At 49.3% G+C, this 69,057-nt stretch overlaps 3 protein-coding genes and 1 non-coding gene across 11 annotated transcripts in view; 2 read left to right on the top strand and 2 right to left on the bottom strand.

Moving 5' to 3' along the window:
* Positions 1-22,589, top strand: part of EPHA10 (EPH receptor A10) — a 40,595-nt gene extending 18,006 nt beyond the window's left edge. The window contains exons 6-17 of the mRNA XM_012779922.3: positions 2,169-2,302; positions 5,005-5,176; positions 9,352-9,460; positions 14,504-14,565; positions 14,697-14,822; positions 16,859-17,044; positions 17,441-17,502; positions 17,730-17,933; positions 18,241-18,390; positions 18,589-18,782; positions 19,363-19,518; positions 19,691-22,589. Coding sequence (XP_012635376.1) covers positions 2,169-2,302; positions 5,005-5,176; positions 9,352-9,460; positions 14,504-14,565; positions 14,697-14,822; positions 16,859-17,044; positions 17,441-17,502; positions 17,730-17,933; positions 18,241-18,390; positions 18,589-18,782; positions 19,363-19,518; positions 19,691-19,805 — 1,670 coding nt within the window. The 3' untranslated portion in view covers positions 19,806-22,589. The remainder of the gene's footprint in view (positions 1-2,168; positions 2,303-5,004; positions 5,177-9,351; positions 9,461-14,503; positions 14,566-14,696; positions 14,823-16,858; positions 17,045-17,440; positions 17,503-17,729; positions 17,934-18,240; positions 18,391-18,588; positions 18,783-19,362; positions 19,519-19,690) is intronic.
* Positions 22,590-24,157: 1,568 nt separating this feature from the next.
* Positions 24,158-39,813, bottom strand: CDCA8 (cell division cycle associated 8). Its single transcript, XM_012779925.3, has 11 exons — positions 39,727-39,813; positions 39,485-39,594; positions 39,229-39,357; positions 36,482-36,522; positions 35,179-35,251; positions 32,560-32,642; positions 31,012-31,076; positions 29,935-30,030; positions 27,643-27,769; positions 26,779-26,865; positions 24,158-25,468 (listed from the first exon to the last, which is right to left on the bottom strand). Exons 2-11 carry the CDS (start codon positions 39,576-39,578, stop codon positions 25,424-25,426), a joined length of 840 nt encoding a protein of 279 aa, XP_012635379.3. The 5' UTR covers positions 39,579-39,594; positions 39,727-39,813; the 3' UTR covers positions 24,158-25,423.
* A 181-nt stretch (positions 39,814-39,994) lies between these two features.
* On the top strand, positions 39,995-56,086 carry AIRIM (AFG2 interacting ribosome maturation factor). Of its 8 annotated transcripts, XM_075996765.1 has the most exons (7): positions 39,995-40,299; positions 41,359-41,757; positions 41,878-42,053; positions 42,213-42,490; positions 45,268-45,447; positions 51,673-51,791; positions 51,964-56,086. In XM_075996765.1, exons 4-7 carry the CDS (start codon positions 42,216-42,218, stop codon positions 51,999-52,001), a joined length of 612 nt encoding a protein of 203 aa, XP_075852880.1. In that variant the 5' UTR covers positions 39,995-40,299; positions 41,359-41,757; positions 41,878-42,053; positions 42,213-42,215; the 3' UTR covers positions 52,002-56,086. The 8 variants fall into 8 exon arrangements, with proteins under 8 accessions (XP_075852880.1, XP_075852869.1, XP_075852863.1 ...); XM_075996754.1 differs by lacking the exons at positions 51,673-51,791; positions 51,964-56,086 and having other exon boundaries at positions 41,878-42,023; positions 45,268-47,806; XM_075996748.1 differs by lacking the exons at positions 51,673-51,791; positions 51,964-56,086 and having other exon boundaries at positions 45,268-47,805.
* A 1,563-nt stretch (positions 56,087-57,649) lies between these two features.
* LOC142869894 (small nucleolar RNA U13) lies at positions 57,650-57,753 on the bottom strand. The gene has a single exon (XR_012918441.1). It is a non-coding gene; the product is annotated as a small nucleolar RNA U13 (small nucleolar RNA).
* Between the last annotated feature and the right edge of the window lie 11,304 nt (positions 57,754-69,057).

Below are 69,057 nucleotides of genomic sequence, written 5' to 3'. Positions count from 1 at the left end.
GCTACTCTGTGGGCAGCATAGCCTGGGGCTTCATTAGAATTCTGCTTTTTGATCTAGTTCCACTGGCTTTATCATCAGTAGAAACAAGCCACTCCACGCCCCAGCCCCCATTCTGGCCATCAGTTGTCAAGACCTGTCCATGGTGATGTTGTAGGTTTCCAACTGTTTCTGGGTGTTTATGTTTTCATTGGAATTTGGGAAAGACTTGGGGTGGGGACTGCTAGACGGATACCATTTAAGACTAGAAGCCACATCTGTACACTTGGCACAGACTGAGCTGTGTGTGTCATCTCCAATTCCTTGCCCCACTGCTATCAGGTGCCTACTTTCCTCAGTCCCCAGAAGTCACCAGGAACCTCCAGCTGGGCGTTTTGAATCATCATCTTACCTGTCTCTTCTCAGCACATGACACTGCTGGCCCCTGGGTCCTCTTGCTGGCAAGCCTAAGCCGAGCGCTTGCTCTGTGGCAGGTGTCGTGCTCAGCCCTCCACATACGTTACTTCATAAAGTTCGCACAGCAAGCCTGGGAGTGTCATCGTTGTTTCCATTTCACACAGGAGATAGCTGAGGCTCAGAGAATGAAATCGCTTGCTTACGGGTCAGTAACCACCTGATAACCGGAAGAGTCAGGAGGGAACCTTCTTAAATGTTCTCTTCCCTGGGCTTCTGTGACCTTACTCTTCCCTGGTTTTTCTCATACTTCTGTGGCTCCTCCTTTTCAAACTTCTCTTCTTTTGCCTGTCTCTCTCTCTCTCTTTTTTTTTGAGACAGAGTCTCGCTTTGTTGCCCAGGCTAGAGTGAGTGCCATGGCGTCAGCCTAGCTCACAGCAACCTCAAACTCCTGGGCTCAAGCAATCCTGCTGCCCCAGCCTCCCGAGTAGCTGGGACTACAGGCATGCGCCACCATGCCTGGCTAATTTTTTCTTTTTCTTTTCTAATTTTTTCAATTAATTTCTTTCTATTTATAGTAGAGATGGGGTCTTGCTCTTGCTCAGGCTGGTTTTGAACTCCTAACCTCAAGCAATCCGCCCCCCTCAGCCTCCCAGAGTGCTAGGATTACAAGCGTGAGCCACCACGCCCGGACATGCCTGTCTCTTAAATGTTGGTGTTTCTCAGGCTTATTTCCTAAAAGCTTTTCGTCTTTCTCTATGCATTTTCTCTGGGCAGTTTCATCCAGTCACCCTTTTTCTTTTAAGAGACAGGGTCTTGCTCTGTCGTCCAGGCAGTGGGCAGTGGACAGTGGGCAGTGGCACGATCACAACTCACTGTGACCTCAAACTCTTGGGCTTAAGCAATCCTCCTGGCTCAGCCTCCTGAATAGCTAGAACCACAGGCATATGCCACCAAATCCAGCTAATTTTTCTTATTTTTACAGAGATAGGATCTTGTTATGTTGCCCAGGCTGGTGTCAACCTGGCCTCAAGCAGTCCTCCCACCTCAGCCCCCACAAAGTGCTGGGATTACAGGTGTCAGCCACCATGCCCGGCCTCTTTTTCTTTTATTTCTTTTTCTTGCCTAATTGTTCTGCCTAGAGCTTCCAGTATTATGATGAATAAAAGTGGTGAGAATGGGCATTCTTGCAGTTTTCCTCATGTTAGAAATCTTCCGGTCTTTCACCATTGAGTATGATGTTCACTGTGGGCTTTTCATATATGTCCTTTATTATGTTGGGGTAGTTTCTTTCTAATTCTAGTTTGTTGAGTGTATCATTTCTTATTTTTAAAATCTTTTTATGATGGCTCAATAAGAGCTAACCTATTAGCTATTTACCAGACCACTATTAATAGAACAGTTACGTAGTTGGTTTCCCTGCCTTGAAATGCTGTCTTATATTTCCAAACCACAGAAAGTGTAGAAAGAGCCTGGGGGATTAGAACCAACCACCTTGAGGGAAGCTGGGTGTGGGGGGTGGGGAGGCCGCAGAAGGCGGCAGTGAGACAGACGGCTGGGCGGGGAGGGGGCCTGCCTGGCTCTCACGGAGACGCTCTCCCCTGTGGCCACGCCCCTCAATTGATCCTTGATGCCATGCACACCCCTTTAGACCACGCCCCAGGACTCTAGCCCCGCCCCACAGCCCCGCATGCCCCGCCCTCCAGCATCCCCCAACCTCCCTCCTGCCCTGCCCCAGAGTAGGTCCAGGTGGAGAATCCCACGTTACTCCCTTTCAGTGCCCTGGGAGGAAGATGAGATCCGCAGGGACCGAGTGGAGCCCCAGAGTGTGTCCCTGTCCTGGCGAGAGCCCATCCCTGCTGGAGCCCCTGGGGCCAATGCCACGGAGTATGAGATCCGATACTTCGAGAAGGTGAGTGCAGGTCTGCCAGACCTGGAGCCTGCCTCCTCTTTCCTGAGGGCTTCCTCCTTTTCACGCCCTTGTCCCAACAAAAGTCCTTCTTACTTGCCTTGCAAACGTAACCACCAGTCTCCTAGGTGGCCTCCCACGCTTGAGTCTCTCCCTTCTGTCTGTCCCCTGCACACCCTGGACTCCAGCTCTTCCTCTTGCCCCAGGTCTGCCTCCATCACCAGGCATCTCCATTCTCACCGCTTTGCCTGGTAGTTACCGTTAGTTGACCAAGCGCTTTCTCTGGGGCCTGGTCCGGATTCTGTGTGGCTGAATCTTATCCATACTATTTGTAGAACTCTTCTTAAGAAAGAGGACACAGAAATATCATATTGTTTCTAATTTTACTAGAATGTGTGACCATGGGAGCACATTGCTAGTTCTGGTGGTGTGCTGGTGAATGTCTAGCAACCAGCTCTCCAGAACAATAAATGTATTAATTATTCTAATTTTACTGATATAGAAAATGGGTCACACATCATTTATAATAAAAATTAAAAAAATATACAATACTCTTCATTATAGATGCCATCTGGCCAATCGGTTCCCACAGGCTACTTCTGCTGATTTTTTGCTGACCTCCTGTATCCATTGTCAGTCTATGGTTGCAGTTCTGCCATGATTTGACAAATGGAGTTCATCCCAATTCACTATCTCTTTTCACCACACAAGTTCATTATCTTCAAATCTGATATGTAATCTACTGTTAAACTGTTTCTCACATTGGTGCAAATTATATTCATTAAAATGACACCTCTTTCAGCTTCAACACTACACATGTCAGAACTTCACTCAGTGGCACAGGGACTTCTTTGCTGAATCAGATAACAGGTTTTGCATACTAGAAGTCTGTTGACAGTGTGAGTGCTGGAGGTGAACAGGGAGGAGGCGGAGTCTTGAGCTACTGCTGGGCGTGTGACCCGAGTAACCCAGAGGATGGGGTGCTGCTAGCTGAGATGGAGAACCACTGAGGGGGAGGGGCAGGCTTGGGGCAAGAAGGTGAACTTGGTTTTGCTCATGTAGCATTCAGCGGACTGTGGGGTGGTCTTGCAGGTCTGAAGCTCGAGGCAGTGGCCTGGGATAGAGAGAGCGAGGGGGCTTTAGCATAGGGATGGTAGCAGAAGCCAGGGGACTGGAGGAGATGACCTAGAAGGGGAATATGCTTGAGAAGAGCGGCCAGGACAGAGCCCTAAGGAACCCTGATGTTTAGGAGATAGCGGAGGATGCTGGGAAGGAGCTCATAGCGGAGGATGCTGGGAAGGAGCTCGGCATGCCGCAGGTGCTTAGAAAGGTCTCACTGACCTGGCATTCAGGGATTAGAGCATAAACAATAGTCCCAAGGCTGAGCTGGGTGGATGCTCCCAGGCCCTTAGGGAGGGAGTGTGAATTTGCTGAGCACAAAAACTCTCAAAAAGAGGAGCAAGGACAAAAGAGGCCATGTTTGGAAGGCTTCAGGGAGATGTCATGGAGCCCACTGATCAGAGGCACCGCTGGGTCAGTAGGCCTGGGCGGCTGTTGGGCAGCTCCCCTCCGGAGCCATGGCTTTTCTCACCTCGGCCTCTCTCTGCACCCCAGTCCCACCTCCTCTGCAGAGGGGCTTGCCCGTGCATGTGCACATCGTGGCACCCAGGGTAGCAGCCTTGCTGCGGCCTCCCTGCCCCCAGCCTGCCCCACCTCGCAGGTCCTTTCAGTGCATTGTTTGGACGCCTGGAAGGGAGATTCTGATTGGCCCAGCTTGGGTCCAAGTCTGCCCTGATTCCTGAAAGCCATGGCCAGAGAACTGGGGCCACAGAATATCAGGGGCGAGGAGGGTGCCCTTCTGGGGGCTGTGGACGTGGTGGGGCTGCAATAAGGTATGGGCAGAGACCAAATGACAGGAGCAGCTTCTTCAGGACATGCAGTCAGATGTGTTGGGGGTAGAGTCAGGCAGCTTGGCATGGAGCAGAAAGCACAGGGTCCACGGGGACTCAGGGCATCACCCCAGCCCTTCGGTGTGGAGCTCAGGGGCAGGGGGAGACGGGCTGAGTCCACAGGGCTGCTGTGAGGCTGGGAGGAGGGGGGGCTGTGAAGGGCCAGCTCAGCAGCAGGGAATGGGTGTCACTTATCAGTGACAGCAGCTGCTGCTCCCGCCCTCCAGCTGTGGGCCTTGGGCCAGTCTTTACCCCTCTGAGCTGGGTTTCCTTATCCAAACAAACTAGTTAATACCGCTGTCCTCTGTGCCTTGCAGGACAGTTGTGAAAATCAAACGCCACAGGGGAGGAAAAGCCTGTGAGCCCTCAGGGCCCATGGGTGTCAGGGCTCATCTTATTCTGTCCTTGGAGGGCATCAGGCTCCCAGGCACTGGCCCAGTCCACCCTGGACTGCCAGGCCCTGGTGGCTGTCAGCCCCTAGAAGGAGAGTCCAGTGTCTTCCCTAAAGTTTCTCTTACGAAAAGGTGGGGCTGTTCTCAGATACAGGTACCGCCCAGTGTGGGGTGGGAACTTGTGTTGGGAAGAGCGGTCAGGCATCCAATGGAGAAGATCTCTGGAATCCCCCAAGACGATCCCCCACCCCACCCATGTTCACCTAAGGGTGCTTCTCCTGCCTCCCTGTCCTTCTCTCCTACTGATCTCCCAGAAACTGGATCTGGCCCGGAGTCTGGCCCTCACTTCTTGTTCTCTTCTTAGGGTCAGAGTGAACAGACTTACTCCATGGTGAAGACAGGGGCGCCCATGGTTACTGTCACCAACCTGAAGCCGGCTACCCGCTACGTCTTTCAGATCCGGGCAGCTTCCCCGGGACCCTCCTGGGAGGCCCAGAGCTTCAACCCCAGCATTGAAGTGCAGACCCTGGGGGAGGGTAAGTCGTGCGTGGGTCCTGGGCAGAGGGAACCTGGCACGGGAGTGAGGCAGGGAGACAAGCAGAGGGGGAGAATTGTCTGTGCAATTAAGGGAGGCTGCAGAACAGTTTAATTACAGCCCAATTAATTAATGAATCTGGAATCCACATGCCTGTTCCCTGACATGAATTAGATTGAGTACCCACCCTGGAGGAGCTCACGGGAGAGGAGTTCAGCTGGAGAGAGACCCAGTTGGGATAGAAACCCAAACATGGGAGGACCTTTTTCGTTTCCCCTCTGGGCCTTAGAGTGTCATGCAGACTGCACTGAAGGGTGAGGGACATGAAGGGGCTACACTGCTGCAATAAACAAAACAACATGAGCACTGTACACTTTGGGTGAATCGCATGGTATGTGAATTATATCTCAATAAAGCTGTTACCAAAACAAAGCAAAACAAAAGCTGAACATTGAGGCCAGGTGAAGTGGCTCACGCCTGTAATCCTAGCACTCTGGGAGGTCAAGGCAGGAGGATCACTTGAGGTCAGGAGTTTGAGACCAGCCTGAGCAAGAGCAAGACCCTGTCTCTAGTAAAAATAGAAAAATTAGCCGAGCGTGGTAGTGTGCACCTGTGGTCCCAGCTACTCAGGAGGCTGAGCCAGGAGGATTTGCTTGAGCCCAGGAGTTTGAGGTTGCTGTGGGCTATGAAACCACTGAACTCTAACCAGGGCAACAGAGCGAGATCTTGTCTCAAAAAAACAAAATAAAACAAAACAACACCAAAAAAAAAGCACTGAATATTAAATATCCTGATCTTAAAATATCTCCAGCTCCTCAGTGGAATTGTGCTTCCCTCCCTGGGATCCCCCCTGCCCCGCCCCTGGCACAAGTCCCCTTTCTTCACATGCAGAGCAGTTCAGCTCTCCTGTTGTCCTGCCTGCTGCCAGGCCAGCCCTCAGGATCTCACCTCTCTCTACCCTGAGCAGCTCACGAAAGGATTTTCCTGAACAAAGGCAGTTCCCCCTAAGAGGCATTCTGGCACCAGCTGTCAAGATAACAATTCTTTCCAGCCTGCTGCGGGACTCTAATCCAAGCTAGGAAGGGCTCTGAGCCCAAAGGAAGCTGGGAAAGTGTTAAGAGTGTTTGATTCCGGGAAGGAGGACCAGACCTCTTCCTTGAATGCGTGTCTGTGTCAGACTTCGGCCAGGTGCTGGGAAGAGGAGATTAGAGCTATGTCTTCGAGGCTGGGGAACATGTGGCTCCGAGGAGATGGGCAGGGAGGGCATTTTGGGTAGAGGGGGCCATCAGAACAAAGGCTCACGGGGTAGGCTGGGGTGAGTGTGGCAGGGGCAGGGACAGGGGCAGGGGGCCGGGGACTGACAGCTGAGGAGGGCTGACACTTTCCTTCATTTGGTGCCTCTCAGTGAGCAGAGACTGCTCAGGTCCCCAGCCCCTGGCGGTGGCCCTGGCCACGGGGGAATGGTTTTCCCAATCTGCAAAGCACAGTTTCCAGTGAGCTGTGACCCCAAATCAGGATCTTGACGAAGAGTCGTGCTTCACCACTGTGTTAGTTATCTACTGCTGTGTGACGGATGACCCCAGATCCTAGCAGGCAAAGACAGCAAGCATTTCTTATCTCCTGGTTTCTGTGGGTCAGGAAGGTGGGTGCAGCTTAGCGAGGTGTCACTGGCTAAGCTCAGGGACTCTCCCAAGGCTGCAGCCAAAGTGTCCTCTGAGGCTGTGGTCATCTCAGGGCTTAACTGGGGGACAGACCCCTCCCTGTCCCGGTCTTGCCGGCTGTTGCTGGAGGCGTGCTGTTCTTTACCCCTGCTCAGCAGGGCAGCAAGTTTCTTTCCGCACCTGTGAGGGCATGAGAGCGCTAGAGGGCAAGCAAGACACGAGCTACAGTCTCTTATAACCCAATCTCAGAAATGACATCCTATCACTTTTGCCATGTTCTATGCATCAGAAGTGAGTTACTGGGTCCAGCCCCCACTCAAGGGGTATGGACACGGGGTGGGGTAGGGATCCACGAGGGCTGTTTCAGAGGCGCCCACCCACAGGTGTCTTCATCTCATTGTCCATTTCTGTGACCACACGGCCGCCCCATGTCAAGCAGTTCTTGGCAACTCCACTCCCCTTTTGCCCGGGCCAGACTCTGGACTCTGGAATGCCCTCTTTTGGCCCTCGCCTTTTTGGCCTTTAACTCTCTCTTCTGTCCCTCCTTGCTTGCTTTGTGACATCCTAAAGACAGCTATCTGGATCCTCAGTGCCCCTGGCCCTTAGCCCTTCCTGGCCCCTCGTCCATCTCTCCTGGCCTCTGTAGATTATCTCATGACAAATACTCACCAGCCTTGCTAGCCCTCGTTCCCTGGATGTCTTCCTGTACCCACCACCCTGGTAGTCCCCAGACGTGGGCCGTCCTCCTCCTCCTGTCTTGTGCTGAGGCTGCCTGCAGAAATGTACTTTTCCAATCTCAGTTCAGTGTTCAGGCCCACTCAGTACTTTCCCCAGTTTTTTTTTTTTTTTTTTAAGGGGTAGGTTCTCTTTATGTTGCCCAGGCTGGTCTCGAACTCCTGGGCTCAATCTTTCCTCCTGCCTCAGCCTCCTGAGTAGCTGGGACTATAAGTGTGCACCACTATTTCCAGCTTCCATTCTTTTTTTGTTTTTTTGTTTTCGAGGCAGTGTCTCGCTCTGTCACCAAGGTTGGAGTGCAGTGGTGTCATTGTAGCTCACTGTAACCTCAAACTCCTAGGCTCAAGCGAGATCTTCCTGCCTCAGCCCCATGAGTAGCTGGGACTACAGGTGTGTGCCACCATGCCCGGCTAATTTTTCTATTTTGTGTGTGTGTGTGTGTGTGGAGACAGGGATTTCATTCTTGCTCAGGCTGGTTTCAAATTCCTGACCTTGAGCGATCCACCTGCCTCAGCCTCCCAGGGTGCTAGGATTACAGGCGTGAGCCACCGCGCCCGGCCCCAGCTCCCATTCTCGATAGTCACTCCAACCCTTCACCTCTCTCCAGCACCTGCCCTCCATTCTCACCCCCTACTCAGCAGGTACCCTCCTTCCTTTTCTTCTTGGGCAGGAACTCTGTCCACTGCTCCTGGGCTCCCTATCACCCACAGGATAAAGTTCCTACTCCTTAGCTTAGCATTCAAGGAGTTCCCTCCATCTTCCCACCCTCCAGCTTTGTGTCTTGCCACTCTGCCTTCCTGCAGTATGTTTTCTAGCCGCGTGGGACGACTTGCCATTTTCAGACCCAGCATGTGCATCTAAGCACCATCAAAAGCCCTTCCAGTCTCTCGGGGCCACTTCAGATGACACCTTTTCTGCGAAGCCTTCCTCATTGGCTTTCGGAAGAAATTGTTGTGCCTCTGCTCAGCTCTGTCCATTTCTCTGTTCTGTTTTCATTCTACAGTTACGATTTTTGTTTCTGTCTCCCTCACGGGTCCGTGCACTGCTCCAGGGCAAGGACTCTGCCTCATTCATCACTGTCTCCCCGGTACTAGTGCCAGCTTGGCACATATGTTGGGTAGCTGGATGGGTAGGGCTGAGCGCTGAGGGTCCTCTGGACCCTTCTCTTGGAGAAATAGTTCAAAGCAGAGGCTTTTGGAGTCAGGTTTAAATCTTAGGTTCACCATTTATTGGCTATGTGACCTTGGATGAATTACAACATAACTCTTCTCAAACCCAGTGTCCCCTGCTGTAAAATGGAAACAGCAATACCTTACTGGGTCACCGTGATGATGAAACAAGGTGATATAGTTGAGGCATATAGCCTGGTGTCTTGAATGGAGTAAGTGTCCATTTCACGTTAGTTCTTTTTGTTATTGGTGGCAAATGGTCTGCATTAGGGGCAGGGAGCTCAGAGCAGAGTCCGCTCCCCATGCAGAAGGACTTCAGGCCTCTCTCATTGCCATCTGAGATAGAAAGGGAGGCCTGGCCCTGCCTGTCTTGACTCCTCCCTCTCAGAGCTGTGTTGCAGTGGGGGTGCCCTGCCCTGGGTGCAGAGGAAGCTCTTGGGACTCCAGGGGCCACTGTGGTCAGTGGGGCTGCCTTGGTCCCTCTGCTGCTGGGAGGCAGTGCCAAGTGCAGAGGTGCCGTGGGAGTCCTGCCGTGGGAACAGGAGTCTGTCCTGCTGCTTGCCCAGAAGGCTGGTCCTCTGCCTGCCTCAACCTCGTGGTTTTCCTCCCAGCTGCCTCTGGATCCAAGGACCAGAGCCCTGCAGTTGTCGTCACCGTAGTGACCATCTCGGCCCTCCTCGTCCTGGGCTCCGTGATGAGCGTGCTGGCCATTTGGAGGAGGTAGGTGGCTGGTCCCAGCCTGGGTGAGCCTCGGTGGGTCACGTCCCGGTGCACATTCACATGTGCTCCCTGGCACCCCTGTCTGCACCTGCAAGCACGCTGCTGCACAGATACGGCCCCTCCCCCGCTCGCTGCTCGCGTGCAGCCAGCACTGCGCTCTCAGCCCTGCAGCGCTCAGCCGCTCTGGGATGAAGGGGATTTAGCTCCTTAACTCATTAAATGTCAGAAGGCATCGCTGAGGATGGAACCAAGCTCCGGCTGCTCTAGTGTGATTAGGATACTCCTGAGGCGCTCAGAGGCCCCCAGCCCCTGACCCCAGGGGATCCTTAGGCCCTTGATCACAGGCAAAGGGAAGACAGGCAGAAATTGTGTGTATACGTGTGCGTGGGAAGGGGAGGAAGCGGAGGGGAATTCATGAGCCAGAAACCCCTCCCCCCCCAGCAGAAAGAAGCTTGCAGGAGGGTGGGCAGGGCAAGGAGAGTGGGAAGATGGGGAAGATGTAGAGCTTCAGTCTGGTTGAGTCTGGCTGGGAGAATATTCCAGTCCTTTTGCAAACAGCAGGGGCCTCCTGGCATTTATCCCCCTTGTCCCCAGGGCATCACTCTGCTGGTGCAGAGGCACCCAGGCGGGTACCAGCGGGGCTGAGGTCAGCACACTGGAGAGGTTGGAAAGTCTGCATGAGATGGGCTGGAGTGGGGGGCACAGAGGAGAGAGATGTGCAGGCTGGGGAACCCCCTCTGCAAGTCTCAGCATCCTGGAGCCGCCTGTGTAGTGGAGGGACAGTGAGCATTCATTTGGCACTGGCTGTTTGCTTGCCCACTGAGGCCCTGAAAGTGAGGAGGAGAGGACGCTGTCCTGCCAGTCTGGGACCAGCAGTGCCTGGGCCAGAAGAATCAGCTTGAAGGTCCATGTGCTTCACCTGTTGGAAGAGGATGGACAGATGCTGAGAGGTCCCGTCCTGGCTTTGAGCTGAGGGAAGCCAGAGGAGGAAGGGGGAGAGAAGTGAACAAGGAAGGTGTCCTCTGGGCAGAGGCTCTGTGGACAGGAGCAGCCGCCTGGCCAGGCTTTGGAAACAGGTGCACTGGAGCAGGCAGGGTGAGCCAGTGGCAGGTTTCAAAACCTGTCCCAGTCCAGCTGCACTGAAATGGGGAGAAGCAGCCCGGTCTGGTGCCGAGGGGTAGAGGGGCATACTCCTCCAGCCCGGCACACTGTGCCCTCGCTCCATGTCCCTGCGGTGCCTGCTCTGCACTGTCTCCTCACCTCCAATGTCCCTCCTTCTCTGGCTGGCCCTGGCTCATTTACTTCTTACTAGACTGCGTGGCCCAGTGGAAGCTTCTCTTTTCATCCTTACCACGCACCCTCTGTCATTCCTCCCTCCACTCTGCCTTCCCCACTTCACCTCTGCTCATCTCTACTGGATGTTCCCCTCACTCACAGAAGTCCTGTCTCTACCCGGGGTGATTTTAGTAGCTGTTGGACAGCCTGTCCCACCCCATGCCATCTGGAAGGACCCTCTCTTCTGTTCTGCCTGGTCTCTGGGCCATCCTCCTGCCTCGGGTGCTTAATCCAGTTCTTCTTTGGGCCTACAACACCTGTCCTTGCAGCCTGCTCTCATTGCACCTGCTGTCGACTCTCCCCACCCTTCTGCACGCCTGCCTGCCTGCCTCTGAGCTGGTTCTCTCCTCCTTTGCTCTAGGGAAGATGCCTCCTCCTAGCAAGGCCAGGTTCAGTCCTTCTACCTAAAGTGAACCCTACCCTTCTTGCCATCCCGAGAACTCATTATTATTAGGTTATTAAGTATGGAGTGTCCGATTTCTTTAAGTACTAAGTTTGATGCTTGATATCTCTGACATCTCATTTTGAGACTTCTTGTTTTTTTTTTTTTATTGTGAAGATATATCCTCATTCTTTCAAATGCACATTTTGGCTTGAGATTATGTTTCAAATTTTTGTTTAGAGCAATTTTTCTGAAACCATGGATAAGTAAAAAATTCATATTATTTTTTAATATGAATTTTGTCATGGAATTAATGCAACACAGATAGCTCAAAATACCAACAGAGTGTTGGGGAAGGATGCGGCTAATGAATGCACAGTACATCCATGGTTTGCGAAGTTCCATTCTGGTGATTTTAATCTTGAAAATGAGCCATGTGGGTGACCTGCAACCAAGGTGGATAATGACAAGCTGAAAGCTGTAGTGGAAGCAAATCCATCTCAACTTGCGCATGAATTAGCAGCAAGGTTTGATGTTAGTGTTCCAACAATATCGGACTATTTGAAACATGAGCAAGGTAAAAAAGCTGGATAGATGGGTTCCATGTGACTTATATGAGCATAAGAAGAGAAATTGTCTCGAAGCTTGCCTTTCTTTTTTTGTCATGACGTAAAGGTGAACCATTTCTACATGGTATTGTTATGTGTGATGAAAAACGGGTTCTTTTTGACAATCACAAGTATTTAGCACAATGGTCGGTTAAAGATGAAGTGACAAAACACAGTCCAAAATGGAATATTTGTCCAAGCTAATGTTGTCTGTTTGGTTCAGTGCTGGTATTATCCACGATGACTTCACAAAATCTGGTCAGTTGATTGCAGCAAATGTCTATTTCAGCCAACTGGATGAAATGATGAGGATGCTTGTGATTAAGCAGCTGAGATTGGTCAGTAGAGACAGGCCAATCCTCTTGCAAGATCACATGTCACATAAACAATGCTGCTCAAACTTTGATTAACGGCCGGGCGCGGTGGCTCACGCCTGTAATCCTAGCACTCTGGGAGGCCGAGGCAGGCGGATTGCTCGAAGTGAGGAGTTCAAAACCAGCCTGAGCAAGACCCCGTCTCTACCCAAATATAGAAAGAAATTAATTGACCAACTAAAAATATATATACAAAAAAAAAAAAAACAATTAGCCGGGCATGGTGGCGCATGCCTATAGTCCCAGCTACTTGGGAGGCTGAGGCAGTAGGATCGCTGAGCCCAGGAGATTGAGGTTGCTGTGAGCCAGGCTGATGCCACGGCACTCACTCTAGCCTGGGCAAGAAAGTGAGACTCTGTCTCAAAAAAAAAAAAAAAAAAAAAAACTTTGATTAACTGTACTGCTTCTTGTTTGCAATATAATAAACTACACTTTTGATTTGAAATTAGACATTTCATATTTAGTGACCTAATACTTATAATGTCCCCTTCTCCCTAACATAATTCTTTTTTGTTTTTTTTTTGAGACAGAGTCTCACTTTGTTGCCCAGGCTAGAGTGAGTGCCGTGGCGTCAGCCTAGCTCACAACAACCTCAAACTCCTGGGCTCAAGCAATCCTACTGCCTCAGCCTCCCGAGTAGCTGGGACTACAGGCATGCACCACCATGCCGGGCTAAATTTTTCTATATATATTAGTTGGCCAATTAATTTCTTTCTATTTATAGTAGAAATGGGGAGTCTCACTCAGGCTGGTTTCAAACTCCTGACCTTGAGCAATCTGCCCACCTCGGCCTCTCAGAGTGCTAGGATTACAGGCGTGAGCCACCTCGCCGGCCTCCCTAACATAATTCTAACATATCTCGAGGCTTAGTAAGCAATCTGTAATGCTGCTGTGCGGTGGGGCTGTCTTTATCTTGATTTTTATTAAAGAGAAACTGAGCCACCTAGTCCCTTAGCTCCTGAGTGGAGGAGCTGGGAAGCAAGTCCCTGCAGTCAGATTTCAGAGCCCATGCTGTCAGCGCCCTCCCGTGGCCACTTCGCCCCATGCAACAGCCTTGCTACTCCTTCCCCTTGGTGTCGAAACAGGATCATTATCTCTCTTTTGAAGACTTTTGCAAAGTCTTCCCTTAATCCCTCCTCTTTGTGCCTTCACGTAATCTCTCTCTCCATCATCCCCCTTCACGTTCTCTGTCCTTGGTCCCGGTGACATTGCTGCCCCCAATTTCCCTTCTGTTTTCCTTCTTCTTTGGCAGTTCTTTTGTGGTCTCCTCCGTGGCTTCCTTCTCCTCTGGCCAACCTCGAAATGCTGGGGTTTCTCAGCCCTGTTCCTATTCCTCTTCTCAGGCTCCGTCCTGTCTCTGGGCAATGCTCATGGCTCCTGCATTTGCATCTTCAGAGCAGGCCGCTCTTCCAGGCTCCAGACACCCACACGTCTAACTCCCTGCTCAGCCCACAGGCCCCGGGAGCTCGAATGTCTAAAGGTGAACTTTTTGTCTCTCCATCTTGGTAAATGGCACCACCATAAACTCTGCTGGGCAACTTTTCCCCTCTCCCTTTCTGCCATCCAGCAATCTCAAAGCCCTGTGGTCCCTGTCACCTTCATGTCACTTGAGTTCTCTTGCCTTTGTCCAACAGCTGAAGCCTCCACTCAGCAGCTGGGATGCTCTTTCTAAAATGCAAATTGAACTGTGGCAGTCCCCAGCGCAAACTCCACAGGGGCTCTCTTCTGCCCCCAGAATAAAAGCCAAAGTCTTCATCTGGGCTAGCCAGGCCCTGTCTCAGGGGGCCCCACATGCCAGCCTGTGGCTTTGTTTACTCTGATGCAGTCTTTGGCCCATGGCTGCCTCTGTCTCAGGAGGCCATGGGTGAAGGCCTCAGACCGGGTCAGGTCTGTCCATCCCTACAGTGCACGGCCCTCCTCCTTTGCTGGGGACCTGTGAGTGGCTTTGTAGATAACTCTCCGTGGTTGCTTTCCAGACCAGAGCAGAATCTGTTTCTAAGTGCAGGTACTGCCTGTCTTATTCGCACTCTTTCACCAAACCAGAGGGGGCTTGCAGCCAGAGGTGTGGATTGGGTGCCTCTGGAGTTGCAAGAATTTTCATGGCGTGTGGAAGTGAAAATAGCTAGGAATGTTGGCGGTGGAGAAGGTTAGGTCTGGGGCTAGGCTTGTGCATGTGCTGTGGGGAGAAGCTTTCAAACCAGCTGGAAAAGAAGGCCACTCCACTGGGGCACAGACTTTGTCTTTTCGAAGGGACAGAGAGGTGCTGCCTGCCCTCAGTGCTTGTGAGCTGGGAAGGGCTGGGGTGGCCTGGTTGAAAGAAGGACTCTGCACACCCCTCCCCCAGGCCCTGCAGTTATGGCAAAGGAGATGGGGACGCCGGCGATGAAGAGGAGCTGTACTTCCACTGTGAGTTGTCCGGGCCGGCTGGGCAGGGGCGGGCTCCACCCTACCTTGCTCCTCAGCCCTCTTCCACGCTGCCACCGTCCCACCCCGGCGATGGAGGGCCCTCGCCTCAGACTCATCTCTTTCTCTCCCAGTCAAAGTCCCGACGCGCCGCACGTTCCTGGACCCCCAGAGCTGTGGGGACCCGTTGCAGGCTGTGCTTCTGTTCGCCAAGGAGCTGGATGCGAAAAGTGTCACTCTGGAGAGGAGCCTCGGAGCAGGCAAGCCCCGCCCCTCCTGCCGTATAGACCCCGCCTCTGCCCCGTCCCCATCTCCACCCCGAAGCCCGCCTCCACCCAATCCCCGCCCACTCCTGGAAGCCCCGCCTCCACCCAATCCCCGCCCACTCCCGGAAGCCCCGCCTCCACCCAATCCCCGCCCATTCCCGGAAGCCCCGCCTCCACGCGATCCCCGCCCACTCCCGGAAGCCCCGCCTCCACGCGAAAGGCCGCGTCCCACCAGACTTCAGGGAAGAGGGAGGCGGGAGGGTCTGCAGCCCTGCCTTCGCACCCTCTGCCGGTCCTCAGCGTCGCTCTGAGACCTCTCCATTCAGGCGGGTCAGGGGTGGGCTCTGCAGACTGCCGCTGGTAACTTAGTGGGCGGGGGCCTTCGCAAGCTTGGGGGCCTCACACACCTGAGTTGTAGTCCTGGCTCTGCACCACCCAGTGTGTAATCAGGGGCGTGCCCCACTTCTGCTCGGAGCCTCAGTTTCTTGTCTGTGAAATGGACATATCTGCCTCACAGGGGACTGATGTAGGGACCTCACAGCCCAGCACAGGGCCGGCTGCGCATAGTAGCTGGGAGCTTTCCAAGGGTCAGTGCTGCTGCTGCTTCGTGCCTGCAAACCGTCAGTCCCCTGTGCTCAGGGAAGGCCGCCCATTTCAGCCGGAATCTGACACTGTCCCGACACTATTGCCAGACCTGCTGGACAGAAGCCAGAAAGGGACACTGTGGCAGAATAGATGTCATCGTCCTCCATCCTGGGCCACACCGGGTTTGGTGGCCTTTGGTGCACTGGCTTGTGCAGCATCCTCTCTCTGAGGCCTGGGAAGCTGTGAGGCGGGCCAGGAGGAGGCCCCGTTTTGTGGAGAAGGAAGCTGAGACTGAGAGAGAGAAAGAGATGTAGTCTGAGGTCTCACTACTGGTCCTCAGTTTACCAGAATTTTTTTTAAAAAACTACTTAGATTTATAAAAATGATGGCTTAATCTTGTTAAGTGTCATTTTTTTACATAAAAGAAACTTAAGATTGAAGTGTTTTAGAATTATACCAGCCAAAGAACTAAAGACAAACGCCTTTATTTTTAGAGATTCTAGAAGTTGATTTTTGTAATTAGACAATCTGAAATCCTCGATTTTTTCACATATAGTTTCCAACCTTTTCCTTTGGATCCTTTCCTTTCTCCAGGAAGGGAAAGCCACAGTGGCGTGACTAACCGGGTGGTGTCAGTAGCCTGGTCTCTCTCCCACCATCCTGGCTGTTGTCTGTTTCTTGCTTAAAACCAAAGCCGACAGTGACAACACTAACACTGACCGGTGCTTCCCCAGCCCCACCCTTCCCCGGTGACCTGCACGATCTCAGGATCCGCCTGGAGCGCACCCCTGCCCACAGCAGTTCCTTCCAAAGCCCCTCTGCTCTCTTCTTGTCCCTTCTCAGAAACGTGTGTGGATCCAGTTCTTGAGGGTCCTCCCTCCCACGAAATCCTATCTCCTCCCCTTCCCAGAAGCACTCCTGCCCCGTCTTCTTCCTCAAGGTCTCCTCTTCCCATATAGTGTCCCCTCAGGGCGTATCCCAGTTCCTGTTCCCCCTAGGACACACCATGCCCCCTTCCGCATCTTCAATGTTTCCCTTGTGACCCACAAACTGCCCCCAGGTTCATAACATCTTAGGCCCCTCAGGTTGCACCCCCAGCCCGATAGATAAACACCATCTTGCTCTCCTTCCGGAGTCCCTTGTCCCCATACCTGTTTCCCACCTGTCCCCGAGCACCCTTTGCCTGCCCCAGGTGTTTACAACCTTTACCCAGCAAAGCGTACATCTCCTGGGCCCAGGGGCCCAGTGATCTGGCAGGCCCCCCCACCCCCACTGCCCTGGGTCCGGAATGTCTCAGGGAGCCAATTTACCAGAATTTGAACTCAGGAACTCCAAGTCCCAGGCCAGAAACAGCCTGTGATCCAGTCACTTTCTCCTCTGCTCAGCCTGCCCAGCTTGGCCGGGGTGGTGGCCTCCAGCAGTGTCTGAAGTGTTGTTTCCCACAGGGCGTTTTGGGGAGCTGTGCTGCGGCTGCCTGCAGCTCCCTGGCCGCCAGGAGCTCCCCGTGGCCGTGCACATGCTGAGGGACGGCTCCTCCGACTCGCAGAGGCTCAGCTTCCTGGCTGAGGCCCTCACGCTGGGCCAGTTTGACCATAGCCACATTGTGCGGCTGGAGGGTGTCGTCACCAGAGGTAGGGCCCGGTGCTCCAGCCCGCTTCCCTCAGCCATGGGAGGGGTCGCCCCTGGGGACCTCAGCTTGCTTTCACTCTCCTGGAGTGGCCACTCTGACCCAGAATGACCTTCTGACTTGTCATGACACTTTTGGGAGTGGATCACCCTGACCTTGGATAATCTTTCTCAGTAGACTCATTGCACCTCATGACCTTGGCCTCTGTCCTTGTACAGACTCCTCCTCTTCTGTTCCTTGGCATGGGGGACCCTGGGCCAGGCAGGAAGATGCAGGATTAGGGAAGTTGGCCGTGGTTTTGGTTCTCCAGGCCCAGTCTGGGGCCCCTGTGGGGAGCACGTGTGCACACTGGGTGGAGCGGGCCACTTATCACGTGTGTGTTCCCCATCCCTGGGCACAGGAAGCACCTTGATGATCGTCACCGAGTACCTGAGCCTGGGGGCCCTGGATGGCTTCCTCAGGGTGAGTGGCCTGGGCCCAGGGAGCTACCAACCTTGTCATTCTCTAAAACAGAGCTCCCTCACTTTTCTCTTTGGTGGGGTTTGGAATTGGCATCATCCCCACTGGGCAGGCGGACCTGGTGGTCACGGTAAACTGGAGCCCAGAGAGGGCTAGGTGACATCCCTGGTGTCATACAGCACCAGGGGATCCCAGTGCGCAGCCCTGGCCTCAGTTTCCTCCCTCCACAGCGGCACGAGGGGCAGCTGGTGGCTGGGCAGCTGGTGGGGTTGCTGCCCGGGCTGGCGTCAGCCATGAAGTATCTGTCGGAGATGGGCTACGTCCACCGGGGCCTGGCGGCCCGCCGCGTGCTGGTCAGCAGCGGCCTCACCTGCAAGATCTCTGGCTTCGGGCGGGGTCCCCGGGACCGGGCAGAGGCTGTGTACACCACCATGGTGAGGGCCCCTCCCCAGCCAAGCCTGCTCTTCCTGTGTCCCACCCAGCCACCCTAGAGCCCCCATGTCCCCACTTCTGCTCTGGGTCAGGTCACTCCCCACCCTGCCCCTCCACCTGGTCTGTCCTGAATGAATGCCAGTGTGGACACCACCGCTTGGTCAGCTTGTGTGCCTTCCCCGAGTGTGAAGCTGGGAGTGGGGTCGCCTGGGAGCATGACAGGTGGGCCTGGATCTGGGTCTCAGTGGGGTGGGGAAACCTGCCCGGGACCCTCGTTCCTCCCTGCCCTGACCTGCCACCCACCCACAGAGTGGCCGGAGCCCAGCGCTGTGGGCTGCCCCTGAGACACTTCAGTTTGGTCACTTCAGCTCCGCCAGTGACGTGTGGAGCTTCGGCATCCTCATGTGGGAGGTGATGGCCTTTGGGGAGCGGCCCTACTGGGACATGTCTGGCCAAGACGTGAGTGACTCATGGCTCTACCCCCTTGCCTTCCAAGCCTCTGACCTCTGCCCTCTGCCCATTGACTCTCGACCTCGTAGCTCCTCCCCTCCTCTTTCCTGTCTACTTGCTTCCTGTCCTGCCTGGCCACTGCCTGGATCCTCCTTGGGATAGTGTGTGTCTCAGGGAACCTAAAGGCTCCCGTCCCCCGCTGCCCAGGTGATCAAGGCTGTGGAGGATGGCTTCCGGCTGCCACCCCCCAGGAACTGTCCCACCCCGCTGCACCGACTAATGCTTGACTGCTGGCGGAAGGACCCAGGTGAGCGGCCCAGGTTCTCCCAGATCCACAGCATCCTGAGCAAGATGGTGCAGGACCCAGAACCCCCGAAGTGTGCCACGACCACCTGTCCCAGGTACATTCCTGTCTAGCCCAGCCACACCAGGTCAGCCAGCCTCTCGCCCGTATCTCCCCACTGTCCCAAGTATGGCCCCCCCCCCCCCCGCCTGTCCTCCCCATTGCCCCAGGTGGATCTAACACTCCCACCTGCCTCAGACACATCTCACCTCACTTCCATCTTAGTCACCTCAACTTGTCCTGGCCTTTGCGCCACATATTCTGGGCATGGTGACTACTGACTGGATGAATATATTTGGTTATAGTCCTAACAGATTTGTTTCCAATAAATCAAATAAGTGAAATTGATATTAGTTGCTCCAGATCTGGGTCGCCTCCCAAACTGTCCTAGCTATGCCCTATGCCCAGACTGTCCCAGATACTCCCGGTACCTTTAACTGGCTCCGTGCTCACCTGCCTGAGTATCTGAAACCCTGGCCCCTTCTGGGGATGCATGGTGCCCACTCGGGCCAGGCCCGGCCCGGGGCTTGGCTGCCCGCCCTCTGCTGCCCTTCCACAGCTGGCCTTTCCTCAGGAGAGCAGCCAGTCCCAACCGCGGATGCCAGCTGTTGGTTGACCACAGCCCCTCTGGTCCCCAGGCCTCCCACCCCCCTGGCGGACCGTGCCTTCTCCACCTTCCCCTCCTTTGGCTCTGTGGGCGCGTGGCTGGAGGCCCTGGACCTGTGCCGCTACAAGGACAGCTTCGCTGCAGCTGGCTACGGGAGCCTGGAGGCCGTGGCTGAGATGACCGCCCAGTGAGTCCAAGGAGCCAAGGTCAAGGCTGGGGCTTGGGGATGCCAGGGGCCTGCCCCTGCCCTCATGGGAAGCCCCAGCCTGTCCCGATTATGGGCCCTTCCCTGGCTAGAGAGGGGGCGGGAGAGCAGAGGATGGGGCTGAGCCACTCGGTGTGACCAGCCCTTGTTCCAGGGACCTGGTGAACCTGGGCATCTCTTCGGCCGAACATCGAGAGGCCCTTCTCAGCGGGATCAGCGCCCTGCAGGCCCGAGTACTCCAGCTGCAGGGCCAGGGGGTGCAGGTGTGAGCAGGCCCCCACTATTCTGGTGGGGGTGCAGGCCCTCAGCATTGCCCAAGGACCCTGGCAAGCTGCGCTCCACCTGTGTGGGAGTGAGCGCCCTCTTCCTCCTCTTGGGCCTGGAGCTGGTTTGGGATGTGGCTTCCCCCCCTCACTGCCTGCTCCTCCTGTTCCCCGCCCCCCCACTCCCCCCACTCCCGTCTGAACACTTCTGCTGACTCAGTGTCCCCGGAAAAGAGGTTTCAATCCCTGAGGAGGACCCTTAAGATAACAACGGGAAGAAATTCAGGGTTTCAGAGACAGAGCTGGGGCAGGGCTGGAGTCAGGAGGCAGTAAATTTAAAATGCCCTGGCTCATGCCTTTCTGTCTTCCACACCCACTGGGGGCTGGGGCCTACCCCAGTGAGTGTCCCTTTTCCCACAGACTCATTGGCCAGTCAGATGGTATGGGTCCTTCGGGGGCTCCTGTTCGACCCAGTAGTGACCACAGCTGCCTGGCAGCCCAGGCCTGGGAGGCTAAGCTGGAGGGGCAGGTCCTTCGCTCCCTGTGCCTTGGCGGGGCCTGTTGGACTCTGGTCAAGGCCCAGGCAGGCACAGGTGGTGCTAATTAGGCTCCAGGGCTGGATGCCAAGGGCCCAAGACTCAGGAGCTGATTTCTGCTTGTCCTTGCCTTGGCTGACAGTTCAGGGTGAGGGCAAGATTCCTGGCCAGGACAAGGCCCTGGTGCTCCCTGGGCCCACAAGGTCCCCAATTGCATTCCTTTTATGAACTGAGTGGGTGGGATATTTCGGAAGAGCATGAAGGGACATCTCCCCAGGTCCCCAAGAGCTTTGCTCTCTAGCCTTGGGGGATGATGAAGAGGAGACAGAGCGGAGTCTTCTCTGACAGGCTGCTCTAGCCCCCAGGGCACAGATGGGGAGTCAGGGCCAGGGCTGTGGGCAGAACAGGACGAGGCTGACTCTGGAGAGCCCTTGGTCTTGTCCTCTGGCTCCAGCACTCCTCCCCGTGCAGCCCAGGAATCCTCTAGGAGTGACTCCCTGGCAAGCTCCGCCCTTTGGGCACTACTCAGCCTCCCTGGAGGTCTCCTCCCTCTGGCTCCTGCCAAGTATGGCAGAAGTGGTCATGCTGAGCTGACTCCAGAATTCCTTACTGACAAGGGCACCTGGAAGCAGTGGTGATCGGGTAGCCAGGGCCTTTGCACGGCAGCAGGAAGGCAGCTGGGTCTGGATGAGGCCTCAGGGCCTGTATTTGTCCAGGCCCACCCTGCTCACGACATGTGCCTGCTCTGCTTGGTTGTGTGTTTGGGTCGGGTGGGAAGGAGACAGGGCTGGAGGAAAGAGGTGAATGAGACACACAGCCTGCCCTCAGAGGGCTCAGACTAGATGGGGAGATGAGCTCAGGTACCAAGGGGCAATTCAAGGGGACCTTCCCTCAGCACCCCACAGGAGCCCTGGGTGTCAGTGGGAGGGTGGGCTGCAGGGGCAGATGGTCAGTGTCTTGATGTGTGCATATCAAGACAGAAAGGCTTCTCAGCCATGGTGTAAGTTGAATAGGGACTTGTATGTGGCAGGGGCGGTGCTTTGCTTGGGACATGTGGAGTTTGCAGCAGCTGAGATGATGGTAGGCCTAGGACAAGAGGAGAGGGAAAGAGCCCAGAGGTTGGAAGCTACAGGGCATCTTGCAGAGCACCTGGTGGTGGGGGACGGTGACTCATGGCAGTGCCTTTGGCCTCACCTGCCAGCAGTAGCTCCTCTCCCTAGAATCTCTCCCAGACCCTGCTCCCCCTCTCTTGAGCACCTGTCCCAGCTCAGTGACTTTGGAGGTGCTGGGGGAGATTGAGATATTACTACCATCTTTGACAGGGTTTTGGAGGGTTCCCCTGCCAGGTGCCCTCCAGGCTCTGTCTTCCACACATCCAGGGACATGGGGACCAGTGTCTCTTCTTGAGTAGGCAGAGCCTCATCCTCACCTCCAGCTACATCAGTTGTTCTCTTAAGGGCAAAGTCACCTCCCCTTGCCCCAGCTGTTCTGCAGAGGGGTGCTGTGTTGGCAGGACTTCGGTGTCCAGGGTAGATCTCCCCTCCACTGAGGAATGAGGTCCACAACCCTGATGGGTCCCAGGCCTCAGCCCTGCACAGGCACCAGTGTGATGCAGGGCAATGGCTCTCTGGGGGCCCTTTACAGATCTATTTTTATATGGAACTTGGTCACTAGACAGACGGAGGTGGCCTGCAACCCCCCATCATCCTGGTCCATCCAGGGAGGGAGGGGCCAGTTGGGGGGTTTCCTTTGACTAATTCTGGAGATGTTTTTATATTTCATGGGTTCTATATGCAGCAGGACAAAGTAATAAACACTTGTCTGTGATATGGTGCCTCTTTGAGTGACAGTTGCTTAACCATTGTGTAGCTTGTGTGGGAGGGTTTCTGCCCCCCTTCATGGGGTGGGGTGTCCAGAGCATGTGTCTGAGATCTCTCTGCGTGGAGGTGAATCCCTGTTCCTGCCATGAAAGCTGTCCCAGGACACAGGACAGTGTGATCAGGAGTGCCATAGCGAAGGCACTGGGTGCCCTAGGAGGGTAGAGGAGTATGTCATCCAGTCTCAGGAGCAGTACACGAAGGCAGGCATCCTGGACGATGTGCCCTTCCCCGAGATAGACAATACCTAGGGTGTGGGGGGGCCAGGAAATGACGTGTTCAATTTTGGATATGCATTTGAGATGCTTGTGGGATGTGCAGGTGGAGATGTTTAAGAGGCAGGCGGATATTTGGGTCTGGACCTTGGCGCACGGATGTGGGCTAGGCAAGCAGCACAGGCTGCATGCCTTGCTGGGAGGGGAGGGGAGGAGGCGGCTTGTTTGGTGAGGAGATGCAGGCAGGGATGACAAAGGGCTAAGACACCTAATCTTGTAAAGGGAGATGGCACCTTAGCCAAAGCAAATTGGGTTCCAGACTCCCATTAAGTGGGGAGCTCAGTGTAGCCCCCAATCTTGATTGAATCCTCTCTCAACATTGCCTCTCAGCCCTTCCACTTCTGAAGCCATATGAATTAGCGAATATAAAAACCTTGAGTGCATATGTCATGCTGAATTTTAGGTATGGGCCTACAACTATCTTAGTGTGTGAAATTAAAAAAGAAAACCGACTTCTCAGCGTGTGTACCCATGTGGACACTGAGACATATTTTGTTTTTCAGTGGTGGTGGGACATTGTGGAGGTAAGCCCTGTGTTGGTATGTGAACTCATCACTGGTGGAGATGGGGACACTGATTCCTTGGGGTAAAAGGCATATCTGATGCTTTTTTAAAAATGATGCTTAGGTGATGTCCTCTCTCTTGCTTGCGCTCTCTCTCTCTCACACATGCACATGTGCACGAACTAGTAATCTGTGCAATTTCCCAATTTTTAAATGTTTAGCAACCAATTTGAAAAAAAAAAAAAGAAAGAAACCCTAAACCAACCCAAACAGTGAGGGTGAAAGTATGCCTGTGGTCTGGCAGTAAGGTTTACATTTTCTTTGTCCCAATCCTGACAGTTCAGCCTGTGCTTAAAAATCCTGGAATGGGGAACTCTTTGCCTTCTAAGCCAGCCCCTTATACGGAATGAAGGCCTGCCCTGGCTCAGTCGCAGGCATTGATTAGGTGCCTGCTGCATACCACACATTTCCTACAACTGGGGTCAGGTAGGCAGTGGTACAGATGGACAGCCTGGCTCTGGGTAAGGCAAGTTGGATCTGAAGTATTTCCTTGATGTCAGGTTCTTAACACTGTGCTAGATGATGAAGGCAGAAGGCCCAGGTTTGGTGACTTGTAGACTGGGTTACTGACTTGCAATGAGTAACCTTCCTTCCAAATGCTGTCCTCCATAAACTGTCAGTCCTCTAATAACCAGGCTGCGTGTGACCCCGGATTGCTTGTTGATCATTTTTGTCATAGAAAGAGTTCTAGGAAGGCAGCTCTGCCAGGGCCCCAGAAACTTTGGGAAGTGAGCAACATCATCACACTGCATTACCCTTGTCCCTGCTTTATTCCTGGCCTTCACTATACAGGGAGACTTCACTATACAGATGCCAGTTTTGTCATCCCTGATATGAATTTCTAACTCATGGAACAAAGGTGTTGGGGGAAACCTGCTGGGGACTGAGGTTACCAATGCCCTGGATCTTGAGGTGATGTCCCTTTTTCAGGTATCAGAGAGATTCTGCCTGAAGTAAAGGTGTTCACATCTTCACAGGAAATTAGCTGTCTAAAGACCCCTGTGCCCGTGGCTTCAGCTTCACACTGTCTCCCAGAGTCCATGGAGCACAGCTTGGATAGGCATGGTGAATACTGATTATAAAAGAAAACATAAAACCACACTTTATTGAAATAGGTACCTTTCAGTAGCTCTGATTAGAACAAATCAGCTTAGAGATACCATTACTCAGAGAAATAATATGTACAAAAATCGCACAGAAAGAATTCAATTTGAACAGGACTGAATTACTAGAATGGTTTTGTTACAAAATAATACCAAATACAACAAAGAGCCATACATGAGAAAACCATGTGCCCTCAAGCCTGGGAATAAGGAATCTAGTTCCCAAATTCTTGGAACACAGCCTAATTCCCTGGGCAGAGAGACTGGCTGAAGCACGAGGATCTCACTGCTGATTCCTCCTAATGAGTTTAGGGCACAGGCTAAATACATGGAATGAGGCCCCCAGACAAATCATACTGCCCCCCCCCCCCCCCGCCCATGCTCATGAACCCCATAAGACAGAAGTGCTCTTTGCAGAGTCTATAGACATGGCAGGGACCATGGATAGCTCAGAGATGGTTACTCTGTAGCCAGTCACAGAAAACCCCTAGAATCGAAGCCCTACAATTCCCTTATCCAAATTCCCACTAACTAGGGAGGTAGAGGAGCAAGACATCGATGCTCTCTAAACCAATTTTTGGTCTTCAGTAAACAGGGATAAACACAAAGTACTGTGTCTGCCATGAGTCACCTTGGATGGAAATACTGGGCACAGCGAATGAAAGATCCCAAAACTCATTTAGCACGCCTGACAGGAGGAGGAGGGAATGATGTGGGAGGGGACACGTGTATCCTGCTCCACTCTGCTGATCTGCATAGTCCCCCAGGCCAATTCCTGGACCTACCCTCTCATGGCTCAGAGTCCTCACTTCTCTGAGCCTACACACCCCAGCCACAAATATACATGGAGCAGAAATGACAGATGCAGACGTTCTCTGAAGAGGGTGGCTAGGCAGTCTTCCTGAGAACACGGGGTTCTTTCACACCGCTTCTGTTACAGATAGGGCAGGCCAAAGAGGGTGATGAGTTACAGGAGGTAGAAGGCAGCAGCTCAGAGAGCAGGGAGAATTCAGCTGGAAGAAAGACTAGAAGTTTCCATTGCATGATGCAGCAGGCAGTGGCTGGGGTCACCTGGGCTGAGGGGCTGAACAGCAAAGCTTTATCTAACTGATGTGTGAACAGTGTGTCTCCCCCTTCCTGAATTCCCCAAGAGGAACACCACTCCCTGCTTTGGAACTTCACACGCAAACCAACAGTAATCCCGAAGGGAAGAGGTCTCTTAGGGTCCCAGAAGTGCCCATTCAAAGTCCATCCTATCAAATTTCGCTTCTCACTTGTGGGACCGTATGCTGCTACAGATTTGGGCAAGACGACTCTGAAAAGAAAAGGAGACAGGTCACTTAGAGAAGATGGCACTTGGCATGCTTGCCCAGTTAACCAACCACTCACAGTCTGCCTGAGCACAGGTCTGAGGGAATCAGCCCCTCCATCCTCTAATTGTATCACACACTAATTAATCTTTCTCAACCTGTTTCTCATCTGAACAAAGAAGTAAAATAATATCTCAAATGCAATAGCGAAGGTATCACATGAGATAACTTGGGAACAGCAATACTATAGGTCCAGCTAGAGGATGACTGTCACAGGATCTGGGTGGCTGGGTGTATGTGGAATCTTAGCACTGGGCCTATGTTCAGTAGGACATGTTTGGGAAACCAGCTCTGCCTTGTCCCCTTCCTTGGATGTACCACTTAGACCCCAGAGAAGACAAGGCCCAAGGCAGCCACGTTTGCCCTAAGTGCTCCCATCCATCCACCAAGACCAAGGCTGATTGGACCAAGGAGGTTCATCCTTGGCTGAGCTGATTAAATTCTTCCTCTTGAGAATTTAAACTAAGACAAGAAACTGAACAGTGCTGGGCACTGAAGCACTAAAGTTACCCAAAGCTACCTACAAACCAATGTTAAGAGAGAGCAGAACCAAGAGCCTTGTGGAGAGGGTTATCTGCTGAGGGGGAATGAAGAGGTGCAGGAGAAGGGAGTGTGTGGGTCCCAAAGACAGAGATACTACGGGAGCTGGCGCACCAGAGCCAAGGCCCATCGTGGCCTCCTGTTGCTGATGGGCACCCCCAGCTCCAGAGGCCTGGACATTCAGCTCCCTCCACAATTCTGCGAGATTCCTGATAACAAGACCCTCCCCTCATTCTTGAGCTATTATAGAAAGTTTCAGTTCCTGGCAGTCAATAGTGCCTAACATACCCTGGTACTAACTGCCTGAATGAGGCAGAATTGTGATTCTGTTGTGGAACTTCTGTGACAGGTACCCTGGGAATGACCAAAACTCAAAATCAATTGAGGAAGAGAATTGCTGCTATGTAAGTAGGATAATTGTCAAAATCCCTTGGGGAAAAGGAGACAACACAATTCTAAGTATAAACTATTAGCCCAAGCCAGGCGTGGTGGCATATGCCTGTAGTCCTAGCTGCTTGGCAGGCTCAGGTGGAAGGATCCCTTGAACCCAGGAGTTCAAGGCCAGTTTGGGCAACATACTGTGATCCCATCTCAAAATAAATAAATAAAATAAAATAAACTATTAGCTCAGACCCCAAAGACAATTCTAAATAAAGACAAACCAAGAAAGCTATTGGAGGTATCTTATGTGTAGAAATGATTATATGAGACTTACGGAAAGCTTCTTAATGTTTCCCAAGGCCTCTGGATCCAGCTGGGCAATATTGAACCTCTGCAAGTCACTGGCCAATAATCGCATGCTCTGTATGAGGGAAAGTGGGTTAAACTGGCAGGTCTCTTAGGGCAGGAACCCCCATCCGGCAGCCCAGTATGCCCCGGGGGTTCCCTGATATCCTGCACTTGGTAGCAGGAAATGGCTGGGATGGAGACATGGCAAGGCAGACAGGGGGGATGTTAGCCCCAAGGACACAGTGACATAATCAGTACTATCACTGGGCCAGTGGCTGGATCACCTGGGCACCAAGGTCTACACATTAGCTTAGGAATGCCCTGCAGACCATATCTGAGACAAACCCTCCTGTCCTCAATAGTGGCTGAGGTCAGCAATTTGCTCTACACAGCCCAGAGAACTGAGCTCAGCCTGCTTCAGAATCCCTCAAAGTCATACAAAGTTGAAGGCACAGTTCATGTGTTCCCCTTTCTAGACTCAGCATATAACCCCAATAGTGCGTTCCTCTGCACTCCCTTTAATATCTCTATCATTGTACTTATCACAGAGACTATGATTTCAAACCCATCTTGATTACTACTGGACTGCTCAAGGGCAGGAATCACGTCTTCTACATCTTGGGCCTACTACAATCAGGTAGGCAAACATTAGCTGATGAACAGATGGAACCTAGTCTGGGCCTCTAACCTGGAAGAGAAAACTGGGTCCTGAGTCCTGCAGAAGTGTGGAGATCAGGACCCATGCAACTGAAAGGACTTGGGGAGGGAAGTAGGTGCTGGCCCAGGGAAGAGAAATGCTTGACTAAGCAGCATGCTATGGCCTGGCTTCCCTCAGAAATACTTTACCCACCTCTCCACCGCCCACCGGCACAGTGAGGAAGATCTCTTTGCTGTCAGCAAGAGGGCTGCCATTCCCTGAGATATTGTAAATCCGCTCTCCTGCTGCTGGAGTACGCAGGCCAGGCGTCTTGAACACCCTATAGAGTGGGAAAATCTCTGTGAAGATGGCTTGGCAGACTGAATGACACAAGGCTCTATGAGCCCTTCCAGGTCCCATCTGGCCTCAAGCTGCAGTTTTCAAATCACATATTTCTAAGAAGACAAGCTCTAAATTTAGAAAAAAAAAAATTAAAGCAGTAATGCCTAAACACAGCTGGAGAAAGAAGGTTGTAATTATCAAACATACATCTAGCAAAAGCCAACTCTGATCCATGTAAATTTAAGGTCCAAAACTCTGTATGGGTAGTCATCCAACCATCCACACACAAATCCAGAAATCAACTAGTTAACGTGCTTCCAGAAGTGGCCAACTGCTTCCATCAAGAGGAATTTTTCAGGGGCAAAGGGGGATAATTCAGAGATGACATTATTATACTAACTTTCTCAAGACAGTTAAATGCTGTTACCTAGTTTTCCCTAACTGTCTTTTTTTTTTTTTTGAGACAGAGTCTCACTCTGGTGCCCGGGCTAGAGTGCCATGGTGTCAGCCTAGCTCACAGCAACCTCCAACTCCTGGGCTCAGGTGATCCTCCTGCCTCAGCCTCCTGAGTAACTGGGACTACAGGCATGCACCACCATGCCCGGCTAATTTTTTCTATATATTTTTAGTTGGCCAATTAATTTCCTTCTATTTTTAGTAGAGATGGGGTCTCACTCTTGCTCAGGCTGGTTTTGAACTCTTGACCTTGAGCGATCCACTCACCTCAGCCTCCCAGAGTGCTAGGATTACAGGTGTGAGCCACCGCGCCGAGCCTTCCCTAAATGTCTTGTTACATGTTCATGTGAAAAACCAAACAGTAAAGTAGGAACTAAAAGTGGAAAATAAATCTTTCATACTCTCCCTATGCCAGAGATAACCACTTCTTGCTCCACTCCCAGGCATAACCACCCTGAATTTCTTATCTATCCTTCCAGAAACTTTCCATGTATACAAAAGTAAATAGGATCTTATAGCACACAGTGTACAGCAACCCACTTGTGGAGGTTCTGTGGTCATGAAGCTCTTTCCCTATCAGCACATACAGATTCAGTCTCTTTTTATTTTTGGAGACAGGGTCTCACTCTGTTGCCCAGGCTAGAATGCAGTGGCATCATTATAGCCCACTGCCACCTCAAACTCCTGGGCTCAAGAGATCTTCTGCTTCAGACTCCTGAGTAGCTGGGACTACAGGCTAATTTTTCTCTATTTTTTGTAGAGACAGGCGTCTCACTATGTTGCTCAAGCTGGTCTCGAACTCGTGGTCTCAAGTGATCCTCCTGCCTTGGCCTCCCAAAGTGCTGGGATTAGAGGTGTGAGCCACTACACCCAGCCAGATCCAGTTTCTTTTAATGGCTATGCAGTAGTTTCTAATTAGTCAACTAGCCCCTTTGGGAGGTATTAACTTATGCTGCAAGGACATCCTTGTTTATGTTGGCCTCCAAAAAGGCAGTATCAATTTTCACTCCTGGGAAGGGTAACAGGAGATTACCATTCTTCTTTTATTTTTATTTTTTTTTGAGACAGAGTCTCACTTTGTTGCCCAGGCTAGAGTGAGTGCCATGGCATCAGCCTAGCTCACAGCAACCTCAATCTCCTGAGCTCAAGTGATCCTCTGCCTCAGCCTCCCGAGTAGCTGGGACTACAGGCGCGTGCCACCATGCCCGGCTAATTTTTTGTATATATATATATATATTTTTAGTTGGTCAATTAATTTATTTTCTATTTTTAGTAGAGATGGGGGTCTCGCTCTCGCTCACGGTACTCTTGCTCAGGGTGGTTTTGAACTCCTGACCTTGAGCAATCCGCCTGCCTCGGCCTCCCAGAGTGCTAGGATTATGGGCGTGAGCCACCGCGCTGGCCACCTATTCCTCTTTTAAAAACTCCTGATTTGAATCAGAAAAGGCCAAAAAAGTCATATAGAGATCTGTTAGTCATCACAGGCAGAGTAGTCACCTCTCTGTCATCAGATAAAGAATCATTTTTGCCACTGAAAATGGGAGAACCTACACTCAGAGGAGAGGCAAACACTGGGAAACCCAGACAACTACTGTTTTCCAAGGCACCCCAGGCCAAGGACTCAGGAGTATAGATACTCCTCTTCTCTGGGTCTTGTTCAATGGTGGGCTCCCACTAAATCCAAGCCCTCCTCCTGTACATACTCACCTCGAATCAAACCTGGGTGTCAGGCCTGGAGTGGGTTTTATCATGGACATCTCCAATCGGCCCACAGCTGGGGTAACAGTGTTACCACGGCTGGACCTACAGGTAAGAAATGGCCATCAGGTATGCTCCTCTCATGTCTGAGGACAGCAGAAGCAGAGTGGAGGCAGCACACGTGGGGAGCACTGACTGGGTCAGCCACTACTCTAGGCACCTTGCACACAGCCCACGTGACCCTCCCAACAACGCTAGGAGGTAAGCACTGTTACCATCCTTGTTTACAGATGCAGAAACTCAGGCATATTGAGTTTAAAAAACTTGCCCAAGATCACACAGGCAATTAGGGTGGAGCCAGAACTTTGAACCCAAGCAGTCTACCTCCAGAACCCAACTTTTCAACCAAGCTCACAAACGAAAGGAAGAAGACAGCCTCTTAACAAGGCTCCCCTAGCTGGAATTCCTGTCCTTATGCTAGGCAGCTGGTTAATGTCTTACTACAGTGCTCAGGGAGAAATGTGTTCGCTCCTTCACAGACACGCATCCTGGTCACTACTTTCCTAAGCTGTTCCCCTCCTCCCCCCATGGTATATAGTAGGGTCCAGCATAATCAATTTAAGCCCATGGAGATTCTTTACTTAACAGGACAGACAGAACATTTCAGCAAACTAATTTTTAGGTGACAGCTACTTTGTGACTGACTGTGGGGTTGCTCTGCACAGGGACTGTCAGGCAACTAAACTTTTTTTTTTTAATATTCTTTTCTTTTTTCCTTTGTATTCTCTGTAAGAAACAGGCAACTAAACTTAGCATGCAGTTCTCACTATACCTTTCTAGGCTTCACTCTCTCTGTTTGTGTTTTAAAAAAAGTAGGAAGGGATAGAGAATATAAGCAGAATAACTGGAGAAGGTATTGGTTTAGACCATTTCTAGAGGCTCCTCCAGCTAGGACACTCAAAGATTCAGTGATTTTAAGCTCCAATTGAACACAAGTCACTCTTTCCAACACCTACTTTCTGCCACGACATATATGGCTCTCCATTAAAACAAAAAACACACATTTAACTTTAGAAAATCCATTACCTTTTCCTTTTGCCTTTTCCTTGTACGGACTGGGTTCTCTTCTTGGATGGAGGACACCTTTTAACCTGAAGTCACAATGAAATGCAGCTAAGGTTACAAAAAGCCCAGAAATGAGAAAAGGTAAGGAGCGGGGAATAAAGAGGGGAAGGGAACTAGTGCTGGAAGGGAAAGTTAATACTGAATATAATAAGGTCTGTATTACAGTTTAGTGACTTCAGAAATTCAGAACATAACTGATCAACTGCTGGCTGGGTCTTCGAAATAGAGGATTTTGGCCAAGATTAAAAGTAAATAAATCTCTTTTGAACTGATTTAAGTCTGACTTGTCCCCCACTACTTTACATAAAAGGCTGTTGTGAAGGTCACTCAGGGCATCCTGCAGTCCTCTCCTTCCTGGGTCCTGGGAGGCCCCCGACAAGAATCATTCCTTAACTTCTAGCAATTCTCTCCTCCCTATCCTCCATAATTTATCCATCTTTCCTACTTCTTTGGCTGTCCGAGGCAGTCTGCCTGAGGAACTTCTCTCTCTACTTTCCCTCTAGTGTCGACCTCAGCCTCCCTCCCTTCCTGCTCACCCTGCACAACAGTCTCCACTCACACACCAGGACAAGCTCCTAAAGATCCAGAAGGCAGTGTCTCTCAATCTCCTACTTCTCCATGAACTCCAGATTAAAATTTGTCTAGCCTAGCTATCCTGGAAAAGTACTAAACAGTCAATGTGTCAAGCAGTGACACGTGCTCCTCCTTCCCCCAAACCCAGCACGACTCTATAGCTGGGTCCCAACTGGATGGCAGCTGCCTAAGCCAGAAACCATGTAGTCATCTCTGACGCCTCCTTTCCTCCCCCAGGCATTCCACTTCTTTTTTCTAAAATTTATCTCAAAACCACCCCTTCCTTTTACAGTGTCAGTGCCTCAGTTCAAGAATTAACAGTATCCTGATTGGTTTCCTCATCTCATTTTCCCCCTTTCCCATTATCTTAAATACTGTTCTCAAATACCAATCTTTTTTTTTTTAAAGCCAGTCAAATTTAGCAGTGTGGGGTTGTATACCAACTTTAGTGACACTAATGTTAATAAGTTCTGATAAGTCATTACCATTGGACCAGCCTGAAATACCAATCTGATGTCACTTACCATTACCTACCTGACAGCTTGGCACACAGGCCATTCATTATCTGGCCCCTGCTCTTTCTGTCTTACCCTCAGAGATAATATCCCAGCCATACCAAACTGCTTCCTGCTCCTTAAATGAACACTTTCCTAGCTCCTCCTGCAATTCTTTTCCCTTTCTTCTCTAGCTCATGGACTTCACTCACCTTGAAAGGCCTGGATGTGTCTTAATGCGATAAGGAAGACTTGCTAGCTTCCTCTTCTATGTTCTACACGCTTTGCACACAAGTCAGTGATCACTTTTGTTATTGGCCACTTAAAGCGGGACTGTCTCTATTGAGCTGTGAGTTCTGGGTAGGTAACACTGTATTTCATGCAGTTTTGTATTTGCTTGTCTCCTGCTAGCCCCTAGCTCCCAACCTAAGGGATTACTTACCCTTGCAGTTTGAGGATTCTTATGTTTATTTTCTTCTTCTTCTTCTTCCACTATCATTTCATTCACTTGTATTACTTTGCGTGCTATAAGAAACAGTTTTAACAGTGTGATATTTCTCATGGGAATAAACATTCATGCATTCACATATTTATTTCTTTTTTTAGACGGGGTCCCACTCTGTTGCCCTGGCTAGAGTGCAGTGGCCCAATCATAGCTCACTGTAACCTTGAACTCCTGGGCTCAAGTAATCCCATTGCCTCAGCCTCCCAAGTAGCAAGACTATAGGTATGCACCACCATACCTGGCTAATTTTTATTTTTTGTGGAGACAGTTTCACTATTGTTGCCCAGGCTGGTCTTAAACTCCTGGGCTCAAGTGATCCTCCCAAAATGCTGTGACTACAGGTGTGAGCTATTGTGCCCAGCCAGCCCATTACTTGTTATAATTAAATACTGTTACTTATAAATAATAAAAGTATTATTACAATGATCATCTTAGGAGGAAAAGGAGTATGAAGGATTTTTAAGAGCAATGATTCTAGAGAAAATAATACCAATTTTTAATATTTAGGGGGTTGTCATGTAGAAAATGGTTCTAGGAGGCTCCAAAAAGGAGAACTAGCATCAATATAGATACCACAAGAAAACTTTGGCTCAAAGTGAGAAATTTCTAAGCAGCTTTCTTTTTTTTTTAGATAGTGTCTGGCTCTGTTGCCCGGGCTAGAGTGCCGTGGCATCAGCCTAGCTCACAGCAACCCCAAAATCCTGGGCTCAGGCAATCCTCCTGCCTCAGCCTCCTAAGTACCTGGAACTACAGGCATGCACCATCATGCCTAGCAAATTTTTTCTAGATAGTTTTAGCTGTCCAAGTAATTTCTTTATATTTTTAGTAGAGATGGGGTCTCGCTCTTGCTCTGGCTGGTCTCAAACTTCTGAGCTCAAATGATCTACCCACCTAGGATTACAGGCGTGAGCCACCACGCCCGGCCTCTAGGCAGCTTTCTAATCACAGCTCTTTAGTGATGAAAGGTAGAGAGTGTCTAACTGCTAAATACATACAACCAGGAGCTAGATGATCCTGACCGGGAATTCCATAGAGAAAATTCATGTATATTTGATCATGGGGGAAAGATGGGACTAAATAACTTTTAAGCATTTTTTTGTCAGGTGCAACTTTGACAGATTAAATAAGAATACACGTGTATTTGTCTTTTTAAAAAGTAGCTTACATGTAGTCAAAGTCCAGTGGTCAAGAGGGCACAAAACCAGCCAGGTGTGGTGGCTCACGCCTGTAATCCTAGCACTCTGGGAAGCCAAGGTGGGAGGATCGCTCGAGGTCAGGAGTTCGAAACCAGCCTGAGCAAGAGTGAGACCCCATCTCTACTAAAAAAAATATATATATATAGAAAGAAATTAATTGGCCAACTAAAAATATATAGAAAAAATTAGCCGGGCATGGTGGCGCATGCCTGTAGTCCCAGCTACTCGGGAGGCTGAGGCAGGAGGATCGCCTGAGCCCAGGATTTTGGGGTTGCTGTGAGCTAGGCTGACACCACAGCACTCTAGCCTGGATACCAGAGTAAGACTCTGTCTCAAAAAAAAAAAAAAGAGGGCACAAAACCAACTTTAACTGTTGTTTGACATTGGTCCTGGTGGGTTCTATTCCAAGGAATGAAATCAGAAGACTCCCACTACCCCTCAAGTAAGCAAAACTGGTGGAACTCAGAAGAGAAACTGATATTACTTAACTGTAGAAATGACCGAAAGTAACCTAACAGATTGTAAATATGTGGCTGAGGAACTCTGGGAACATCCAAGTCTAATTACATCATAACCTCAGGGAATCAGGACTGGAATATGACAATAGGAAAGCAAAAATCTCATCAGGCTCTCTTCATTCTATGAGGCAATTCTGATACAAGGCAAACTGGAACAAGAAGTGGGATGTTTCTGGCCCTGCCTGGTGCAGATGGTGCCCTGGTGGGAAGCCCCAAAATCCTGGCTGTAGGTCAGGTATATCTTCACAAGAGTTGTTTACACTGTGTTACTATAGCATAATGACAGTGACATTAAATCCATGTCACAATTCATCCTGACCTGATTCCATGCTCACTAATCACAACTTGGTTTCCCATATAACTTTTCCTATGTGACAGAATTTTTCAGAGTGCAGGACGTGTGATATGACTACACAGATAGATCACTGAGCAACCTGGAATTACATGCAGAGAAAGTTATTCCTTTTACAACTATCATTCAACCCAGCTGATTACATCAGAGAGAGCCTCAGTTGATTTTACCAATCTTTTAACACCTCTCTAAATCTTGCTATCTCTCTATTTAACTCAGGGGAAAGTAATACCCGTTTGGTTTCTAGCACAGCTTTTTTTCTTTTTTCACTCTCACTTTAGCTCACATATGGTCTTATGAGTTTGACTAGTAATTAGTCCTACGTACAATAAACTGGATGCAGTGGCCCAAAGCAAATGTTTGGATTTATAAGACAGAGCAGCAAACATTAGAGGGAAGAGGCTCTCCCAACAAGGCCCTGCCTGAGCAGCCAACCAAACACCCTAGGTCTCAGCTCTCCATTCCACAAGGGGTTCTGAGAAGTACTCACTTTTGGCAGATTTCAGAGGTGTCTGAATAGCTTCTGCTGTTAGCTTGTTTATTTCGGTGATATCCAGGTCAGCCTGTGACAAACAAAGCCAGAAAGCACCAGGCTTATTTATTATACCGAAATAAGAGGAACAATATTTTAAGATGAAAAACAATTTAAAAAACTATTATTTAACACATAACATTGTTAAATGTTAATTATAATGCAATAGAGCAAACTCCCATAAACACACCACATAACCCAAGACTGCTTGTAGCTGTGTATTCATTCTCTGTTCCCTTTCCTTGTCTCTTCCCCCAAAGGTGACCAGTCTCCTAATCCTGTCATTCCCTAGAAGTAACCTCTATCATTTCATTTGCTTATTAAGAAAGTACATGTGTATGGGTGTATGTGTGCATGCTTAAACAACATTTTGTTTATTTTTTATTTTTAGTGTTTTCTTGAGACAGAGTCTCGCTTTGTTGTCCAGGCTAGAGTGAGTGCTGTGGCATTGGCCTAGCTCACAGCAATCTCAAACTCCTGGGCTCAAGCAATCCTACTGCCTCAGCCTCCCAAGTAGCTGGGACTACAGGCATGTGCCCACCATGCCCGGCTGATTTTTTCTATATATATTAGTTGGCCAATTAATTTCTTTCTATTTATAGTAGAGACGGGGTCTCACTCTTACTCAGGCTGGTTTCAAATTCCTGACCTCGAGTAATCCACCCACCTTGGCCTCCCAGAGTGCTAGGATTACAGGTGTGAGCCACTGTGCCTGGCCTATTTTTTTTTATTTGAAATTATTATGGGTACATAATAGGTACATATATTTATGGAGCACATTCAAACTCTTTATTTTGCCTCTCCATCTTACTGCCTCCAATCCTGATCCAGGTGCTAGGAGGAAGGGAGTGAGAGGGTTGGGGAGTACCGAGAGTCCCAAGCAAGAGCACTGCTTCTACAGTATAGAAGATAAAATAGTCTCTTTGCCAGCTAGCAGACCAGGTCACACTGCAATGACCCAGGGGTTTCAAGGAATTTGAGCTTGAGGATTTCTACTTCCCCTGCAAAATTCAAGGCAAAAGACTGCAAAGAACTGCCTGAAACCAGAATTGCCTCCCTTTGTATACTATTAATATTTGAACTATTAATATTTGGGTTTCAAGTACTTAGCGATTGACCCGACTCTAATTTTTCAGTTGACACAAACAGATAATGTCCCCTTGTAGAATCTCTTCCACAGTAACAACCCATTGGCTGGATTTCATGACTGGACTAGACTTAAGAACTAACCAACAGCTCAAAAATAGGACAGGTCACTTACTGTTGCTGCCTCTTCCAGGGCCTGTTTGTTTCCTCCAAGGGCTTTAAAAAAGAATATTTTATTTAGTTACTATCAGATTTTAATGATAAATCATCTTGCCTAATACTACATCTTTCCAAAACCAGTCCAGCCCTTAGTCTTTAACATTCAATAACCTTCACCATCTAGTCAATCTTTCTCCAAATTATTTCCCAAATGTGCCACTGTCTCACGACTTTGTGCGGTGGTACTTAGTATTTTCTCTGCCTAAAATTCTCCTCTGTACTCAAATTTCTAATTCAGTCTTCAAAACTCGGCTCAAATGTCACCCCTAAATCTGCTTATTTTTCTATTTCAGCAGATCACTGCAAAGTGCTTAGTTTCTCACCCTCATCCTACCCACCGACTTAACTACTCAAAGCTGTTCAAGTGTACACCCCTGCCTCAGACTGAATTCCAAAGATGATATCCATTGCTTCTGGCAAAAATCTAGCAGACAATAGATGTACAGTAAATGTGTGGTGAATTAAAAGGTCTTTGAGAGATTAAATGTAGAATAAAAAGTTAGTTAGGGGTCCTCAAACTACAACCCGAGGGCCACATGCGGCCTATCGAGGACATTTTTGCCGGGTGTTTTTGCTGCGCTGCCTGTCCTGCTTAGCAGCTGACTCGTCCTGGGCCCACAGTGGGTATGTGTGGAATGTGCGCCGCACTCTCCAACGGCCCTCCAATGGTCTGAGGGAGGGTGAACTGGCCCCCTGTTTAAAAAGTTTGAGGACCCCTGGAATCATTATAGTCTTCTGTTAGAAACTCTCATAGCATCCTTTAAAAGTTAAGACCTCAGGCTTTGGAACCAGAACGCCTGGGTTCAAACAGAGAATGCCACTAACTAGCTTATGAGACCTTGAGCAAAGTTACCAATCTCTCTGTGCCTTAATCTTGACATTTAAAAAATAGGGATATTAATAATTAGCTTGTAATGAGGATAAACTTAGGTAATGTATGTAAAACATTTGGTACAATGCTCATCTGGCATAGGCATCACCATATAGATATGCTTACTGACTGCTATTCTATCTCCTTTGTAGTACTTATAGGAATTTTTATTTATTTATTTTTTAAATTTAATCTTTTACTTTTATATTTATTTTTCCTCTTTTTTTTCAATGAAGTAGTGTTTTAAAGCAAAGATGGAATTTTTTTTTAAAATAGCCCTTTCCACTAAGCTTTATGTTTTTTTTTTTGAGACAGAGTCTCGCTTTGTTGCCCAGGCTAGAGTGAGTGCCGTGGTGTCAGCCTACCTCACAGCAACCTCAAACTCCTGGGCTCAAGGGATCCTTCTGCCTCAGCCTCCCAAGTAGCTGGGACTACAGGCATGCGCCACCATGCCCGGCTAGTTTTTTCTATGTATATTAGTTGGCCAATTACTTTCTTTCTATTTATAGTAGAGACGGGGTCTCGCTCTTGCTCAGGCTGGTCTCGAACTCCTGACCTCCAGCAATCCGCCCGCCTCGGCCTCCCAGAGTACTAGGATTACAGGCGTGAGCCACCTCGCCCGGCCAAGCTTTATGTTCTTAAGGGCAGGGACACTGTTTTATTCTCCAGGGCATTTTTTTTTTTTGAGTCTCATTCTGTTCCCTGGGCTAGAGTGCCGTGGTGTCAGCCTGGCTCACAGCAACCTCAAACTCCTGGACTCAAGTGATCCTCCTGCCTCAGCCTCCCGAGTAGCTGGGACTACAGGCATGCGCCACCATGCCTGGCTAATTTTTTCTCTACATATTTTTAGTTTTCTGGCTATTTTTTTCTGTTTTTAGCAGAGATGGGGTCTCCCTCTTGCTCAGGCTGGTCTCAAACTCCTGAGCTCAAACAATCTACCCACCTAGGCCTCTTACAGGCGTGAGCCACTGTGCCCACCTCCCAGGGCATCTTCAGCACCTAGCATTGTGACTGAAACACGCTTAGTATTTGTAGAAATGAGCAAACAAATGGCTTAATAAATAAAAGAGCAACTCAAAATGTAAATGCCTCACATATGAGCAGAATATGGATTTCTATCCAGGAAGGAAACTACATACTAGGTGATTAATAATAAGGAAAACAGAAAAAATAAAGGTAATGCAGCCTCCTACATTTCCTTGGACATTTAACAAGGGGAAACAGGTTGGGATTTTTCCCTGGCCAAGAAAACTGATTTGCCCATTTTTAAGTTGGCAATTTCCATAAGCTTCAGAAAAAGCTGCTTGGGGTGATTTTTCCAACTGAGCACTGGTTAATAAACTAAGTCATTTATTTATTCCTTCTCAAGTGGTTGGGTAAAAAACACATTTAAAAAAGAAAACATTTTGTGACAATTATGAAAAAATTGTGTGACAATTATGCGAAATTCACATTTCGGTGTATCTATAAATAAAATTTTATTGGACTACAGCCCATCTATGCCCATTCATTCTAGCTGTTTTGGAATTATAACAGCAGAGTTGAGTTGTCAACAGAGAATCCTCTGACTCAAGTAGCCTAAAATATTTGCTAGCTGGCCTTTTAGAGAAAAGGTTTGCCTACCCCAGGGACTGGATGACGGTGAGTGCGACGGAGAAAAATGAAGCAGGGAAGTGCCACAGGGAGTGGGAGCAGTAGGGCTGCAATTTTCCATAAGTGGTCACTTTAGACCTCCATGAGAGGTTAACTTTTGAGCAAGTCCTTTCTGAAGGGTGTCACGATAACCACAGGGGCTCCAGGCCTCGCCCCGGGGAAACTCGAGCAGCTCTTACCGAAGTAGTCGAGCCAGTTCATCTCGCGCAGCGCCTTGGGGAGCCGCAGGATCTCGATGTTGTAGAGGTTATCCACCTCCTTGAGGAGGTTCTGCCTGTCTGACTCAATTTGCTTGATTCGTATTTCCACTGCGAGAGGGCAGAGCCGACAGGGCTAGGGTCACTGGGCAGGTGACTCCGAGCTGCCCGCGTCCCGGCCCGCGGGCACCCCGCCATCGCCCCAGGGAGCCGCGAGGGCCCGGGCCCTGTCCCTTACCTTCTCGGTCAAAGTCCTTAAGAAAGGAGGCGAGCTTCCGGCTCCGTAAGGAGTTGGTCTTGGCCGCCCGACTGCTGTCCTTCCTAGGAGCCATGGCGCCTCGGCGGGGGCTGCCGGGAGCAGCGACCGAGGCACAGGGGTCAGCGGCAGAGACCGGGAGGGGAAGCAAGGAGCCGCTAGGGACGGATGGGGACCTGCCCCCCCAACGGGGTCTCGGTTTAAAGAAGTCTCCGGGAACGTACCTGTGGTCCCAAAACAAGAGCTGAGGAACACTTCGCTGCTCCAGCCACGGCTAACCGCCACCAATTCAAACTCCACTGCCACAGGCTGACGAATCAGAAGCCGCCGTCTTAGGACGGTCCCGCAACATCCAATAACAAGGGAGTTCCTGCCGGCCGGTGGCTTTCGCCCTTACAGCCCGCCTGCGTCAGCGCCGCTGCCGCGGGTCTTCCTGGGAGTTGTGGTCCGGGTCCCTCCCACCACGCTCCGCCCCGGAGGGCTGCGAACTATTACTCCCGGCAGGCCTTGTGGCGGCCCCGGGTGCACAAGCACTGGGGGCTGGGGGGCAGCCTGGGCCAACTTAGCTGTGGGACCTGTGGGACGCTGCGTGTGGTCCGGCGGTGGCTGGGCTGCCTCGCTTGACTACCGCACACATTCAGACCGACTGACTGACTGAGTTCCTCAGGGTTCCCCGCACCCCAGTCCCAGCATGGGCTGGCAAGTGGAGGGTTAGCGGGGACACAGCAGCCCAGGCAGAATCTGGAAGAGGCCGGGGTCCGCGGCAGCCTCCCCGAGCAAGGGGGATGGAATGACAGGTGAGTGGGGGCAGGGGTGCAAGCTTTGGGGTGGGCGCCCCAGCTCGCACCAGCCCCCGGCCAGCCTGGGCAGTGTGTGGGGGTAGACCTCCCTTCCCTCGCTCCCCTGCAAGCGGGCCACTCGTGCCCAGTTCGCGTCCCGGAGCCTCGGCCGGGGTGCAGCTCGGGGACCTGACGTCTGCGGGGCCTTGGTCGCGACGCTGGGTGCAGGTAGTGACTCCACGCTGACGGCTCGTAAGCGCCTCAGTGGATGAGTGCATGAGGAGGTGTGGCTTCCAGACCCCAGGGAGCCCAGGACAGGAGGCAGCTTTGGGTGTCGTGGTCGTGGGCCTAGGAAGGGACATGTAGACAGCAAGCCCAGCCGTAGCGCTGTTCTGTTGGAGGTGCATCTTGGCATCTCCCCACGGCCACATGATTGGATTGCTCAGGGCTTGTGCTGAAGGCCAGCAAGGTTAGGGGCCAGTCTCCAGACATAAAGCTGTAGTCCGAGTCACAAGGAGGGCAGGTGACTGGATGGCCAGACAGGTTAGCTTTTGACGGGTCTGTGGCCCGATAATTTGGCTTTGGTGCTTTTCACCCTGTGGATTCGTTCTGAAGCCATGTTTAAGAGGTTGTGTTTGTGTTTGAGTGTGCGTGTGTGGGCGGGAAGGATGATAAACAATCCTGCCTTTCCCCTCTGAGTTGAAAACCAATCAAGGGAATAAGTAAATGTGTCAGACAGGCTCCTCATGGGCACCAGCAGGCTTGGGGACAGAGCAGCCCAAGCATAGGGTCCCTGGCAAGACTAGCCCTTCCTGGAAGATCCCTTCTCTCCATTCCTTCTTGGCCTGTTGCTCCAGATGCAATAAGTACCGTATCTGAATGTCACTCTCCCGCCCAAGGTCAGCCCTGGGCAGTGAGTGGGCAATGACACCCCAGTCTGCTTGCTGGGTGCCTGAGGGTCTCCTTCTAGAGGGCCAAGATTGGGAGTGATAACAAGCCCATACTTCATGTGGGCTTCCTCCTCGGCAGATGTCTTGGTGCTGGGCAAGCAGGGTTTTCTCGCTTCTTTGTCTCAAGGCTTCACTCCACTGCCGGTGGGTCCGACCTCTCTGGGCACATGGGACGTCCACCAGCATCTTAGCCACAGCTACCACATGGCAGGAGCATGTGATTCACCAGTTTTTGCCAGTTGCTTATGCCACACACAAGTTAATCCAACAGTGTCATTAAGGCACAGCTGGAGGTGCAAGCTGAGAGGAAGCGGCTCCATGGCTAACGGGACAAGCTGCCGCCGCCACCCTATTCAAACCATCACAGGCTGACGAATGTTGAAGTCTCCGCGTTAGGAAAATCCCGGCACCCAATCACAAGGAAGCGCCACTGTCAAGCCGCTAATCGACATGCAGGACTACAGTGCCCAGAATCCATTGCGAGCGGACGACGTGTTTTAGCGACGCGTAGCCCCGCCGGGCTGAGGTGCGCTTTAGCGGCGCTCGCGGTTTACCAGGCGCAGAGAGACTGCAGGCGCGTGGGGCGGGCGGTGGCGTGTTCTCACAGTTTGGTTGCCTCGGTTTTAAGTTTTCCCGCTGGTTTCAGGAACGCGACTGGTAGCCTCTGGGAGGGAAGGCAGGATTCCGGCTCCGGAAGCCCGGGTGAGAGAGGGGACGACTCAGTCTGAAGCAGGAGACGGCCCTATCCCGGGAGGGCCTCCTTCGAGCTATAGCCGGGACACCCTTCCCGAGGTGGGACACAGGAGCCTGTCCATCTGAGAGGTGAGACAGCGCTTTTACCTGAAGGGACTTGGGGACCAAGAGCTTGACCTCCGACGAGGATGGAAGTTACACGCACCTTGGCCCAGTGCTTCTCCTACTGGTTTGGCACCTTAACGCAGTTTTTTTCTTTCTGTTTTTGGTTTTTGTTTTTTCCAACAGAATATGACTCAAGACCTGCCTTTGCTTGCGGTGCAGGAGGCCCTGAGGAAGTGCTTTCCCGTGGTGGAGGAGCAGCAGGGCCTGTGGCAGAGCACTCTGCGGGACTGCCAGCCCCTCCTGGTCTCCCTCAGCAACCTGGCAGAACAGCTGCAGGCCGCGCAGAACCTGCGGTTTGAGGATGTGCCGTCACTTCGGGCCTTCCCAGACTTACAGGAGCGGCTCAGGCGCAAGCAGCTGGAGGCTGGCGACACTGTCCTGGACAAGCTAGCGGAGAGGCTGTAAGAGACTCCATGGTGCTGTTTCTTGGAGGAAAGATTTTAAAACTGGCTGTTTTTCTCTTCCCTTGAAAGCATGTTATTTAGAGATGTCTCAGCCTTCCTTACTTTCCATCTGTTGCAGTGGGACCTCTGTCAAAAAGCCATTTTCTGGCATTTCCCTTGTCAGAGGTTAAACATGGCAGTGGTGGGCTTCATAGAAGTCACAAAAGTAGCACAGAAAAGGAGTGGCAAAAGCTTATTAGCCCTTCTAATAACCATAGTTTATTTTGGTAAAAGTCAATGAGTAACTGTGCTGTCAACTTAGTAGGTGCCAGAACTAAGAGTTTACATATGTTACCTCATAAAGTCTTTTCAAACACATCTGTACCTTAACCTCACTTAATTCCATTTTTCAGGTGAGGAAACTGAACAAGCAGATTGCTCATGGTCACACAGCTAGTACATAGTAGAGCTGGGATTCTGACTCAAGTGTGCCTGACACCAAAGCCAGAGGTCTTAACCATCACTTTGTCTTGCTATATATTGGTGTCTGTGTGCCCAAGAGTAGCATGTCTCCAAAGTCTGATTTATGCCTATTGTCAGGCCCTCTATCTTAGAGTTATAGATTATTGAGGACAGAGAAGAGAGAGGGCACATGTGGGTTTTCCTTGACCCAGAATGAAAGAAAATTTCAGTGTATAGGGTTTGTGTCATAGACTGGTAGTAAACTGTCAAAGATGAGGACATTTCCTTTTATTTATTTGTACAAAATACATTTATTAAGCATCTATGGGATGCCAAGCACAAGGTGCTGGGAATAGAACAGTGAACCAGACTTACTTCTTGTTCTTAGTTGAGGAGAAGAGATAGTTAAATTATGTTGTGGTATATTCTAAGATCATAATTAAGTGCAGCCTGTGAGGAGCGGGGAAGCTTGTGGGAGGAAATGATGTGAAAAACCTGAAGGATGAACGGGTGTAAGTTGGGTCAGAAGGTGGGTATGAATAGTGTTACATAGAGGATAGTATGGCAGAACAAGGGGGTGGTAAGCCAGCTCACTAGCGATGCATAAGCTCTGTAGAGGATCATATTATTGCTAGATCTGCCTCTCACTTCTGGATCAAGGAGACTTTGGTGAGGAATGACAAAATGTGCTATATCTCTACAGTGGAATATTAATTCAGCTATAAAAAGGAATGAAATGCAATCAGCCCTCTGATATTTTGTCTTTTTGTTTTTTTAATGCTGGTCACAGTCTATAAATAAGCACAAATTGTGTTTCAGAGGGTCAGATATTGTTTTGTGTACTTTTACTTCAATTGATTACATATTTGTGGGTGTTGGGTGGTTATTTTAAGTCTTTTTTTCAGTGTGAGTCATGGACAAACATTTTTGAAAGCCACAGTTCTAAGGAATGCCTTGCCCTTTGGGAAGTTGTAGCCTTTGTCTTGATGGCTGGGCTCCTTGGAGTCACCAATGAAATAAAAATGAATACTACAATATTTACCATAAGCTAGGCACTGCCCTAAGTACTTTGTGTGCATTATTTCATTTAATCTTTATAGTAACCCTTTTCATTCATTCATTCTTTGAACAAGTATATGTTGTTCTGTGTGACAGTCTGTGTTCTAAGTTCTTGGGATATACAGTGAGCAAAACAGACTGTTTTTATATCTGAGGGGGAATAAATAACTTTCCAAAGGTCCACAGTAGTCTGCATGCATCCAGAGACTAAACTTTACCATTCAGGAATTTACTAGGATGGGGCTAGAGAGCATGTGGATAGTACTGGTGTGCTGTTTCTGTTTCCTCTTGCTTATTCCCTTTTCACATACCTGGTGTGGGACTTTGAGTGAGCATTTGCTCTCCTTACACAGTTTTATGGCAGCCCCAGAAAGGTCCCTTGGTCTTTACTTTATTGGCTACTGAGCTTATCACATAGCTTTGAGAGCCATATAACTTCTTCAGCCTTTCCATCTTTAAACCAGTTCTTGATTTTTTTTTTTTTTTTTTGAGACAGAGTCTTGCTTTGTTACCCAGGCTAGAGTGAGTGCCATGGCATCAGCCTAGCTCACGGCAACCTCAAACTCCTGGGCTCAAGCGATCCTTCTGCCTCAGCCTCCCGAGTAGGTGGGACTACAGGCATACGCCACCATGCCCAGCTAATTTTTTTCTCTATATTTTTTTAGTTAGCCAATTAATTTCTTTCTGTTTATAGTAGAGACGGGGTTGCGCTCTCGCTCAGGCTGGTTTCAAACTCCTGACCTTGAGCAATCCGCCCGCCTCGGCCTCCCAGAGTGCTAGGATTACAGGCGTGAGTCACCATCACCAAGCCCGGCCCAGTTCTTGATTCTTGAGCCCTACCCCTACCCTACCTTCAAGGCACCGTCACTAAAGTCCTTAGACCAGTGGTCTTAACTGGGGGTGGTTTTTCTATCAGGGTACATTTGGCAATGTCTAGAGACAATTAGTGATTATTATGGCTTAGGGAGGGTGGAGGTATGGTTTATTCCTGTCATCTAGTGAGTAGAGGCCAGACATTCTCCTAAACATTGTATAATGCACAGAACAGCCTTCCACAACAAAGAATCATCTGGTCCAAAATATCAGTAGTAGTATTCCATGGTGTGTATATGAAAAAGGGAAAAAAATATATATATGTGTGTATATATATATGTGTATATATATATACATGTATGTATATATGTATATATATATATATCAGTAGTGCCAAAGTTGAGAAACCTTGCCTTATATCTTTCTCATGATATTGCCTAATGTCAGACTCTTTCCTCCAGGGTCACCCTCCTCAAGGTGAGTGACACGGTCAGCAGCCACGTGGAGCGAGTATTTGAGATCTATGAGCAGCATGCAGACACAGTTGGCATTGATGCTGTCCTGCAGCGTTCAGTTGTGAGCCCCTCTGTGGCTGACATGTTGGAATGGTTGCAAGATATCGAGAGACATTATCGAAATTCATATCCTTTGTGCACATTTCAGATAGTGTCCACAGCTGTTCCAAGAAGTCTTTCTAATTTCAGTTTTCACAAGATTGGAAAACTGTATAGTTTGGGTCAGTTCTCTTTGGTTTCTGAACTTGGATTCCTCCTGCATTCCTTTGTGCAACCATTCCTCACATAATTCACTGAGTAGCTACTACCTGCAGGGCACTGTTCTCTGCTGGGAGATAGGCATTTAGAAAGGAAAACAGAATGTCAAATGGTGCTAAGTGCTATGGAGAAAAATAAAGCAGAGAAAATGAGGAGTGAGGGTGGGGTTGTGATTTTAAATAGTGTGGTGAGGCCAGGCCTGATGAGAAAGTGATATTTGAGCAAAGATCTGAAGAGGGTAAGGGAGGGACCTATGTGGATATTTGGGGGAAGAGTGTTCCAGTGCAGAGTCCCCGAGGTAAGAACGTGCTTGGTGTATTCAGGAAATAGCAAGGAGGCCAGTGTGGCGAGAGCATAGTATGAGGGAGCCTAAGAGGAGATGTTAGCAAGGCTGGGCTAGACTTTGTAGGCCCTCAAGGTCTGTGAAAGAATTTTGGCTTTTACTGAGAGAGAGAGAAAGCTTAGAAGGTTTTAAGTAAGGAGTAAATGGGTAAAACCTGTATTTTTAGCAGTATCACACTGGCTGTGTTCTAGGGAAAGACTTGGGGTGTCGGGGACATGGCTGAAAGCAGAAAGACTACTTAGTTGAAGTTATGGTCTTTTCCTCTCTATTCTTGCCTGATATCCAAATCTACCCTCTGCATTAACTTTCTACCTTCATCATATAAGTAACTCCCAAGGCCCCACCTTTATTGTCTCTAGTCTTAAGTTTCAGTTTTCTACAGATGCCGCCAACTGTATTGTTCTTGGAACTGCAAACTCAATTTTAAAATTGAACTCTGTAATCTAGTCCTCAGATTCAACCCCTCTTTCCTTGAGCTACAGCTTCAACCCTATTTTTTCTTTTAAATTGCAGTAGTAGCAGTAGTCATGGTAGTAGCAGTAGGAGTGATAATAACAGCAGCATGGACAGAAGGAGCAAGGAGCTGCTAACTGTTAGCTGTAGCTAACAGTACTGAGGGGCCGGTCCAGTGGCTCTCGCCTGTAATCCTAGCATTCTGGGATGCTGAGGCAGGAGGATTGCTTGAGGCCAGGAGTTCGAGACCAGCCTAAGCAAGAGTGAGACCCCATCTCTACCAAAAAAAAAAAAAAAAAAAGATAAATTAGCTGGGCATGGTGCATGTTTGTAGTCTGAGCTTAGGCAGAATTGATTGAGCCTAGGAGTTTGAGGTTGCAGTGAGCTATGATGATGCCACTGTACTCTGGCCAGGGTGACAGAGGGAGACTTGATCTCAAAAAAAAAAAAGCAAAAACATACTGAGCATTTGGTGTGTGTTAGAATGTTTACAGTCAAGTTTTTGGTTCCATTTCCCTGGCACTTTTTGTATTTTCCTTCTCTATCCACTCCGTAGTGTCTTTTTTTTTTTTTTTTTGAGACAGAGTCTTGCTTTGTTGCCCAGGCTAGAGTGAGTGCCGTGGCGTCACCTAGCTCACAGCAACCTCAAACTCCTGGGCTCAAGCAATCCTACTGCCTCAGCCTCCAAGTAGCTGGGACTACAGGCATGCGCCACCATGCCCAGCTAATTTTTCTATATATATTAGTTGGCCAATTAATTTCTTTCTATCTATAGTAGAGATGGGGTCTCGCTCTTGCTCAGAGCTGGTTTTGAACTCCTGACCTTGAGCAATCCGCCCGCCTCGGCCTCCCAGAGTGCTAGGATTACAGGTGTGAGCCACCGCGCCTGGCCCCCTCCGTTGTTTTTTACCTCTCACTTGGACTCAATTGCATATAGCCTCATGACAGGTTTCTTTGTCTCTAGCTTCTCTCTCTCTAAACCAGGGGTCCTCAAACTTTTAAACTGGGGGGCCAGTTCACTGTCCCTCAGGCCGTTGGAGGGCCAGAGTATAGTTTAAAAAAAACTATGAACAAATTCCTATGCACACTGCACATATCTTATTTTGAAGTAAAAAAACAAATAGGCAAAAACACACGCATGTGGCCCATGGGCCATAGTTTGAGGACACCTGCTCTAAATGATCTCCAATTAGTGACCTCAATTCATATAGCTTCAGGAAGTCTAGTTCTGATCCTGTTACTTGTTTGGGAATTGTTCTGTACTTGTATAGGAATAGCTTCTGTTGTTAGGATAAGTTCAGAATCACTGCCTTGGCACTCAGTGTTCTTTGTACTCAGTTCTGGCTCAGCCCTCCTTTTTTTTTTTTATTTTATCATATTATGGGGGTACAAATATTGTTAGAGTTACATATATTGCCCCTGCCATTCCTCCCCCGACCCCCTGCCTTACCAAAACATCAAGCGTGTCCTACCCCCAGGTGGTGCGCATCGCACCTGTTTTGTAAGTATAAATTCTTCCCCACCTCCCCCTCCTTCCTCCTCCCATCTGCCCACCACCTGATAAAAGTTTGTTTGTTTTTTCTATTTTTGACCTTTGGGCTACATTGTATCTCTTTGCCTTTCCCTAGGAAGGGTTAGAGGTATTCCCACCCCCCAATGCTCACCACAACCCTAAGATGTGTATTTCCCCCTCCCCCAAACCCTGGTGGGCACTATCACCCTTTGAGCCCATAGTTTTAATCAGTCAGTACCAATTTGATGGCGAGTAGATGTGGAGCCCGTTTTCTTGATCTTGTGTCATCTCACTTTGGATAACGGGCTTAAGCTTAATGCAGGATAGCATAAATGGTGCTAGCTCATTGTCATTTCTTAGAATTGAGTAGTATTCCATTGTGAGCATATATCAAATTTTAATTATCCACTTGTGAATTGACGGACATTTGGGTTGTTTCCATGATCTTGCAATAGTGAATTGTGCTGCTGTAAACATTCGGGTGCAGATGTCTTTATAGTAGAATGTCTTATGCTCTTTTGGGTAGATGCCCAACAATGCTATTGCTGGGTCAAATGGTATTTCTATAGCTGTTTGAGGTATCTCCAAATTCTTTTCCACAGAGGCTGCACTAATTTGCAGTCCCACCAGCAATGTAGGAGTGTTCCCATCTCTCCATAGCCTCGCCAGCATTTGTTGTTTTGGGATTTCTTGATACAAGCCATTCTCACTGGTGTTAGATGGTATCTCATTGTGGTTTTGATTTGCATTTCTCTGATGATTAGAGATGCTGATCATTTTTTAATATGTTTGCAGGCCATTATTCTGTCTTCTTTGGAGAAATTTCTGTTCATTTCCATTGCCCCTTTCTTGATGGGATTTCTTTTTTCTTGTTCTTTTTTAGTTCTAGATAGATTCTTGTTATTAGACCTTTATCAGAAATGTAGAGAGCAAATATTTTCTCCCACTCTGTGGGTTGTCTATTTGCTCTGATGATGGTTTCCTTAGCTGTGCAGAAACTTTTTAATTTGATGAGATCCCATTTGTTTATTTTTGATGCAGTGGTGATTGCCTTGGGGCTCTTCACCAAAAATTGTCTGCCCAGACTCTAATAGGGTTTTCCCAATGTCTTCTTCTAGGATTCTTAAGGTTTCTTGCCTTAGGTTATCTATTGTCTGTTATCTATCTTGAGTGAATTTTTGTGAGAGGTGAGAGATAGGGATCCTGTTTCAATCTTCTGCATGTAGCTAACCAGTTTTCCCAGCACCATTTATTGAAGAGGGATTCTTTTCCTCATTGTATATTTTTGTCTGCTTTATCAAATATTAGGTTGCCGTAAACTGATGGTTTCATCTCTGGTATCCCAGATCTATTCTAGATATCGATGCTTCTGTTCTTGTGCCAGTACCAGGCTGATTTAACTATTATTGCTTTATAGTAAAGCTTGAAGTCAGGAAGATTGATGCCTCCTAGTTTGTTCTTCTTACTTAAGATTGCTTTGGCTATACGAGTTTTTTTCTGGTTCCATACAAAGTGCAGAATTATTTTTTCTAGATCTGTAAAGAATGCTGGTGATATTTTGGTGGAGATTGCATTAATTCTGTAGATAACTTTAGGTAATAGTGACATTTTAACGATATTGATTCTACCAATCCATGAACAACGTAGATTTTCCCATCTGTTCAAATCATCTGCAATTTCTTTTTTTCAGTGTTTCATAGTTCTCCCTGTATAAATCTTTCATATCTTTTGTTAAGTATACTCCTAGATATTTAATTTTCCTTGGGGCTATAGTAAAGGGTATTGCGTTTTGTTTTTTTTTTTTTTTTTTGAGACAGAGTCTCACTTTGTTGCCCAGGCTAGAGTGAGCGCCGTGGCATCAGCCTAGCTCACAGCAACTTCAATCTCCTGGGCTCAAGTGATCCTCCTGCCTCAGCCTCCCAAGTAGCTGGGACTACAGGCATGTGCCACCATGCCCGGCTAATTTTTCGTATATATATTTTTAGCTGGTCAATTGATTTCTTTCTATTTTTAGTAGAGACGGGGGTCTCGCTCAGGGTGGTTTTGAACTCCTGACCTCGAGCAGTCCGCCCGCCTCGGCCTCCCAGAGTGCTAGGATTACAGGCATGAGCCACCACACCTGGCTGGTATTGCGTTTTTTGATTTGAGTTTCTGCTTGATGGTTCTTGGCATATATGAGTGCTTCTGATTTGTGTATATTGATTTTATAGCCTGAAACTTTACCAAATTTATTTATTAAATCTAGGAATCTCTTGGATGAATCCATGGGATTTTCTAGGTATAATATATCATCAGCAAAGATCGAGAGTTTGATCTCGTCTGCCCACACTTGGATGCCCTTAATACCCCTCTCTTGTCTGTTTGCTATAGCTAGGACTTTGAGTACTATGTTGAATAGAAGAGGAGACAGTGGACATCCTTGTCTAGTTCTAGATCGAAGAGGGAATGATTTCAGTTTTTCCCCATTTAGGATGATATTGGCAGCGGGTTTGTCATAAATGGATTTGATAAGTTTAAGGTATGAACCGTCTATGCCTATTTTGTTAAGAGTTTTTATCATAAAGGTGTGTTGGACTTTATCAAATGCTTTTTCTGCATCTATTGCCAGAATCATATGGTCTTTGTTCTTGATTTTATTTATGAAGTGAATTGCATTTATAGACTTGCATATGTTGAACCAGCCTTGCATCCCTGGAATAAAGCCCGCCTGGTCATGGTGAATTATTTTTTTGATGTGCTGCTGAATTCTGTTTGCTAGAATTTTATTTAGGATTTTTGCATCTGTATTCATGAGGGATATTGGTCTATAATTTTCTTTTTTTGTTACGTCCTTTCCTGGCTTTGGTATCAAGGTGATATTGGTTTCGTAGAATGAGTTAGGAAGGGTACTATCTTTCTCAATGGTGTTGAATAGTTTCTGTAGTATAGGTATGAGTTCATCTTTGTACGCTTAGTAGAACTCTGAAGTATTGCCATCGGGTCGGGGACTTTTCCGTTTGGGGAGGTTTTTAATTACTGCTTCAATTTCTGAGCTTGAGATTGGTCTGTTCAGGAGATCTGTTACCTCTTGGGTTAACTTAGGGAGGTTGTATGTATCCAGGAATTTGTCCATTTGATCTTCGTTCTGTAGTTGTTGGGCATATAGATTTTTATAGTAATCAAATATAATGTTTTGTATTTCTGTAGTGTCTGTTGTGATCTCTCCTTTTTCATTTCTTATTGAGTTTGTTAGAGTCTTTTCCCTTTGAGTCCTTGTCAATCTTGCAAGAGGGCTATCAATTTTGTTTATCTTTTCAAATAAACCGTCCTTTTAGCTGCCTTTACTACTATTCTTTGTGTGGTATCCATGCCAACCAAAGTGGAAGGTTTGCTTTCCCTGAATCCATTTTATGCATTGCCATTCTGTGTCTTGGCTTATACGTTTCCTACCAACTGGAATGTTTCTGCTATCCTCTAAACTGGATGTATTCATCCTTTGAACTTCCACTGAGTTTTATCTTTCATATTACTTTGATTCTTTCTACTCACTATCTGGTTCTGTTCTCACCACGGAAGATCCCAGATTTTAGGGACAGTGTTTCATTCCTTTTTTTCCCATAGCATGAAGTCATGTTATTAAAGAGTTGCTCAGGAAATATCTGTAGCACAGGTGAATCCTGCTCACTTGGTAAAATGTAAGGATAGCTGCATTTTCACTTTTATAGCTCCCTATAGTTCTCACCAGAGTATTTTTTCCTTCAACATATTTCATTTTCTTTTTGAGCAGTCCTTAACTTCCAGGAAGGTACCTGAAGAGAAAGTACCTCCTCTCCTCAATCCAGTGGGGAGACTTGGCAAACATCCAAGCTTTGCCCACGGCCTGGGACCGAATTTCAAAAGATGAACCGCAAGACCTTGTACAAGGTACTGTTTTTGTTTATTTCTTCACGTCACCTCCTTTCCTTCCCTGTGGCTCACACTCTTTGTAAACACTAGAGAGGTGCCATCGTCTTGCCTCTCTGTCTTTTATAAATCTGATGTTTTGTGTTCTTTGGAGAGGTGATAATGCCACAGGTTTTCTTTCTTCCTATTCTAGATATCCTATTGAATGTTTCCTTCTTCCTGGAAGAGTAAGGAAGATATGTGTTTATCTGGAGACCAGGGGCACCACAGTTGAAGACTGACATTGCTGCACTCTGGTATTTCTAAAGAAGTTCCAGTGTTTCAACCTGACATATTTGAAATACCAAGCCTAGAACCTACGGACTGGGTCTCGGGGGGATTGGTGCTCAATGTCTCCAATGTTGGAGCTTTTCCGTGCTAGCCCATGACTGAGAGTACATCGACCACTTCTTGATCTTTTCTGAGGCTCAAGGAAGTGGATGGAGGCAAAGAAAAAGCAGAGAGGAAAGGCGATATTGAGGAACATGATGCGTTGGTATCTGTCATAAGGCCCAAAACGGCAAGGAAAGAAAGCACAGGAGGTAGAGTGGCACTGTCATTGTGTCATACAAAGTGCTGAGTCTGGTTTACACCAGCTCCTGGTTTTGTGTATTTGTGTCAGTGCCTGAATCCTTGATGAATGAGAAAGTGGTTTTGCTGATTTAAATATATTAGGGTGATATTGGTGGAAAATAAAAAAATTTTGGCCAGTGGTGATAGTCCCTCATCATCAAGCCAGTTTCTGTTTCCAGAGCCTGCCAGCAGGGGGAGGTGGTGCAGCATGGATTCTTCTGATGCTTTGTCTCTGAAGAGTGGTCCCTTACTGCTGATGCCCTCTCGGAGGATGCAACTGGCATTAGATACCCAAAATGACAGGTTTTTTGGCCAAATTTGGCATCTGACTCACCACATTCCTCTGAGTGTGGTATAGCTGCACGGGGCGGGGTGGGACGGGACCAGCCCTGAGTTAGGTGATCAGGGTTACATTTCTGAGCCCAGGGCCTTCGTCTGTGCAATGGTTAAGTTACTTTCAGACCATGCAGCTTTGCAGGATGTTGGAGAAATCTCAATCATGGGGGGGCGGGGCAAAAAAAAGGAAAAATCTCAATCATTGAACATAAAGGGGCTTAATAAAGAGTAGGTATTTTTAAAATGAAAAGAGCTTTATTTTTCTTATTACGAAAGTGATATGAAAAGAAAAAAAAATTAAAAAAAAAAAAAGAAAGTGATATGATTTTATAAAAATCATAGAACTGTAGAAAAAATTTTAAATGTACACAAATATAAAACTCCACCAGAGAAAAAAAAGGAGAAAAGAAGAGAAAAAAAAAATAAAATAAAACTCCACCAGATATTTTGATAAATATCCTTTGGGTGTCCACAAATTATTTTAAAGAAACATGGTATCAATACATACTGTTAAATTGTCTTTTTTTTAAAATCTTAATATAGCTGCCCATCTTTTCATATCTTAAATATAGCTGAACACAATTATATGCATTATATATCTTTTGTGAATGTGTTTTATCTTACCTTTTCCATGTATTTTTCCAAATCTTCATGTTTTTCTATCTACAAAGGTAATGCATTCTGATTATGAAAAATTAAAATATTACATAGAAATGCACCATTGTCCACCTACCAGATAACTACAATTAGTGCAGTATATATTTTTCCAAAAATTAATTAAAATTGTTTATATAATTATTATAAGTAGACACTAAGAGGTATTTGAGTATTGAGTCTTATGAAGGGCTCAGGGGACAGAAAGGAAAGAGAGCCCTAGCAGTGTTTACAGTCAACCAGAGAAGGATTGAAACCAGTGTTTCTTAAACTTTAATGTACACGCGAATCACTGATATCTTGTTAAAACTCATTGATTTATTTATATTTTTTTAGAGACAGGGTCTTGCTCTGTCACCCAGTCTGTAGTGCAGTGGAGCAATCATAGCTCACTGCAACCTCGTCCTCCCAGGCTTAAGTGATCCTCCCACCTTGGCCTCCCATGTAGCTGGGACTACAGGCGCGCACCGCTATGCCTTGCTAATTTTTCTATTTTTTTGTAGAGATAGGGTCTTGCTATGTTGCTTAGGCTGGTCTTAAACTCCTGGGTTCAAGCAATCCTCTTGCCTCAACCTCCCAAAGTACCAGAATTATAGGTGTGAGCTACCATGCCCAGCTGGGGCGAGACAGGTATGCACCTGTAGTCCCAGTTACTTGGGAGACTGAGCCAGAAGGATTGGTTGAGTCCAAGGGTTGAAGGTGACAGTGAGATATGATCACATCACTGCACTGCAGCCTGAGTGAGGGCAGCAGAGTGAGGCCTTGTCTAAGGAAGGGAGGGATGGAGGGAGTTCCTGTTCCATATTCCATGTAGCAAGTAGCAAGGAAATAGTTCCTCATTCTGCATTCCATATAGCAAGTAACAAGGAAGGCAGGGATGGAGGGAGGGAGGACTAAATAGTTCCTAGTTCCATATACTGTATAGCAAGTAACATGAGTTCATAGAAGGATGGAAATGGAAGAATGGCATGGTAGGAAATGGGTCACTAAGTGTGGACTGGAACCACACTGTGAAGAGCTCTAAATCTTAGCTCAAGAGTATATTTTGGGCTGGGCATGGTGGCTCACGCCAGTAATCCTAGCACTCTGGGAGGTCGAGGCGGGAGGATCGCTGAAGGTCAGGAGTTTGAAACCAGCCTGAGCAAGAGCGAGACCCCGTCTCTACTAAAAATAGAAAGAAATTAATTGGCTAACTAAAAATATATAGAAAAAATTAGCCGGGCATGGTGGCGCATGCGTGTAGTCCCAGCTACTTGGGAGACTGAGGCAGTAGGATTGCTTGAGCCCAGGAGTTTGAGGTTGCTGTGAGCTAGGCTGACACCATGGCACTGTAGCCCGGGCACCAGAGTGAGACTCTGTCTCAAAAAAAAAAGTATATTTTGTTCTACACATGGGAGTTGCTTTCTTGTTGATGTGTGTCTAATAAAGAGCATTTTAAATTTCCCTCATTGAAACAAGTATTGACTAAATAGAACTAAATGTGTTTATGGTACTTAGTAATAACTGTTACTTAAGTATAATTGTTTTTATTTTGTTTCCTCTTACCTTTTTTGTCTATTAAAATGCCATCATTTTCTTTCTTTTTAAATTTAAAATAAATTTGATTTATATTTTGAATAAGTGATATATCCACATTGTAAAAAAAGATACACAAAAGCATATTCAGGCTGGGCGTGGTGACTCATGCCTGTAATCCTAGCACTCTGGGAAGCTGAAGCAGGAGGATTGGTTGAGCTCAGGAATTTAAGACCAGCCTCAGCAAGACAGTGAGACCCTGTCTCTACAAAACATAGAACAATTAGCCAGATGTAGTGGTGTGCACCTGTAGTCCTAGCTACTCAGGAGGCTGAGGCAGGAGGATCACTTGAGCTCATGAGTTGGAGGTTGCAGTGAGCTGTGATGAGGCCACTGTACTCTAGCCTGGGCGACACAGTGAGACTCTGTCTCAAAAAAAAAAAAAACACATTCAGGGAAAAATTCTTCCCCAGTTACCCAGTTCTCTGCCCTCGAGGCAACCAATATTAAATATTTCTAGTGTATCCTTCCAGAAATATTCTTTGGTTATGTAAGTGTGTGGTGGATATCCTCTAAGACAGCTCCCAATGGTCCCACATTTAGTATTCATGTCCTTGTATATGCCCCTACCCTGGGGTATATAATGTGGACTGGACTTAGAGATTTGCTTCTCATAAAAAGAACACTGCAGAAGTGGTAGGATTCTGAAAATAGATTATAAAGACAGACTGCACCTTCCATCTTGGGTGCTATCTCTCACTCTCTTGGATCACCCACCCTGGAGGAAGTCACCTGTGACACTGAGGCAGCCCTGTGGAGAGACCAGTACCTCCCAACCACTTGAGTGAGCTTGGAAGCAGATCCTCCTTCCCCTGGTCGAGCCTTCAGGTGTGTCCACAGCCCCAGCTAACAGCTGATTACAACCTCATGAGGCCCTGAACCAAAGGCAACCAGCTAAGCTGCCCAGGTTACTGACCCATGTGTACTGACATAATAAATGTTTTAAGTCGCTAAGTTTTGGGGTAATTTGTTCCACAGCAATAGATAATAACAAAAAATGTTTTTGTTTTCTCCCCTATTTTTGTATGTATAGTAACATATTGTATACCCAGTTTTGTACCTTGTGTTTTCCACTTACTGTATCTTGGAGTTTGTTCTGTATGAATACATTAAAAATGTCCTTAAATTTTTTTCTTAAATAGTTGCCTAGTTTTCTATTGTGTGGGTATACCATAATTTATTTAACTGGCCCCTTACCGATGGACATTTTCCAAAATCTTTTTTTTTTTTTTTTTTTTTTTGAGACAGAGTCTCGCTTTCTTGCCTAGGCTAGAATGGGTGCCGTGGTGTCAGCCTAGCTCACAGCAACCTCAAACTCCTGGGCTCAAGCGATCCTCCTGCCTCAGCCTCCCGAGTAGCTGGGACTACAGGCACGAGCCACCATGCCTGGGTGATTTTTATATTATATATATTAGTTGGCCAATTAATTTCTTTCTATTTTTATGGTAGAGACGGGGTCTCCCTCAGGCTGGTTTTGAACTCCTGACCTTGAGCAATCCGCCTGCCTCGACCTCCCAGAGTGCTAGGATTATAGGCGTGAGCCACCTCGCCCGGCCCATTTTCCAAAATCTTAATAGCTATTAGGTTTTAGCAACCCTCCCTGTAATCCCATTCTTGTTCTTTAGGCTTTTTTCCCCCCAGAATTTCCCATTTAGCTAATCCTTCTCCTGCCAATAAACAAAGAAATTCTGTTAGTATTTTTACTGGAATCATAGTAAATTTACAAAGTAATTTAGGAAGAATCATCTTAGTGGAGGTACTAGCACTCCTCATTTTAGTATGCCACTGGGTGATGGATGAAGAACTCAAATGTGAGTTCTTTCTCTTGTATTCCCTCAGCTCCGTCAGAACCCCCTTTCCTGTCAGTGTGAGAGACAGTCTATTGGCATGGAATTTTGGTTTCCCTCTTTCCTGTCTCTACCCCATGCGCACATAGAAATTAAGACTATTCTCTCAAACAGAGTAAAGTTTGTCCCAAGCTACTGGGTTGCCTGGACTCTAAAGAGAAGGACTCCCGCCTGCCCTGGCTTTATGGTGACAGTGTTATGTCTGACTTTGATCAAGGTGGGGGAAGCCAAGTACTCTCCCAGCCTACTCAAGCATTGGATTATTTATAATTTATTTTCCCTATGAGAAGGTAGAGGGAGTGCATTTTGGGAGGAGCAGGTTTGGGGATGAGGGGAAGAAGCATGTGTTGATCACCTAGACTTGGATTCAAGTTTCAGTTCAGCCTTTAAGTTAACAGCTATGTGATGTTGGGCAAGTGATTCCCCCTCTCTCAGTTACCTCTGCTCTATAGTGAAAATGATGATATGTCTTTACAGGGTTGTAAGGTTTAAGGGAAAGGAGATATGTGAGGGCTTTGGGTAAATGTATAAATTTAAAGGACTGAGGCTGGGGTGGTAGCTCATGCCTGTAATCCCAGCACTTTGGGAGTCTGAGATGGGTGGATCACTTGAGACCAGCCTGGGAAACATAGCAAGATCCTATTTCTACAAAAAATAAAATGATTAGCCAGATGTGATGGTGCTTGCTTATAGTCCCAGATACTGAGGAGTCTGAGGGGGGAGGATCTCTTGAGCCTGAGAGTTTGAGGTTACAGTGAGCTATGAGGATGCCACTGCACTCCAGCATGAGCATCAGAGTGAGACCTTGTCTCTTTTAAGGGATTGAAATTACACTTTAGCTTTTTATCTTTTCCACATCAGGCGGGTAATGTGTTGACGTCATAACAAGGTTTGAAGGAGGCACATCTCACACATGAGTGTGAAAACCCAGTCCTCACGCTTATGAACTGCAAAAGGCTCTCACTTCAGCTTTATTAGTACCTACTAAGTGCGCAGCTCTTACCTCCAGTAAGTAGATGAGGAAACTGAGACTGAGTTTTCTAAGTGCCCACAGCTTGTCAGTGACATTACCAGAATTTATACTAGGATTTCTTGGTTCTGGTGAAAGGGTCTTTCCCCCACTGTTCCTTCTCTGCCCCAGAGGCAAAAGAACACCTGATACCTACTCAGCTGTGACAAGAGTGAGGTTTTCTGAATGCCCAGCCCTGCCTAGGACATGGTTCCTCCAGTGTGGGGCTACCCCGTCTGACTTGGCAATGGCACATACAGTCTCCAAGCCTCTCCAGGCCAGCTGCAACCTTCCCAGTTACCCTCCTCCTGATCCCACAGCCAAGAGGGTTGGAGTGAACCCTGAGCTGTCTGCCAGAGTCATACTTCTGGACTTTACGCCAGGCCCGGGTGGGAGAAAGCCAGTCCTTAAGGAATGATGAGAAGGGAGGTACCCCTTCCAGGCACTCTCCCTCCCCCCCATCATTCCTGGAAAGCTTCTTGGTTTCTATGCGGTGCATAGGAAAGTCACTTTTCTGAGACTGGATCCTGGCAGAACATATTAGGACCCCGGCCTCAGAGACTATGATCCAGTGTATCCACATTCTTGGCAAGTACCCATATTCCGTTGCAGGGTCTCTCCTTGAGAATCAGCCTTAACCTTGAGAAAAAATGCTGCCACAAAGACTGCCCTTCAATGGGGAAGAAACTGGCCTTCATAACTTCATTGCACCTCTTCCCAGCACCTGCCTAGTCCTCACTTCCAGGGGGCACCTTGGCCCTGTTCCCCCTAGCTCCTCCGTGCTGTTTGGGGTGCGGTAGTGATAACTTGGGTACATGGGCTCTTACAGTCTGTCACGTCCCTCTCCATTCATTCGGAGGCCTCCCTCTATGCCCAGCACAGGAGTAATCGCTGGCGATACAAAGGTAAATTTAAACAGTACACGGTTTAGTAGGCCGGACATATGGACAAACCCATGGTTAGACGAGCTGTCACGAAGGATGTGCAGGGACCGCCGTGGATGGAGAGAGTAACTGATTCTTTTTGTGGGTTTTTGTGGGAGGCGAGAAAGGGGAATGTAAGATTAGATCCACTGTGACTTATCGCAGTGAGAGTCTTCCCTCTGGTCTCTGGCAGGGTGAGTAATGGGGTGGGGGTCAGCACGGCCTGTCGGCCATCATGTGAGCAGGAGCGACCCTCTGTGCTCTGGCTCTGCTCTTCTGATTCTAACGTGGGGAGCGGAGAGCCCAGACTAATAAATCCACTACTCAATTGCAATCCCCGCAGTGCGTTTATAGGCAGCAGCTGACTTTTATCAGCTAGTTTGTTCTTTCATATAAGCAGAGTTTTATGAGGGTCTCCTGAGCTGGCTCATAACGTGATGAAACGTCTGCAAAACTCCACCATAAATCCCTGGCACCTGCCAAGCAGAGGATGCTGTTTTCCAGGCACATTTTGTCCAGCTGGCGGCTCTGTCCTCTTGCCCAGTATGCATTTTTGCACTTGTCTCTTTAAACTTGGATTTGTTTTTCAGCTCTCTGCGGCCTCTTTAAAGGCAACTGAAAAATGAGGGGTAGGAAAAAGGAACTAGAAAGTTACGTCTGTGCTAAAAATTACCCCTGGCTTATGTTGCTCTGAAAGCTGGTTTTGATCCCACTGTTGAAACAGAGACATCAGGCTTCCCAGCCACATGAACCCTGGGGCGGGGGACTGGAGGACGGTGCCAGCCAAGCCCGTTATTAATACTTTGATTCTTTTCTGGGCCATCACCCTTTGTACTTGCCAAAGGCCCCTACCCTCGGTTGTCAGTTCTGTAAATTAAAGGAACAGCTCCAGAGGCCTTTTCCCCAGATGGGCTCCAAGCATGACATCTTTTCCCAGCAGTTAGAGCTCCCCCAACGCAGAGAGATGAAATTTAAAAGCCCTCTCTCCTCCAAATAAGGCAAGACCTGGACTCTCTGAGGATGCTGGTTGGCTGGGGCGGACTGGGTACTTGTGAAAGCTACAAATGCCTCGGTGGCGCATGCTGACAGTCTAGGAAAGGTTGTGTGGCCCTAGGCTGAGCTCAGGGTTATTCACCTGTGTTTGCAGGTTCTCTTTGTGTTGGTCAGGAGACAACTAGGCCAGAAGGCGACTCCCGTGGCTGCCCTTCATGTGGCCTTATCCTTACCACACTTAAGGGCTGGCTTTGTGGGTGTGTGACCCATGCTTAAGGGTCCCCACGGTTGGTTTAATGCTCTGCTGTCATTCTTTCGAAATTCCTAATGTTTTTGAACAGATTTTCATTTTGCATTGGGCCCTGCTTCCCTCTGGTCCTACTGCATGTTGCTGCGCAGAGCTGTGGACAGACCCTTTCTCTTCCAAGTCCAAGTTCATACCTGTGCAGAGCAGGTTACTTGCCCGCCCATGAGGAATGTGGCTTTGCCCCACTCCCAAATCCTCCCTGTTACTCAATCTTCTGGTTACAGCCAATCCCTATTACATGACAGTATCTCTACCACCCTAAAGAGGTGCCTGCCAATCCCAACTCATTACGTCATCCTCAGCGGTTCCCTGGCTCCTTCTCACCATCTTCCAGAAAAGACTTCTATCATGCATTCCATTGGGAGGAAGCTGCCTGCTCCTGTGGAGGGTCTGGGGTCTCTGCTAGAGAAAACAGCCCTTAACCCCCACCCACACCTCAAAAGCAAGACATTCCTCCCAGCTGTGGGAAAGGAGACCCACCTTCTTATTTTTCCAAGCTCAACTTGGCCACCATCTTCTCTGTGGTATCTTTTCTTATCCCCCTAGTCAAAACAACCTTTCCTTTCTCAGCACATTGCTTGTACTTCTCTTTATCACTGTATTTTTTCTTATCCATCTCCATATCCCTACCAGCTCAGCGAGGGGCTCAGCCCCACCTGGGAATTGAACCAAGTGGTAGCAATGGCTCATAAACCTTTGCAGCTGCCTGGGGTGGAGAAGGTGGACCCTGCTGTACCTGGTGGGGGTGGTGCAGGGGTGGCAGTGGTCTTCGGCAGAGCTGATTGGCTGCCAGTGGCTGTGACCTATAAAGCCACAGTATCCTGGAAAGATCACAGGCTTTGGCATAATCCTGGCTCTACCACCCGGGACTGCAGGCCTTGGACTTTACCTTTCTTATCTGTAAAATGAGGATAATAAGACCTGACTCATTGGGCTATTATAACAATAAAAGCCGTTAATTCATTTAAAGCACAGAGGAGAAGGCCCAGCACCCAGTAGGTTCTTAATTGTAGGTTTTATTCTCCCCCTGGAGGAGGACTTGGGGCTGAGGCCCGTTTCCTCCTCTGTCGGGTACATGCTGGGCTGAGGGTGGTCCCTGGCTACCTATGCCTAGGAGGTAGGACCTCCATCCCAATGGCAGAGAGCCACAAGCCAGGCTGGGCAGAGCGTCCTCCCTCTCCCAACTCAACTCTCCTGGCTTGGGTTCCCTGGCAAGGCTGGCAGACTCAGATCCACCCGGCATTGCCACACCGGCGGAAATGGTGGTTGCTGTCCCAGCCAAACCCTAGGACTGTGGTGACAGCTCTGACTGAGCCCAGCCACCACATCAAGGACACGGCTCCACCCTCCTCTCAGCATCCCCTCCCACCTTGGGCTTCCCCGCCTCCCTCCTGCCCAGAGAACCCAGGGCGTCACCTCTCCTTGATGCCCGGGGAGGCCACAGTCCTCCGTGGCTGCGGCTGTGTGGTGAAGGCCCTGGGCAGGGAGTCAGGACATCTGGGGTCCTTACCCAGCTCTGCCACTCACCCCCATGGGACCTGAGCGTGTGACTTGATCTCTCTAGACCCCAGGGTCTTCATCAAACAGACGCTGGTGGACAAAAGTTCCAACTTCATAGGCTGCTGCACAAATGAACACACTAATACACGTAATATCACTTCAAATCATAGCACAGAAAGTAATTTCCCTCCGAGCAGCGGGGTGTAATGGAAAGCTGAATTTGGGAGCCAATACAAATAATACCATGATTACCATTTATTGAGCAGTTTCCCTGCCTCATGCTTATGCCCAGTGCCATTGTACCCATGACAACAACCCTGCGAGGTAGGGACTGTTTCCTCCGTTGTACAGATAAGGACGCTGATTTGGGGATGGGGAGGTCACATGACTTCTCCAAGGTCACGTAGCTGATCTGAGATTTTAACCCTGATGGACTCCAGGCAAATCACCTAACCTCTCTGTGCCTCAGTTTCCTCCCCTATGCAATGGGGACCATTATTCCCCCCTGAGAACCACTGGGATGAAATGAGCCCATGTGAGGACAGTGCCTGGTACAGCGCTGGGTGAATTTTCTTCTCTCCCTTGGAAGCCGCTGGGCACCCCAGCCTCAAGAGCTGCTTTGGGTTGGGTGGTGGCTGACTTCAGCCTTTCTGGGGAGCAGCAGCCTGAGGTTCCTGGAAGCAGGCAGGGGCTGTGATTGCTCAGCGTGGGAGGCATTGCCCAGGTAGGAGCATAGGCGTGTCATTTCCTGGCCATGCTTGGCTACACTTCAGAATCAAGGCCAATAAGGTGAGCCTCCCCCCTGACCAAGGAAGTCTTTGGATCTGCCTCATTTCTCTCTCTGTTCACTGAAACCATCATCATTGCCTGCAAGTCACCGAAGCTCCAGAATTCAACATCACAGCATGGGGAAAACGCTCCCAGTGCAGCAGGCCCTGCAGATGTGTCTTTGAGAATTACCAGCGCCACCTGTGAAGCTGCCGATCCCTTCTCTTTGATCCAAGGGCTGGATGGAGACTGGCCACCGAGGAGGGCAGTTCTCGCCGCGGAAAGCCTAATAGCTTCCTCCATCCAGTTGTCCTCGGGCCTGGCTGCCTGGTCCAGCAGGAGACCTGTAGGACACAGAGTTGCCATCACTTGTGTCCCGTGTAACTCCGACCCAGGAAGGAATAAACAGTCTCTCCATTGGTGAGGATGTCAGGATCTAGACCAGCGGCTCTCATTCTTGGCTGCACATTAGAGTTACTCGAGGAACCTGATAAAAAAACACGGATGCCTGGGCAAAGTCAGGTCCATCCCCTGAGATTCTGACTTCATTGTCTGAGATGCAGGAATTTGAAACTTCCTCCAACCCCCTGAGGGATTTTAACATGCAGCGACAACTGCTTTAATGCAAATCATTCATTTAAAGACCTTTCTGTGCGTGTGCACCGTGCATCAGGCACCGTGCTGGCCTCCGAGGTAGCAGCAGCATCTGGACACTTGCCCTCCTGGCGCTTGTGTTCTAGTGTGAGAAACACATGGGCCAGAAAACAATTTCAGGTGGCAATAAGTGCTCTAAAGGACGCGCAAGTCGTAGTGGGGAAGAATGACTTGAGGAGGGGATGAGGGCACAGAGGCTTTCTGAGGCAGCGTTTGCACCGAGGCGTAAATGAAGTGAGCGAGTCAGACCTGTGACTGTCCAGTGTGGCAGTTCTTGGCGTGGGCAGGCCAAGGCCCCTGAGGGGCTTCCAAGAGAAAATTTTAATAATACTAAGATGCTACTTGCCTTTTCCACTCCCATTCTCTCACGAGTGTACGAGGGAGTTTCCAGATACTCTGTGATGTGTGGCGATGTCAGTGCTCTGACGGCTGATGGGCTATGTGCTTGTGTATTCTAATGTTTTTAAAAAATTCACTCCCTGGAGGTCTAGTGGTTAGAGAAAAAAAAATTCTCAAATTTAATTTCTATTTTGGTAAATCGTGATGGCTGTAACCCACATAAACACAAGCAAACTCTTGAGTTGTTGATTCTTTTTTTTCTTTGAGACAGAGTCTCACTGTGTTGCCCAGGCTAGAGTGAGTGCTGTGGCGTCAGCCTGGCTCACAGCAACCTCAAACTCCTGGGCTCAAGCAATCCTGCTGCCTCAGCCTCCCGAGTAGCTGGGACTACAGGCATTTGCCACCATGCCTGGCTAATTTTTTCTATATATATTAGTTGGCCAATTAATTTCTTTCTATTTATAGTATTTATAGTAGAGACAGGGTCTCGCTCTTGCTCAGAGCTGGTTTCAAACTCCTGACCTGGAGCAATCTACCCGCCTCGGCCGCCCAGAGTGCTAGGATTACAGGCGTGAGCCATCGTGCCCAGCCTGGAGTCGTTGATTCTTCAGAGTGTAATAGAGTCATGAGACCGGGAAGTTTGAGAACTGCTGATCTGGCAGGAGAGCCTTCCAGAGAGTTTGGAGGTGGGAAGCAGCTTGGTGTGTTCAGGGGAGAGCAGGAAGGCAGGGGGACAAGAGAAAGGAGGTGGTGGGGGATGCAGTGGGAGGCGGAGAGGCCAGGTATGCAGGGACCTGCTTCAGGCAGAGGAGGACTGGGAGTGGGCATGGAGAGAAGTCGTTCTAGAAATATTTGGAAGGTTGAATACATAGGACCTGGTGATAAATGGGGCACAGGGAGAGGAAGGGAGGATGGCTCCCGGTTGCCGGCCATTCGCCAAGGCAGGAGACGTAAGACTGGATGAGTGTTAGGGTGGGTGGGAGGAGACAGGTATGGGACATGTTGGGGTGCGAGGCATTGAGCTGGATTCTGGATAGATGGGTTTGGAGGTCACCAGGGAAGTCAGGGCTAGAGTGGTAATCAAACTTTGGAAGAATGTGTGCAGAGAGAAAAAAAGGCACCTGAGACACTTCACTGGGGAATCCCAGCCTGCCCGGCGTGGCCCGAGGAGGTGGCAGAGGGGGCCAGGGGAGAACCAGGTGGGGGCCAGGCATCAAGGAAGGAGACTGTTTCAGAAGGAAGGAAGGGTCTGGGGTGACAAGAGTGCAGAGGGGCCACATAGGACCAGGACAGAACCACCCAGGCTATGACCTCTGTCAGAAGAGTCTGGTGGGGGGGGGGGCAGCTAGATTGCCGGGGGTTGGTGGTGAAGACAGGTGAGGATGTGGTAGTGGAGAGGGCAGGAAGCGAAAGCCCTCTAAGGGGAAGGAAGAGGCAGCAGCTCAAAGCAGATGCAGGGTGCACTCTGGGAGGGAGGAGACGGGAGCCAGCTCCGCAGGTCGAGGGCAGGAGATAGACAGGGGAAGGGATGGTGGATGACACAACATCCCAGAGCACAGGTGGGACCAGGACCAGGGGAGGGAAGGACGGAAACTTTCCAGTGTGTTTGAGCAGAGTGTCATCTGGGTGGCAGGTAGGAGGCAAGGTCATTTGCTGAGGGGCCTCGGGGCAGCATGGGGGCTTGAGGAGAGAGGGAAGGTATAGGAAGGCCCCCAAGGCCACGGGTGAGGAAGCTACTGGGCTCAATGGCAGGCCTGGGCTTGGGACGTTCTGTCCCTCACCCGTCGTGGGCCCGGTGGGCTCAGAAAACACCAAAGGACTCCTCACACCTTCTGCAAATGTTTCCCAGTTATCTTCTCCATGTTAGGAGGAAACGGATGGAAAAGGGAGTGGGAATTAACACTGTGACCTGGCGTGTGGAGGCGGATGCTGAGAGGAGAAGAACGGCTCTCACAGCACTTCTGAGAGCATCCAGGATCATCGACGGAAGTCCTGGTTCCCGGAAGCCTGAGCCCTGGACTGCCATGCCGGGAGGGGGGGATCCCTCCCCTCCTTCCACCTGGGCTTCCTCTCGCCCCCCATCCTCCCAGCTCATGGCTCTCGACTCCTCCTCCCTCCCCCCCACCCACCAGCTTGTACATCCCCAAGATGGTGGCACATCTGCCCTTCCCTCTCCTCCTCTCTGCCGGACGGTTGCCAGCCTCTGCCTCCAGCCTCTCCTTCCAGCCCCCCTCTGCCAAGACCACTCAACCTGGAAATCCAGCCGCGTGCTTCTCTTACCCCAGGAGTCTCTCAAAGGTTTGCAAGTCCACGGGTGGTCTTCAGCGTGGTGCCCGAGGCCCCTCGCGAGCCCGGCAACCCCCATCCCCTCCCAGGCTCCACAGCGTGCTCCCCTCTGCCCCACGCCGTCCTCGCAGGGTCTCCTGTTGTTGACACCCGTCCTCCCTCACCTGCCCACGGAAGCTCTGTTCACCTCTCAGTGTGGACATCACCTCCTCTGTGCGGTCTTCCTCGACCCCCAAGGCAAGTCATCGCCCGAGTCCCCACTGTACAGTAAGTCTTCACTTGACCAATCATCAATAGGTTCTTGGTAACTGCACCTTTAAGTGAAAGGATGTATGACAAAACCAATTTATTTTTCTTATCAGCATTGAATGAAACAAAACATTATTTGGGGACTGGGTGTTCATCGCTTCTGAAGTAGCAGTTTCCAAGAACCCATCCGCGGTGCGCAGCGAGGACTTGCTGTACGGTGTAGTGCAGTGTAACAGCCCATCCACTTTGTGGTAACCGGCTATTTATGTGTCCATCTCCTTTCCTGGACTGTGAGCTCCTCCAGGACGCAGGCCAGCTTTGATCCTCTGCTCTGTCCCAGCCAGAACCAGAGTTTGGAGCCTCGTGGGTGCCGGAATGAATGAATCAATGAATCAGTGTTCTCGTGGATCCTGTGTCTCCAATGTGGGAACTAGTGCTATAGCTGTCTTTTTTTAAAAAGGGGTTATCTGGTTTTGTACAATGCAGAAATGCACAGGGATTCAAAGACCCAGGGAGAGGCTTTGCAATGCACGTGGAAGAGGACCCGGCCTCTCCAGAGTGGGCACAGAGGACCCCTGGCAGCTTGCTTCCTGGGTGCCCCTGCAGAAGCCTTCTCCAGGCCATTAGCCAGGACCCGTGGGGAGTCCCGCCCTGCCAGCCGGGCCTCTGGACAACACAAGCCCAAGGAGCACTGATGGCTGGGAGGCCCAAGAGAGGCAGCAATCTCTCATCTGCCCCGGCTGGCACAAGTCTGCCTTGCCCAGAGGCAGGGGCTGCGTGGAGTGAACCCTATTCCAAGAGGCCCTGGCTCCCCAAGCCTGCGTGACAGGCTGGACAGTCACAATCGTTGTGCATAGTCACATCTGCAGGTAATTTCTTCATCCATCTGCATTGGAACGGATCTTGTTCAATTCATTAGAACAACACCCTCTGTCCCAGCGCCATCTCTCAGGCGGGAGGGGCCGCCGTGTCCCCTGGAGAGCAGATTGCTCAGGCTCTGCACTGGAACCTTCTGTCTCCTAGCGGGCTCTAATTGCATTCGGAGTAACCATGAGGTCAGCGGGCATGCTCCTTATGGGCGGCCCGGCCCCCCGCCGGCTGGGTGCGTGCGCAAGGGGCTCCCAGGCCGTGCTGCCTGACATTTGTGATCGTTTAATGGAAATAAGTTCCATCTTGGAGCTCTGCTCAGCCTTTCATACAGCAGCCAAACTGTCTGCCCTGGACAGGACATAAATCCTGCTGGCAAGTCACTGGGCCAGCTCGCCTCCCGGAGCTGGTTCCCTCCCAGAGCTCACCAGGGTACAGCTATTTGCACACTAGTTCGGGAAAGGTCCTGGGGAACTTACGGGGTGCAGGGGGGAGAGCGCGAGAGAACACTGTATTGGGAGCCGAATTCCAGAGGAGCAGCTCGCAGGTCGGGCAAGTTACTTAACTCTGCGGGGATGGTTGACACTTGCTTCTCTTAACTATTCTAAGAATTAAAGGCCTCAACTATGCTTGACTCCCCATAGATACACGCAAAGTGATTCTTTCCATCATCCATGCACCTCCCGGCTGTGTGACCTTGAGTGAGCACATAACTTCTCTTCCCATTTCCTCACCTATCAAAGGGGATCGTGGCAGCGCCCACGTGCTGATGGTTACGAGGATTCAATGGGGCCACACGTGTGAAGGGATGAGCACCGCGCCCAGCCCATGGTGAGCGCTCAGATCATGTTAGCTGTCACTGTTTTTACTTCTCCACAGGACACAGCCTTGGCAGTGAGGCCTGGGAAGCACATTACTCGGGATGGTTCGGAGGCTAATCCTCTCCAGGCAGGGCTCTAAGCTGAGGCAGATTGCAGGTTTGGAGGAGAAAGAGGGCCAGTGGGAGGACTGAATTCCAGATTGACCCAATACCTCGTCCCTTTAACAAATGTTTATTGAGGTCCTGCTATGTGCTAAACACTGGGCTAAACATGTCAAGCTAAGAGGGCCGTCTACCCAGGGTGCTGGTCATTCATGTGACCTGCTAATTTTATTTTTCTCATCACGGGGCTATCCATTTTTGAAAAATCCCAATGAAAGGAAAAAAGCTCATTGATGCCACCCCCAACTGAGCTTCTGGGCGTACCTCAGTGGGACACAGGTCCTGGGTGCCCTCTTCTTCCCAGGATCTCAGAGGCTCGCTCTTCTTCTGTTTACCGCCTTCTCTCCTTTCCCAGCCCCAGCTGAGACTCTTCCTCCAAAAGTCTTCCTCAAGTCTCCTCTAGACTGGGTCAGGTGTCCTGACTTGATTCTTTGTCTGTCACAGCACGATGCACTCTATTGAAATTTCCAGTTATGTGTTGGTGACAGGCACTGTCTCTCCTGCTCCCTGCTCTTCTTCAGACCCAGTACATGCCTGGCACCCAGGAGATGCTCGACAAATATCTACCAAGCAAAAGGGTGAAGCACGGACTCTGGGTCTGTGGCCAGGCTCAGGACTGGGGCTCCAACCTCCACCTTGGACAGCCTGTCAGGCCTCCTCCCCATAGCCTGTCTCCAGGGCCAACTATCTCACTGTCTTCCTCAAACTCCTATTCCCGTTTCCAAGCCCCTGTTGGTCAGGATGTTCTTCCCAGTATTTACCTAAATCTCCAGGAATAACTAAGCCTGCTGTCCCAGAGCCAGGCAGCTTGGAGGTAGCGGGGCATCCCCCATGTGCTTCCCCAAGGAAGAGACTGCATGAGGGACCAGAACAGGGGAGTGAGTTGTGGTGGGCACAGGTTGGAAATGATGACAAGTGTCAAGCACAAGTTCCCGAGGAAACAGAATGCAGTTGTGGTGAACAGGGCTTGGCAAAGCGGGCCTGCATCTGACCCAAATCTTGAGAGCTTTCCTGGTGGAGAGGCACTGACAACCAAGAAGGGTGAACTCTCAAGCCCTGGGCAGCCAGGCCTCCCTGGGGCACATGGGGTGCCAGCTGGGTGCATGATGTGGGGTATCAGGAATCCTGGAATACCTACCAGGGGACGCAACAGATGCAGAGTCAGGGTGGGAGTTTCCAGACCCTTTGCCTTCCTGGGTGGGTTGAGAGGAGACAGCCAGGCTGGCTTGGACAGACAGAGGACCCCAGAACCTGGGCCAGGACTACTTGCCATTGGGTAGGCCAGAAAGAAGGGGGACAGTGGGGGGGATGCTCTGCAGGGAGGAAGGGCCCATCTGCAGTCCAGGTCAGCCCCAAAGGCTGGGTCACCCCAACCCGAACCCTACT

This window comes from Microcebus murinus, chromosome 2 (assembly GCF_040939455.1).
Source record: "Microcebus murinus isolate Inina chromosome 2, M.murinus_Inina_mat1.0, whole genome shotgun sequence".
In the NCBI taxonomy this organism is placed as follows: Eukaryota; Metazoa; Chordata; class Mammalia; order Primates; family Cheirogaleidae; genus Microcebus; species Microcebus murinus.
The sequence above is the reverse complement of the archived record's forward strand: the minus strand, read 5'-3'. Positions and strand labels throughout refer to the sequence as shown.

What these genes read in the sequence shown, in the direction of transcription:
- CDCA8 (XM_012779925.3), bottom strand. Translation starts at nt 39,578, where the DNA reads ATGGCTCCTAGGAAGGACAGCAGTCGGGCGGCCAAGACCAACTCCTTA. An exon ending in TAAGGACTTTGACCGAGAAG is followed by an intron (nt 39,358 to 39,484) that starts GTAAGGGACAGG and finishes GCCCTCTCGCAG; the next exon opens with TGGAAATACGAATCAAGCAA. An exon ending in TGCCGGTGGGCGGTGGAGAG is followed by an intron (nt 26,866 to 27,642) that starts GTGGGTAAAGTA and finishes TCCCTCATACAG; the next exon opens with AGCATGCGATTATTGGCCAG.
- AIRIM (XM_075996758.1), top strand. Translation starts at nt 42,216, where the DNA reads ATGACTCAAGACCTGCCTTTGCTTGCGGTGCAGGAGGCCCTGAGGAAG. An exon ending in GACAAGCTAGCGGAGAGGCT is followed by an intron (nt 42,491 to 45,267) that starts GTAAGAGACTCC and finishes TCTTTCCTCCAG; the next exon opens with GGTCACCCTCCTCAAGGTGA.